This window comes from Gorilla gorilla, chromosome X, assembly GCF_029281585.2.
Source record: "Gorilla gorilla gorilla isolate KB3781 chromosome X, NHGRI_mGorGor1-v2.1_pri, whole genome shotgun sequence".
Lineage (NCBI taxonomy): Eukaryota > Metazoa > Chordata > Mammalia > Primates > Hominidae > Gorilla > Gorilla gorilla.
Window position 1 is genome coordinate 76,321,401 of NC_073247.2, and position 72,089 is coordinate 76,393,489.

At 39.9% G+C, this 72,089-nt stretch overlaps 1 pseudogene; it reads right to left on the reverse strand.

Moving 5' to 3' along the window:
- Positions 1–6,759: 6,759 nt before the first annotated feature.
- LOC101131366 (14-3-3 protein zeta/delta-like) lies at positions 6,760–17,545 on the reverse strand (annotated as a pseudogene).
- Positions 17,546–72,089: the final 54,544 nt, after the last annotated feature.

Below are 72,089 nucleotides of genomic sequence, written 5' to 3' on the forward strand. Positions count from 1 at the left end.
TATTGGCCCCCACTCTCTTCTGGCTTGCAGAGATTTTGCAGAGATATCTGCTGTTAGTCTGATGGGCTTCCCTTTGTGGGTAACACGACCTTTCTCTCTGGCTGCCCTTAACACTTTTTGCTTCATTTCAACCTTGGAGAATCTGACAATTATGTGTCTTGGGGTTGCTCTTCTCAAGGAGTATCTTTGTGATGTTCTCTGTATTTCCTAAATTTGAATGTTGGCCTACCTTGCTAGGTTGGGGAAGTTCTCCTGGATAATGTACCAAAGAGTGTTTTCCAACTTGGTTCCATTCTCCCTATCACTTTCAGGCATACCAATCAAATGTAGATTTAGTCTTTTCACATAGTCCCATATTTCTTGGAGACTTTGTTCATTTCTTTTTACTCTTTTATCTCTAACCTTGTTTTCTCACTTTATTTCATTAAGTTGATCTTCAGTCACTGGTACCCTTTATTCCACTTGATCGAATCAGCTATTGAAGCTTATGCATGCCTCACAAAGTTCTCATGCCATGGTTTTCAGCTCCATCAGGTCATTTAAGGTCTTCTCTACACTGTTTATACTAGTTAGCCATTTGTTTAATCTTTTTTCAAGGTTTTTAGCTCCCTTGCAATGGGTTTGAACGTGCTCCTTTAGGTTGGAGGAGTTTGTTATTACCGACCTTCTGAGGCCTACTTCTGTCAACTTTTCAAAGTCATTCTCCATCCAGCTTTGTTCCATTGCTGGAGAGGAGCTGCAATCCTTTCGAGGAAAACAGTCAGTCTGATTTTTAGAATTTTCAGCTTTTCTGCTCTGTTTTCTCCCCATCTTTGTGGTTTTATCTACCTTTGGTCTTTGATAATGGTGAATTACAGATGGGGTTTTGGTGTGGATGTCCTTTTTGTTGATGTTGATGCTATTCCTTTCTGTTTGTTAGTTTTCCTTCTAACAGTCAGGTCCCTCAGCTGCAGATCTGTTGGAGTTTTCTGGAGTTCCACCTTGACCCTGTTTTCCTGGGTATCACCAGCAGAGGCTACAGAACAGCAAATATTGTGGAACAGCAAATATTGCTGCCTGGTCTTTCCTCTGGAAGCTTTGTCCCAGAAGGGCAGTCACCTATATGAGGTGTCATTCAGCCCCTACTGGGAGGTGTCTCCCAGTTAGTCCACACAGGGTTCAGGGACCCACTTGAGGAGGCAGTCTGTCCATTCTCAGAGCTCAAACGCCGTGCTGGGAGAACCACTGCTTTCTTCAGAGCTGTCAGACAGGGACATTTAGGTTTGCAGAAGTTGTCTGCTGCCTTTTGTTCATCTATGCCCTGCCCACAGAGGTGGAGTCTAGAGGCCATAGGCCTTGTTGAGCTGCACTGTGCTCTGCTCAGTTCGAGTTTCCTGGAGGCTTTATTTACCTACTCAAGCCTCAGCAATAGTGCACACCCCTCCCCCAGCCAAGCTGCCATCTCACAGTTCAATCTCAGACTGCTGCGCTAGCAGTGATCAAGGCTCCATGGGTGTGGGAGCCACTGAGTCAGGCATAGGAGAGAATCACTTTGCCTGCTGGTTGCTGAGACCTTGGAAAAAGCACAGGATTTGTGTGCGAGTGTCCTGTATTTACAAGTAGTCTGTCATGGCTTCCTTTGGCTAGGAAAGGGAAATCCCCTGACCCCTTGTGCTTCCCAGGTGAGGCGATGCCCCACCCTGCTTCGCCTCACTCTCTGTGGGCTGCACCCACTGTCCAACCAGTCCTAATGAGAATAAACCAGGTACCTCAGTTGGAAATGCAGAAATCACCTGTCTTCTGCATTGATCACGCTGGGACCTGCAGACTGGAGCTGTTCCTCTTCAGACAACCACTGTTTCAAATCCCATCCCTGAAACGCAGGATTAGATGGGTTGACTGCAGAATCTTTTAAGAATATTTTAAGGACTATTTTAAGAATCATTTGATAAAATGTTTCAATGACATTTTAGAAGAAGGCACAATTCTCATAGACAGACACATCATAATTTCGCTTAAACCTGAAACAGATCCTCAAAAGAATGGGTCTTATAGTCAGTCCTTTATCATTTTTTTTCCAAGATAGTTTATGTCCATATTAGCTAAGAATGGATTAATATAATTTTAGAATGTACTCATAAAGACTAAAGCAGATTTATCATAAATAGGCACTTGGCAGGTAGTGGAAGGAGAATTTTTAAATGAGTGCACTACTATAAATAGTACAAATTGTCGATGTCAACAGTAACATCAGACAGGCACTGAAAAAGCTTTTGTCTGCCTTAAATGAATATTACTTTGAAAACTTTTTTTTAAAAAAGCAATTTGGATAAATTTTCCTCCAGCTAGTTAATGCTTTAAGTAAGGAATGAAACCACATAAAATTAAAGAATTTTTTTTAATTTTGCAGTTAAGAAAGAAATGAGTTGTCTACTCTCTGCACTCCATTTTGCTTGAAAAGGAAAACCACTGGCAATTTCTGTAAGAAAATAACTGAAAATCTCAAGTGCCTCATGCATTATTAGCCTATTTATGGATGATATAATTTACCTATTGCAAGAAATGAAGATTCACAATTTATCCAGTTACCAACAAGTTTTAGGCTTCAAAGTGGCATAAAATCAGAATTTATAGCTGGGTATACACCAAATGATCTACTCTGTTTAGTCCCTACTAAATTTAAACGAGTTTAGGTGATGTTTTATTTATAGACCACTGGGAATAAAAATGTCCTATGTAATCTGTAATTTGATCATAAACAGTCATGCAAAATTATTCTGTGGAATTTAAAAAGACCTATTATATTGGCCAACTCTCCAAATGTGATTGGCAAAAATTCAGATGGTTAAGACAGTTATTTTGCTTCCAAAATCAAAATCATATTTTTTGAAATCACCATTGCAACTGCTCAGATCTACCCACTGACTGGAAAAAATGAATAGGAAATGATATTTGGGACAGCAAAATGATTAGACTATTAATAGATTCAATATGATATTACTGAAATACGAAAGCCTGGGAACCTCAGACCTTAGCGCACAAATAGTCATTATGATGGAACCTGAGACTGAACAAAGGAGATAATGTATATAACTGAAGAACTCTAAGAATATATGACAAATCACAAAGGAAAGATGTACATGCTGGTACCTGAGCAACATGGGCAGTGGTAGTGGATACCCACTCACTGTGGTGAAGCAGAGTGGGATGATGCCAAGGTTGGGTGACAGTGGCTTGGTTACTAGGAATGGTTCTGAAAAGAAAGGCCATTCATCATAGACAGAGTATGTAAGAGTGTTCCATTGTCTCAAGCCTAGCTTTCAAAGCAGTTGTTTTCTCAGTATCCAATCAGAGATATGTGGCATGACTGTAGGGTGTCCAGGTAGTCATGATGAGAGACCAGTCTACATATAGCAGTATTCCTATTAGGGGTCAGAGAATGGAGGCAGGGTGTGGCCCTTGGAGAATGGAGGCTGCCAGTACCTGGTGGGGTATCAGGACTGAGGTGTAACTTAAGCACCAGTCTCAAGAAAGGGAGGGTTGATAGGTACTGCAACAGGTCAGCAATGAGCAACATGAGGACTGTTGTTAATACTACTAGTTCATTGCATTTAGGATTTTTGCTAAATGACTGCCAGTAACTGTTGGGGTATCAGGGATGAGGTGCAACTTAAGGACTAGTTTCAGGAAAGGGAGGATTACTAGGCAATGCAACTAGACAGCAATGTGCAACATGAGGACTATAGTTAATATTAATTAGTTCATTATATTCAAGATTTTCGCTAAATGAGTAGGCTATGAGTTTCTCTTGCCACAGGGAGAAAAATCGGTAACTGTGTGAGATAATGGATTTATTCATTTGCTCCATTATAGTAACCATTTTACTATATATGTATTTTATAACATCATGTTGTACATAGTAAATATACAAAATAAAATTCATTTTTAAAAGGCAAAGAAAATCCGGGCATGGTGGTGCACACCTGTAATCCCAGCACTTTGGGAGGCTGAGGTGGGTGGATCACCTGAGGTCAGGAGTTCGAGACCAGCCTGACCAACATGGAGAAACCTCATCTCTACCAAAAATACAAAATTAGCTGGGTGTGGTGGCGCATGCCTGTAATCCCAGCTACTCGGGAGGCTGAGGCAAGAGAATTGCTTGAAGCCGGGAGGCAGAGGTTGAGGTGAGCTGAGATCATGCCATTGCACTCCAGCTGGGCAACAAGAGTGAAATTCCATCTCAAAAAAAAAAAAACCCAGTAAAAGTCTAGATCTAGGTTCTTTGAAAGTTCTAGGCTAACAAAAATTGTTTTATGCCACATTGCTTTTGGTTAATGACATCTATACTACAATATTTACTTTTTACTCTAGTCCTCTTTTATTAAAAAGTCTTTATTTCTCATTAAAAATTTAAGAGTCAATACACATTTTTTATGGTTGCTTTTTTTATTTTATTATTACTATACTTTTAGTTTTAGGGTACATGTGCGCAATGTGCAGGTTTGTTACATATGTATACATGTGCCATGTTGGTGTGCTGCACCCATTAACTCGTCATTTAGCATTAGGTATATCTCCAAATGCTATCCCTCCCCCCTCCCCCCACCCCACAACAGTCCCCAGAGTGTGATGTTCCCCTTCCTGTGTCCATGTGTTCTCATTGTTCAATTCCCACCTATAAGTGAGAACATGCGGTGTTTGGTTTTTTGTCCTTGCGATAGTTTGCTGAGAATGATGGTTTCCAGTTTCATCCATGTCCCTACAAAGGACATGAACTCTTCATTTTTTATGGCTGCATAGTATTCCATGGTGTATATGTGCCACATTTTCTGAGATACCATCTCACACCAGTTAGAATGGCGATCATTAAAAAGTCAGAAAACAATAGGTGCTGGAGAGGATGTGGAGAAATAGGGACACTTTTACACTGTTGGTGGGACAGTAAACTAGTTCAACCACTGTGGAAGTCAGTGTGGCGATTCCTCAGGGATCTAGAACTAGAAATACCATTTGACCGAGCCATCCCATTACTGAGTATATACCCAAAGGATTATAAATCATGCTGCTATAAAGACACATGCACACATATGTTTATTGCAGCACTATTCACTATGGTTGCTTTTTTATGGAGAGTAGGGTGGGTAACCACATTTGAGGATAGCTATTACTTTGGTCTCTAAGATTTATATGTTGAGGAGCTTGCATTCTTTTTATTTTTGCTATTATTATCATCATTAGAGAATATTTAAAATATGAAAATACACATTCTGTCTTAATATAAACTATTAACAAAAATGTGGCTCCCCTAGGATGGTGCATTGGATGATCTTAACCCTTTAAGCAGTCCTCTTGCCAGTGACATCAGCACAATAATCTTTTTATTTTTTAAATTATTTCTTATTTGTATAGATTTAAAAAGTACAAGTGCAGATTTGTTACATGGATAGTTGTGTAGTGGTGAAATCTAGGCTTTTAGTGTGACCATCTCAGCACAACAATCTTTAGTAAGGACATTAACAAGTTTTCCATACAGCTGTCTTGCTTGTCAAAACTAAAATTCAGATGATTTGTTTGATAGAATTATGGCATTATCATGTATATGAAATTCAAAACAAGTTCTTCTACAGTAATGCTGTTTGACTGAACTGAGTCTGATGTTTGAAATGTCCAAGATGTTACTTCAGTGCCTCATATCTCAGAAATCAAAGGAACAGCTTGCAATATAAATGCAGCACTTAACTCATGGGCTGTTACAAAGAGGGTCAGCAAAATAGCAACATGCAGGAAAATGACGCTACAGAAAATTTTCAGAGAATTTCAAATCTGCCAAGCCCAGCTGAAGCTGTGGAAGGTTACACATCAAAATTTGGCCTACAGATTCCAGAATTTATGCAATAGATTCTATTATGGTCTCACTACCTTGAGAGTATGTTCTGTTCAAAAATCTATTAAAATGAAATCCAGGAACTGACACCACAGAGGTAACATATCCTGTGTTGTTAAACAATTTGGGATCTTATTATTCACACAACAGCAAAGGTCAGGAGGCATAAGGATAGTTAGAGTTCAAGGCAGGATGCCTTGAGATGTGGTCTATTAATAATAACTCAAATGTGGCCTATTAATAATCTCTATATCTTCATCTCGCAAGACTGTGGGGGACACCACATATTAAGATAATAATTATCACACAATTGAGACTGCTGGAATATAGTCTTTTCATAGAGATTTCACTGATCTCAAGAAGGAGAGATGCCAAACTGCTGCCTGGGAGGAAGTGATTTACTTTAATGGCAATAGTTTCCAAATCACTGATACCATTAGAATACCTCAACTATAAGAAGCCAGTAACAGATTTCCTAAAGTATCTTTTAGGATGTAAGGGCTCCAAACCTTAAAGTGCCCACAATTACTTGTGAGCAGACCCAAGGTACCAATGATCCCTTTTATTCCCCACTGAGACAAACCAATATGTAGGCAGTTTTCTTTGCTTAGACATTGAAGTGTTAAAACCGACCCTTGCGAAGCCACAATGTAGCAAAAGTACTATGCCAAACATTTATAGCTTGTATAAAAATTCCACATCCCCATATTGGCCACCTCAAGATGAAAACAGATAACTCCCTAAATGTTAACTGGCTTTAATCTCCTAACATTAAATATAAAAACCACATGAGAAATACAGAAATTCAAATAGAAGTAAAATAAACATGTCAAAAATCATAAACAAAAAGCTATTTGTGGTACAGCATGGATGACAAATGTTCTACTGTGTAAATTTTAGAATGAGGCAGACAAAAGTTGGAAGGTCAGCTTATTTTCCCCTACTTCTATTGCTTCAGCTTCAACTCCTTGGCATCCGATGTCCACAATGTCGAGTTGTCTATCAGTAATTGCATTATTAGCGTGCTATCTTTGTATGACTTAATGTATCAAGTTCAGCAATAGCTTCATTGGCAGCTGTCTTTGCAAGACAGCAGGCTTTCTCTGGGGGAGTTCAGAATCTCATAATAAAACACAGAGTAGTTAAGGGCCAGCCCCAATCTGATAGGATGTGCTGGTTGCATTTCCTTTTTGCTGATTCCAAAAGCTTCTTGGTATGCTTGTTGTCACTGATCCACAATCCCCTTCTTGTGATCACCAGCAGCAACCTCAGACAAGTAACCGTAGTAGTCTCCTTTCATTTTCAAATAGAAGACTTTGCTCTCTGCTTGTGAAGCACTGGGGATCAAGAACTTTTCCAAAAAAGGAGTAGATCATTGCAGATATCTCCTAGCTCCATCTCAATTTTCTCTTTGTATTCTCATACTATCTACTGTTTTTTTTCTCAGCACCTTCCGTCTTTTGTTCAATACTTGAGAAGATCCTGCAAGATGATCTACGGGCTTCTACAACATTTTTATAAGCAGCTGAGAGAAGGTTCCTCTCCTCATCGGACAATTCAGCTCCTTACTCAGTTACAAGACTTCATGCAGGCTGCCATGTCATCATATCTCTCAGCCTGCTTGGCCAGTTTGGCCTTCTGAAAGTGAGTGGTGGCCTATGAACCGGGGCTCAGCAGTCTCTTGGCGGTGTCGGCAGCGGCAGAGCTGAGACTCTGTCCCTGGGTCTCGCTGCTCACAGGCTAAAGCCACTCTGCAGACAGAGTTTCCCTGCTATTTTTCATCTTTTTGATACTAGCCATTTTGACAAGTGTGAGGTGATATTTCATTGTGGTTTTAGTTTGCATTTCCCTAATGATTAGTGATGTTGAGCATTGTTTTATATATCTGTTAGCCATTTGTATGTCTTGAGAAATGTCTATTCAGGTTCTCTGTCCATTTCTATTTTATTTATTTACTGATTTATTTATTTAGTTTTGAGACAGAGTGCCCCTGCGACACCCAGGCTGGAGTGCAATGGCACGATCTCAGCTCACTGCAACCTCTGCTTCCTGGGTTCAAGCAATTCTCCTGCCTCAGCCTCCCAAGTAGCTAGGACTACAGGAGCATGCCACCACACCTGGCTAATTTTTGTGTTTTAGGAGAGATGGGGTTTCACCGTATTGGCCAGGCTGGTCTCCAACTCCTGACCTCAAATGATTTGCCCTCCTCGGCCTCTCAAAGTGCTGGAATTACAGGCATGAGCCACCATGCCCGGTCTAAATTGGGTTATATGTCCTTCTGCTATTGAGTTGTTTGAGTCCCTTATATATTTTGGAAATTCATCCCGCATAAAATGTATTACTTCCAAATATTTTCTCCTAATCTGTAGGGTGTCTATTCATTTTGTTCATTGTTTCTTTTGTTATGCAGAAGCTATTTAGTTTGATGTAATTGCATTTGACTATTTGTGCTTCTGTTGCCTAATCTTTTGGAGCCAAATCCAACAAATCATTGCCCAGACCAATGTCATTTCATTTTTTCCTGCATTTTCTTTTAGTCTTAAGTTCATTCTGAGTTGATTTTTGTATGTGATATGAGATAAGGGTCCAATTTCCTTCATTGTCTGTGCATATCTAATTTTCCCAGCATTATTTATTGAAGAGAGTACCCTTTCCCCAGTGTATGTTCTTGGCACCTTTGTCAAAAATAAGTTAACTGTAAATGTGTGGATTTATTTCAGGGTTCTCTATTCCATTCCATTGGTCTGTGTGTCTGATTTTAGGCCACCACCACTATGCTGTTTTGGTTATTATAATGTTGTTGTATATTTTGAAGTCAGGTAGGGTGATGCCTACAGCTTTGTTATTTTTTCCCCAAGATTGCTTTGAGTATTTAGACATTCTTGTGGTTTCATATAAATTTTCAATTTTTTTCCTATATCTGTGAAAAATATCATGGGTATTTTGATTGGGATGACATTTAACCTGTAAATTGCTTTGGGTAGCATTGTCATTTTAACAATATTAATTCTCCCAATCTATAAGCATGGCATAGTTTTCCATTTTTTGTGTTCTCATCTACTTCTTTCATCAAAGTCTTATAGTTTTCCTTGTATAGATCTTTCAGCTCTTTGGTTACATTGATTCCTAGGTATTTTATATATTATAATTTTTTGTAAATGAGATTGCTTTCTTGATTTTCAGATCATTTGCTATTGGTGTATATAAGTGCTACTAATATTTTTGTGTTTATTTGCATCCTGCAATTTTACTGAATTCATTTATCAATTCTAACGTTGGTGGAGTCCTTAGGTTTTTCTACATATAAGATCTTGTCATCTGGCTGGGTGTGGTGGCTCATGCCTGTGGTCCGAGCACTTTGGGAGGCTGAGGCAGGTGGATCGTGAGGTCAGGAGATCGAGACCATCCTGGCTAACAAGATGGAACCCCATCTCTACTAAGAGTGCAGAAAATTAGCTGGGCATGGTGGCTGGCGCCTGTAGTCCCAGCTACTCGGGAGGCTGAGGCAGGAGAATGGCGTGAACCCAGGAGGCGGAGCTTGCAGTGAGCAAAGATGGCGCCACTGCACTCCAGCCTGGGCAACAGAGCAAGACTCTGTCTCAAAAAAAAAAAAAAAAAAAAGATCTTCTCATCTGTGAACAAGGCTAATTTGACTTCTTCCATTACAATTTGGATGTCCTTTATTTCTGTCTTTTGTTTAGTTGCCCTGGCTAAGACTTCCAGTACTATGTTGAATACTGTTGTTGAAAGTGGGCATCTTTGTTTTGTTACAGTCCCTAGAGGAAAGGCTTCCAATTTTTCCCAATTTAGTACAGTGTTAGCCATGGGCTTGTCTTATATAGCCTTCATTATTTTGAGGTATGTTCCTTTTATACCCGTGATTAGGGTTTTTTATCATAAAGGAATCCTGAATTTAATCAAGTTTTTTGGCACCTACTGAAATAATCATATAATTTTTGTTCATAATTTTATTAATGTAATACATCATGTTTATTGATTTGTTTATGAGGAACCATCCTTGTATCCCTGGGATGAATTTCACTTGACCATGGTGAATGATCTTTTTACTGTGTTGTTGAATTTGGTTTGCTAGTATTTGATTGAGGATTTTTGTATCTATTTTCATCAGTAAACAATGCCCTGTAGTTTTTGTTTCTTGTTTTATCTGTGTCTGGTTTTGGTGTCAGGTTAATGCTGATCTCATAGAATGAGCTTGGAAGTATTCCCTCCTCTTTAATTTTTCTGAAGAGTTTGAGTAGGATTTTTATTAATTCTTCTTCAAATGTTTGGTAGAATTCAGCAGTGAATCCACCAATTACTGGGCTTCTCTTTGATAAGAGACTTTTTATTATGACTTTGATCTCATTACTTGTTACTGGTTTACTGAGGTTTACTATTTCTTCATGGTTTGATTTTGGTAGGTTGTATGTATCCAGGAATTTATCCGTTTCTTTTTGGTTTTCCAATTTGTTAGTGTATAGTTAGTTGTTCATAGTAGTCTCTAACGATTTTTTGTACTTCAGAGGTCTAAGTTGTTAGGTCAACTTTTTCATTTCTGATTTTATTTATTTGGGTCTTCTCTTTTTTTTCTTAGTCTAGCTGAAGGTTTGCTGGTTTTGTTTTTCTTTTCAGAAAACCAACTTTTTGTTTTGTTAATCACATGTATTGTGTTTTTAGTCTCAATTTCATTTATTTCTGCTCAGATCTGTATTATTTCTTTCTCCCTGCTAATTTGAGATTTGGTTTGTTCTTACTTTTCTAGTTCCTGAGGTGCCATATGAATTTATTTGAAGAGTTTCTACTTTTTTTATATAGGCATTCATTGCTGTAAACTTTCCTCTTAATACTGCTTTTGTTGCATCTCATTGATTTCCATATGTTGTACTTCTGTTCTCATTTGTTTGAAGAAATTTTCAAGTTTCCTTCTTTTTTTTATTATTACTATACTTTAAGTTCTAGGGTACATGTGCACAATGTGCAGGTTAGTTACATATGTATACATGTGCCATGCTGGTGCGCTGCACCCACTAACTCGTCATCTAGCATTAGGTATATCTCCCAATGCTATCCCTCCCCCCTCCCCCCACCCCACAACAGTCCCCACAGTGTGATGTTCCCCTTCCTGTGTCTATGTGTTCTCATTGTTCAGTTCCCACCTATGAGTGAGAATATGCAGTGTTTGTTTTTTTGTTTTTGAGATAGTTTACTGAGAATGATGATTTCCAATTTCATCCATGTCCCTACAAAGGAGATGAACTCATCATTTTTTATGGCTGCATAGTATTCCATGGTATATATGTGCCACATTTTCTTAATCCAGTCTATCATTGTTGGACATTTGGGTTGGTTCCAAGTCTTTGCTATGGTGAATAATGCCACAATAAAAGTACGTGTGCATGTGTCTTTATAGCAGCACGATTTATAATCCTTTGGGTATATACCCAGTAATGGGATGGCTGGGTCAAATGGTATTTCTAGTTCTAGATCCCTGAGGAATCGCCACACTGACTTCCACAATGGTTGAACTAGTTTACAGTCCCACCAACAGTGTAAAAGTGTTCCTATTTCTCCACATCCTCTCCAGCACCTGTTGTTTCCTGACTTTTTAATGATTGCCATTCTAACTGGTGTGAGATGGTATCTCAATTTGGTTTTGATTTGCATTTCTCTGATGGCCAGTGATGGTGAGCATTTTTTCATGTGTTTTTTGGCTGCATAAATGTCTTCTTTTGAGAAGTGTCTGTTCATGTCCTTCGCCCACTTTTTGCTGGGGTTGTTTGTTTTTTTCTTGTAAATTTGTTGGAGTTCATTGTCGATTCTAGATATTAGCCTTTTGTCAGATGAGTAGGTTGTGAAAATTTTCTCCCATTTTGTAGGTTGCCTGTTCACTCTGATGCTAGTTTCTTTTGCTGTGCAGAAGCTCTTTAGTTTAATTAGATCCCATTTGTCAATTTTGGCTTTTGTTGCCATTGCTTTTGGTGTCTTAGACATCAAGTCCTTGCCCATGCCTATGTCCTGAATGGTATTGCCTAGGTTTTCTTCTAGGGTTTTTACGGTTTTAGGTCTAACATTTAAGTCTTTAATCCATCTTGAATTGATTTTTGTATAAGGTGTAAGGAAGGGATCCAGTTTCAGCTTTCTACATATGGCTAGCCAGTTTTCCTGGCACCATTTATTAAATAGGGAATCCTTTCCCCATTGCTTGTTTTTCTCAGGTTTGTCAAAGATCAGATAGTTGTAGATATGTGGCATTATTTCTGAGGGCTCTGTTCTGTTCCTCTGATCTGTTCTGATCAGATTCTCTGATCTATATATCTGTTTTGGTACCAGTGCCATGCTGTTTTGGTTACTGTAGCCTTGTAGTATAGTTTGAAGTCAAGTAGTGTGATGCCTCCAGCTTTGTTCTTTTGGCTTAGGATTGACTTGGCAATGTGGGCTCTTTTTTGGTTCCATATGAACTTTAAAGTAGTTTTTTCCAATTCTGTGAAGAAAGTCATTGGTAGCTTGATGGGGATGGTATTGAATCTGTAAATTACCTTGGGCAGTATGGCCATTTTCATGATATTGATTCTTCCTACCAATGAGCATGGAATGTTCTTCCATTTGTTTGTATCCTCTTTGATTTCCTTGAGCAGTGGTTTGTAGTTCTCCTTGAAGAGGTCTTTCACATCCCTTGTAAGTTGGATTCCTAGGTATTTTATTCTCTTTGAAGCAATTGTGAATGGGAGTTCACTCATGATTTGGCTCTCTGTTTGTCTGTTGTTGGTATATAAGAATGCTTGTGATTTTTGCACATTGGTTTCGTATCCTGAGACTTTGCTGAAGTTGCTTATCAGCTTAAGGAGATTTTGGGCTGAGACAATGGGGTTTTCTAGATATACAATCATGCTGTCTGCAAACACGGACAATTTGACTTCCTCTTTTCCTAACTGAATACCCTTTATTTCCTTCTCCTGCCTAATTGCCCTGGCCAGAACTTCCAACACTATGTTGAATAGGAGTGGTGAGAGAGGGCATCCCTGTCTTGTGCCAGTTTTCAAAGGGAATGCTTCCAGTTTTTGCCCATTCAGTATGATATTGGCTGTGGGTTTGTCATAGATAGCTCTTATTATTTTGAGATACGTCCCATCAATACCTAATTCATTGAGAGCTTTTAGCATAAAGGGTTGTTGAATTTTTTGAAGGCCTTTTCTTCATCTATTGAGATAATCATGTGTTTTTTTGTCTTTGTTTCTATTTATATGGCGGATTACATTTATTGATTTGCGTGTATTGAACCAGCCTTGCATCCCAGGGATGAAACACATTCAAAAGCTAGCAGAAGGCAAGAAATAACTAAAATCAGAGCAGAACTGAAGGAAATAGAGACACAAAAACCCTTCAAAAAATTAATGAATCCAGGAGCTGGTTTTTTGAAAGGATCAACAAAATTGATAGACCGCTAGCAAGACTAATAAAGAAAAAAAGAGAGAAGAATCAAATAGATGCAATAAAAAATGATAAAGGGGATATCAACACCGATCCCACAGAAATACAAACTACCATCAGAGAATACTACAAACACCTCTATGCAAATAAACTAGAAAATCTAGAAGAAATGGATAAATTCCTCCACACATACACTCTCCCAAGACTAAACCAGGAAGAATTTGAATTTCTGAATAGACCAATAACAGGATCTGAAATTGTGGCAATAATCAATAGCTTACCAACCAAAAAGAGTGCAGGACCAGATGGATTCACAGCCGAATTCTACCAGAGGTACAAGGAGGAACTGGTACCATTCCTTCTGAAAGTATTCCAATCAATAGAAAAAGAGGGAGTCCTCCCTAACTGATTTTATGAGGCCAGCATCATCCTGATATCAAAGCCAGGCAGAGACACAACCAACAAAGAGAATTTTAGACCAATATCCTTGATGAACATTGATGCAAAAATCGTCATAAAATACTGGCAAACCGAATTCAGCAACACATCAAAAACTTTATCCACCATGATCAAGTTTCCTTCTTAATTTCTTTATTGACCCTTCAGTTGTTCAGGAGCATATTGTTTAATCTCCATGTGTTTGTGTATTTTCTGAGGTTTCTCTTGCTATTGATTTCTAATTTTATTCCATTGTGGTCAGAAAAGATATTTGATAGGATTTTTATTTAAAACATTGTTCAGACTTGTTTGTGGTCTAATATATGGTCTATTCTGAAGAATGTTCCATGTACTGCTGAAAATAATGTGTATTCTGCAGCAGTTGAGTGAAATGTTTTGTAAATGTCAGTTAAGCCTATTATATCTAATGTGTAGTTTAACTCTGCTGTTTCTTTGTTGCTTTTCTGTCTGGATGAAGTCTGCTTTTATGTATTGATGATCTGTCAATTACTGAGAGTGAGGTATTAAAGGTCCCTACTATTATTGTATTGTAGTCTATCTCTGTTTAGGTCTATTAATCTTTGCTTATGTACTTGGGAACTCTGATATTGGATGCATAGATATTTATAATATTTATGTTCTTGCTGAATTGACCCCTTTATCATTATATAGTGACTTTTTTTATACAGTGTTTGATTTGTAATATATTTTATCTGATATGAGTATAGCTGCTACTGCTCTTTTATTGGTTTCTTTTTTCTTTTCTTTTTTCTTTTTTTCTTGGAGATGGAGTTTCGCTCTTTTCACCCAGGCTGAATCTCAGCTCACTGCAACGTCTGCCTCCCAGGTTCAAGCAATTCTCCTGCATCAGCCACCCAAATAGCTGGGGATTACAGGCGTGTGCTACTGTGCCTGGGCCTTTTTTTTTTTAAATTTCTAGTTGTATAAAATATCTTTTCTACTCCTTCACCTTCATTTTATGTGTTTATAGGTGAAGTGGGTTTCATGAAGGCAGGATATAGTTGGATCTTGTATCTTTGTACACTCATCCATTCTGTGTCTTTTAATTGCAAAATGGAGACCATCACATTCATTGTTACTATTGATAAGAAAGGACTTACTACTACCATTTTGTTGCTTGTATTCTGGTTGTTTTGAGACTCCTCTCTTACTTTCATCCTTTATTTATGTCTTACTTTGCAGTTAAGTGATTATTTCTGGTAGTATGTTTTAATGTGTTGCTTTTTATTTTTAGTGAATCTGTTATAGAGTTTTGTACTGTGAGTATCATGAAGCTTACAAGAAAAGCACCTTATAAATACAAGTTATTTAAAAGATATGACAACTAATCTTAGATCACACAGAAAAAATAGAAGCAAAGGCAAAGAACACACAAAAAATCTACACTTTAACTTCATCCCTTCCACATGTTGATTTTTAATTGTCCTAATCTACCTATCTTATATTACTTATCTCTGAAGTTGCTGTAGCAATTATTATTTTTGATAGATTTTTCTTTTGTGCTTCATTTGTCTTTTGGGCTAGACTTATATGTGGATTTGCATATCACAAATACAGTAATAGAGTATTCTGGGTTTGTCCATGTATTTAATTATACTAATGGGTTTCATACCTTGAAAAGTTTTCTTTTGAATGTTTTTTTTTTCTTTGTGAGACTGCCTCTAGCATTTCTTGCAAGATTTACCTGGTGATGTTGAATTCTCTGATTTTCTTTGTCTGGGAAAGACTTTATCTCTTTATACCTTCATATTTAACTGATAGTTTTCTGGACTACAATACTCTTTCATGGTAATTTTTTCTCTGAGTACTTTGAAAAAATTAATTCAATTCTTTGCAGGCCTGTATGGTTTCCACTGAGAAGTTTATTGCCAGATGAATTGGAGCTCCTTTAAATGTTATTTGCTTCTTTCCTCTTGCTGCTTTTAGGATCCTCTCTTTGTCCTTGATCTTTGCTATTTTGATTATTGGAGTAGTCCTATTGAGTTGACGATGTTTGGTGTTTTAAGAACTTCTTGTACCTGGATATTTATATATTTCTCAAGTTTTGGACAGTTTTCTGTTATTATCTCTTTGAATAAGCTTTCTACTCCTTGTTCTTGCTCAGTTATCTCTTGAACACCAATAATTTTTAGCTTTGATCTTTTCAGAGATTTTTATGTATCTTGTAGGTGCTCTTCATTCATTTTGCTTCACCTATTATTGTGCATTTTCAAACACCTGGTCTTCAAGCTCATTGATTCTTTCCTCTTCTTTGTACATTTCCACTGTTGAGAACCTGTAAATAGTTCTTCAGTTTAGCAAAAGTATTTATCAGTTTTGAAATTTCTGTTTGATTTTTTAAAAATTACTTTAGGCCAGGCATGATTACTCATGACTATAATCCCATCACTTTGGGAGGCTGAGGCAGGAGGATTGCTTAAGCCCAGGAGTTTGAGGATGCAGTGAACTGTGACTGCACCACTGCATTTCAGCCTGGGCAACAGCAGAAGGCCCAGTCTCTAAATTTAAAAAAAATTACTTTAATCTCTTTGTTAAATTTATCTGATAAATTTCTAAACTAACTCCTTAACTGTGTTATCTTGGAGATCATTGTGCTGGCTGACTACTTCAGTTTCACTTATTCCAGAGTAAAAATTGTCATTTAGAGGGAGATTTTCCACCTGCTTGGTGCCTGGCAGAGTGAGTGGGAGGGTTGTCACAAACGTAGAAGTCTGATTCTCCTTCCTTATGACTACTTTATGGATTCCACTCATCAGAAACCTGTGCCATTACCACTGCAAGCAAACCTGTGAATTAGACCTGGTGACAAGAGGAATCCCCTTGGCTATGTCTTTCCCTGTGGGAAAAAAAGAGAACAGAACGCTCCCAGAAGTTTTTGCTGTTGAAAAATCTCATAGCTCTCAATGTCACTGAGGACACCCACAGCCTTAATCTCTAGGAACCTCTTCAATATTTGTTGACATTGATCCTAGCTACATGGAGACAACATCCCTTGGCTCCTACTGAAGCTGAAACCACCACACTCCGCCCCAGCATCACCCTCACACTCACATGTAGGTGAATGTCTTTTGCTCCCAGAACAAGCCAGTAATATATGGAAAACGTGACTGCTCCATCAAATGCACAGACAGCAATGCAAGGCAACAAGAAACATGAAAAATCAGGGAAACATAGCACCATCAAAGAAACACAATAGTTTTCTAGTAATCTACCTCCCCAAAAATAGATATGTTTGATTTTCCTGACAAAGAACTTAAAATAATTGTTTAAGGAAGCTCAGTGAGCTATAAGTGAGCACAGATAGACAAACATCAGAAAAACAATAAACACACACAGAAAACAAAAGTTCAATAAAGAGATAGAAATGATTTAAGGAAGAAACAAACAGAAATTCTGGAGCTAAAGAATACAATGCATAAAAAATGCAATGGAGAGCATCAATAGCAGACTTGATCAAACAGAAGTATTTGTGAACTCAAAGATAGGTCATTTAAGCCCACCTAGAAGCAGCTTCTTGGTTCCTTCTCAAATCTCTGTTTGGTTTGACCCACCTGGCTCCACTCCTGACTCTACCATGTCCATCAGGGTGACCCAGAGTTCCTACAAAGCATCCAGCTCTGGCCCCTGTGCCTTCAACAGCCACTCCTACATAAGCAGGCCCAGTACCTGTAACAGCTCTTCACGCTTTTCCTGAGTCTGTAGCAACACCAGCTTCTGTAGTGGCCTGGTTACTGGCATGGTTCTAGGTGGAGGATATGCTGGGGTCAGTGGTATAGGAGGCATTACAGTTGTCATGGTGAACCAGGCCTGCTGAGCCCCTTTAAGTTGGATGTGGACCCCAACATCAAGGCTATGAAAACCCAGTAAAAGGAGCCCATCAAGACATTCAACAACAAGTTTGTCTCCTTCATCATCAAGGTATGGTTCCTGGAGTAGCAGAACAGGATGTTGAAGATGAAGTGAAGCCTCTTGCAGCAGCAGCAGAAGACAGCTTGGAGCAACATGAACATATTCAAGAGCTACATCAACAACCTTTGCAGGCAACTGGAAAGGTTGGAACAAGAGAAGCTGAAGCTGGAGGCAGAACTTGGCAATATGCATGGGCTGGTGGAGGACTTCAGTAATGTGTATGAGGATGAGATCAACAAGTGTGCAGAGATGGAGAATGAATTTGTCCTCTTTAAGAAGAACGTGAATGAAGTTTACATGAGCAAGATAGAGCTGGAGTCTCACCTGGAAGGGCTGACTGATGAGATCAGCTTTCTCAGGCAGCTATATAAAAAGGATCTCTGCAAGCTGCAGTCCCATATCTTTAACATATCTGTGGTTCTGTTCAGGAACAACAGCCACTCCTTGCACATGGACAGCACCATGGCCAACGGCTGTGCCCAGTATGAGAAGATTGTCAACCACAGCTGAGCCAAGGTTAAAAACATGTACCAGATTAAGTATGAGAAGCTGCAGACACTGGCTTGGAAGCAGAGGGATGATTTGTGTTGAAGAAAGATGGAGATCTCCAAAATGAACCAGAACATCAGCTGGCTCCAGGCACAGATTGAGGGTCTTAAAGGCCAGAGGGCTTCCTTGGAGGCTGCCATTGTGGATGCAAAGCAGTGTGAAGAGCTGGTCATTAAGAATGCCTACACCAAGCTGGTGAAACTGGAGGCTGTCTTGCAGTGGGCCAAGCAGGATATGGCATGGGAGCTGCATAATTATCAGGAACTGATGAGAGTCAATCAGGCCCCGGATATTGAGACTGCCACCTACAGGAAGCTTCTGGAAGGTGAAGAGAGCTGCCTGGAGTCTGGAATGCAGAACATTATTATCCATATGAAGACTACAAGTGGCTATTCGGGTGGTCTGAGCTCAGCTTATGAAGGCCTCACAAGCTCTGGCTTTAACAATGGCCTGGGCTCCAGCTGCGGCTTAGGCAGGGCCTCTGGCTTCTTCAGCTGTACCAGCTCCTATAGGGCCATGGTTGTGAGGGAGATCAAGACCTATGATGGGAAGCCAATGTTCGAGTCCTCTGATGCACTGCCCAAGTGAATGGCTGTAGCAGCCCCTCCCAACCTCCCCTTCCTGTGGCTGCCCCAGAGCCTGTGAGGGATGCTGCTGTACAGGAGAGCATAGGGAACAGGAGATCCATCTGAGGCTCATCCTTACCCCTCAGCCCACCCTTGTGGGCAGTTTATTGCATGGGGTACCCCCACTTGCCCATGCCCCCAAATAAAAACAAATTTATTTGTATTTTTCCCAAAATAAAGCCTCAGTTAGATCTGCCAAAGGAATAAAAAAAGGTCATCAAAAAGGATCCAGTGAGTGGAGAAAAAGAAATGAAGAACAGCCACAGGACTTATAGACACCATTGAGAAAGCTAGCATTTTCATTATAAGAATAAAATAGAGAAAGCTTATGTAAATAAATAATAGTTGTCAACTTTTCAAATCTCTGAAGAGATACGAACACGCAGATACATGAATCTCACAGTCTCCATTGAGATCACCCCATAGAATCCATCAAGACGTACTCAAACTGTTAAAAAGAAAAGACAAGGAGCAAATTTTGAAAGCAGCAAGAGAAAATATATTCCTCACATGTAAGGACATACTTATAAGGGTATCAGTAGATTTCCCAAGAGAAACATTGCATGCCAGGAGAAAGGGAAATGGTATATTCAAATTGCTGAATGAAACCTCTGCCAACCAAGAATATGTAGCAAAGCTATCCTTTGCAAATGAAAAAAGAGATTAAGACTTTCCCAGATTAAAAAAAAAAAAAGCTTAAAGGAGTTCATTACCACTAGACTGTCCTTAAAAGAAATGCCACAAGAAGTTCATCAACCAGAAAAAAGAGTGCTAATTAGTGACATAAAAATGTATGAAACTATAAAATGCACTGGTAAAAGTGAGTATATGGTCAAATTCAGAATACTCTAAGATTATAATGGTGATAAGTAAATCACTTATAACTCTAGAATAAAGGTTAAAAGACAAAAATGTTAAAAATAACTACAGGCAAAATAATGTGTTAATTGAAACATTATATAAACATGAATTGTTGTACCAAAAACAAAAAAAATGGGAGGAGTAGAAGTGCAGAGCTTTTGTATCCCAATAAAGTTAAGTTGTTCTCAGCTTATAATAAATCTGCATAACTAGAAGATGTTTTACATAAGCCTTATGATAGCCTGAAGCAAAAACTTTTAGTAGATACACACACAAAATAGAAATTAAAACATACATACCATTAGATAAAATAATCATCAAATCACAAACCAAAACAGCAAGAAACAAGGGAAGAAAGTATCTTTAAAAAGTCAGAAAACAATTAACAAAATGTCAATAATAACTTATTGCTTATCAGTAATTACTTTGACTACAAATGAATTAAATTCTCCAATGAAAACTCATAGAATGATTGAATAGCTAAAAAGAGACCTAACTATATGCTGCCTACAAGAGAATCAATTTTTTGTTTTTATTTTTAGATTTGGAGGCATATGTGCAGGTTTGTTACAAGGGATTGTTGCACAATGGTGAGATTTAGGCTTCCAGTGTACATATCAACCAAATAGTGAACATTGTATTCAATAGGTAATTTTTTAACCCTTACTCCACTCCCACTCTCCCACCTTGTAGAGTGTGATGGTTAATACTGAGTGTCAACTTCATTGGATTGATTGATACTAAGTAATAATCCTGGGTGTGTCTGTGTGGGTGTTGCCAAAAGAGATTAACATTTGAGTCAGTGATCTGGGAAAGGCAGATCAACCCCTAATCTTGTGGGCACAATCTAACCAGCTTCCAGTGAATATAAAGCAGGCAGAAAAATGTGAAAAGGACAGACGGGCCAAACCTCCCAGCCCACATGTTACTCCTGTGCTGGATGCTTCTTGCCCTTGAACATTGGACTCCATGTTCTTCAGTTTTGGGATTCAGACTGGCTCATCTTACTCCTCAGCTTGATGACAGCCTATTGTGGATCTTGTGATCATGTAAGTTAATGCTTAATAAATTCGTGTGTGTGTGTGTGTGTGTGTGTGTGTGTGTGTGTATTTCCAATTAGTTATGTCCCTCTAAGAGAGCACTGACTAATACAGACTTTGGTACCGGGAGTAGGAATAGAGGAGCAGAATATTAAGGATAGGGTTCTTTCATTAGTTTGGGGGTTTCTGGAGTTGGCTGCCTAATGTGATTAGATCCAAAGATGCTTCTAATAGTATGGAGAACACTGATAGTCCTTGGAATAAATTGTTTGGAGAGTTATGTAAAATAAATACATTTGACACTTCTGATTTACCACTTATGTGAGGCAAGGAGTTTAGTGACTCTGCATAATACCTTTGACCATATGTGGAGAACCAAGGAACATAATGAAGCTGATTGGTTGCTCCTAAGTTGAGTGGACAAAGTGATGAAAGAAAATGATGAACTCAGGGATTCTGTCTCCTGGCTTCAGAAGCAGATACTGAGCCTCAAATCTGCTAAGATTGCCCTGAGTGAGAGTCTTATTTCCTGTAGAAAAAGAACTGAAATTGTGAAAAAAAAAAAAAGACATAAGCTCTTATCATGCAAGTGGCTGACCTGCAATGAGAGGTACATGGACAGCTGTGCCAGGTGTATACTGTTAAAGTAAGGGCATTGATTGGAAAAGAATGGGACCTTGAAACTTGGAATGGGGACGTGTTGGAGGACCCTGATGAAGCTGGGGACACAGAGTTTGTAAACTCTTATGAAGCTGTTTTGCCAAAAGGAAGAGTTTCCCTGTCTCCAATAGTGGCAACATTCCCTCCCTGACCCATGCTGCCATCAGCCTTTCCACGTTTGTCTGAGGAGATGAATGCTGCGCTGCCTGAGGCAACAGTGATGCCCGCTCCTGAGGCAGCTGCCAGGCTAGATAATGTTGATTCTCCTCAAGGGCCACCCCCAAAACCTCTGTTTGCTTCTAGACATATAGACTAAAGTCTTGGTGGGCCCCTAGAGGTGAGGTTGACAGTGTGACCCATAAGGAGGTGTGCTACACTCAAAAAGAACTGTTTGAGTTCTGTAATTCATATAAACAGAAATCATGAGAACAGGTATGGGTACGGGATAATGGTGGAAGGAACGTAGAGTTGGATCAGGCTGAATTTATTTATTTGAGCCAACTAAGTAGGGACTCTGCATTTAATGGGCCCACTAAGTAGGGATTCCGCATTTAATGTTGCAGCTCAGGGAGTTAAAAAAGGTTCCAATAGTTTATTTGTTTGGTTAGCTGAAATATGAATTAAAAGATGACCCACTGTGAGCAAGCTGGAAATGGCTGCTCAGTTTTGGTTTAATGTAGAGGAAGGGATCCAAAGGCTTAGGGAGATTGGGCTGGTGGAGTGGATTAGTCACTTTAGTCCTACTCATCCCAGCTTGGAGGGTCCAGAAGATATACCCTTAACCAATGCCTTGCAAAATAGATTTGTGAGGGCAGCATCTGCATTTTTGAAGAGCCCTGTAATTGTTCTTCTCTGTATGTCAGATCTAACAATGGAAACCACAGTCACTCAACTACAAAATTTAAATGCAATGGGAATAATTGGATCTCGAGATGGCAGGGGCCAAGTGGCAGCACACAACCATCAAAGGCAAGGTGAGTGTAGCTGCCATAAAAGACAGCAGATGCAAAGCAGCAAACAGAATAGTCTGACTCATGCAGAGCTCTGGAATTGGCTAACTACCATGTTCCTAGAAGTGAAATTGATAGAAAGCCTACTGCATTCCTACATATATTATACAAACAGAAAACTTTTATGTTGAATGGATGAAAGACTAATTTAAATTATAAAAACAGACAATCATGGGCCCTAAATCAATTTCCTGACCTGAGCCAATTTACAGATCCAGAACCCCTTGAATAAAGGGGAGGCAGGGTCCCCTTGTGGAAGGATCCCACTACATTAATGACAATTTATGAAATGAATCTTTCTCCCATCCTTCCCCAAGGATACACCTGGCCTTCCACCAGGGTAACCATGCACTGGGAAAAGTGAAATGATCAGACATTTCAGGGACTACTAAACACTGACTCTGACTGATGTTGATTCCAGGGGACCCAAAACATCATTGTGGTCCTCCAGTTAAAATAGGGGCTTATGGAGGTCAGGTAATTAATGGAGTTTTATCTCAGGTCTGACTTACAGTGGGTCCAGTGGGTTCCTAGACTCATCCTGTGGTCACTTCCCCAGTTCCAGAATGCATAATTGGCATGACATATTTAGTGGCTGGCAGAATCCCCACATTGGCTCCCTGACTGGTAGGGTGAGAGCTATAATGGTGGGAAAGGCCAAATGGAAGCCATTAGAACTGCCTCTTCCTAGAAAAATAGTAAATCAAAAACAATATCACATCCCTGGAGGGATTGCAGAGATTATTGCCACCATCAAAGACTTGACAAATGCAGGGGTTGTGATTCCCACCCCATCCCCATTCAACTCTCCCATTTAGACTGTGCCAAAGACAGATGGATCTTGGAGAATAACAGTGAATTATTGTAAGCTTAACCAAGTGGTGACTTCAATTGCAGTTGCTGTATCAGATGTGGGTTCATTGCTTGAGCAAATTAGCACGTCTCCTGGTACCCGGTATTGCAGCCATTGACTTGACAAATGCCTTTTTCTCCATTCCTGTCCATAAAGCCTGCCAGAAGTAATTTGCCTTCAGCTGGCAAGGTTAACAATATACCTTTACAGTCCTGCCTCAGGGGTATATTAACTCTCTGGCTTTGTGTCATAATCTTATTTGGAGAGACCTTGATCACTTTTTGCTCCCACAAGATATCACATTGGTCTATTACATTGATGACATTATGCAGATTGGATCCAGTGAGCAAGAAGTAGCAAACACACTGGACTTATTGGTGAGACATTTGTGTACTAGAGGATGGGAAATAAATCTGACTAAAATTCAGGGACCTTCTACCTCAGTAAAATTTCTAGGGGTCCAGTGGTGTGGGACCTGTTGAGATATTCCTTGTAAGGTAAAGAATAAGTTGCTGTATTGGGCCCCTCCTACAACCAAGAAAGAAGCACAACGCCTAGTGGGCCTATTTGGATTTTGGAAGCAACACTTTCCTCATTTGGATGTGTTGCTTGGGCTGATTTATCAAGTGCCCTGAAAGTCTGCCAGTTTTGAGTGGGATCCAGAAGAGGAGAAGGCTCTGCAACATGTCCAGGCTGTTGTGCAAGCTGCTCTGCCACTTCAGCCATGTGACCCAGCATATCCAAAGCTGCTTGAGGTGTCAGTGGCAGATAGTGATGCTGTTTGGAGCCTTTGGCAGGTTCCCATAGGTGAATCAGAGATGAGGACTCTAGAATTTTGGAGCAAGCCCCTGCCATCTTCTGCAGATAACTACTCTCCTTCTGAAAGACAGCTCTCGACCTGTTACTGGGCTTTAGTGGAAACTGAATGTTTGACTATGGGTCATCAAGTCACCATGTGACCTGAACTGCCTATCATGAACTGGGTGCTTTCTGACCCATCTAGCCATAAAGTGGGTCATGCACAGAAGCATTCCATTATCAAATTGAACTGGTATATATGTGATCAAGCTCTAGCAGGTCCTGAAGGCACAAGTAAGTTACATGAGGAAGTGGCTCAAATGCCCATGGTCTCCACTCCTGCGATCCAGCCTGCACCGATGGCCTCACGGGGAGTTTTCTATGATCAGTTGACAGATGAAGAGAAGACTCAGGCCTGGTTCACAGACAGTTCTGCACGATATGCAAGCACCACCCAAAAGTGGACAGCTGCAGCACTACAGCCCATTTCCAGGACATCCCTGAAGGACAGTGGTGAAAGGAAATCTTCCTAATGGGCAGAACTTTGAGAAGAGCACCTGGTTGTGCATTTTGCATGGAAGGAGAAATGGCCAGGTGTGTGATTATATGCTGACTCATGCGCTGTAGCCAACAGTTTGGCTGGATGGTCAGGGACTTGGAAGAAGCATGATTGTAAAATTGGTGACAAAGAAATTTGGAGGAGAGGTATGTGGATGGTCCTCTCTGAATGGTCAAAAACTATGAAGATATTTATACCCCTTGTGAGTGTGCACCAACAGATGGCCTCAGCAGAGGAGGATTTTAATAATCAAGTGGATAGGATGACCCGTTCTTTGGATATCACTCAGCCTCTTTCCCCAGCCAACCATGTCATCGCCCAATGGGACCATGAGAAGAGTGGCCATGGGGGCAGGCGTGGAGGTTATACATGGGTTCAGAAACATGGACTTCCACTCACCAAGGCTGACCTGGCTACAGTCAATTTTCCGGGAGCAGAAACCAACTCCAAGCCCTCGATATGGCACCATTCCTCAGGGTGATCAGCCAGCTACGTGGTGGCAGGTTGATTATATTGGACCTCTTTCATCATGGAAAGGGCAGATGTTTGTCCTCACTAGAATAGACACTTACTCCAGATATTGGTTTGCCTATCCTGATTGCAATGCTTCTGCCAAGACTACCATCCATGGACTCACAGAATGCCTTATCCACCATTATGATATTCCATACAGCATTGCCTCTCACCAAGGCACTCACTTTATGGCTAAAGAACTACAGCAGTGGGCTCATGCTCATGGAATTCACTGGTCTTACCATATTCCCCATCACCCTGAAGCAGCTGGATTAGTAGAATGATGGAATGGCCTTTTGAAGTCACAATTACAATACCAACTAGGTGACAATACTTTGCAGGGCTGGGGCAAAATTCTCCAGAAGGCCTTGTATGCTCTGAATCAACATTCAATATATGTTACTGTTTCTCCCATTGCCAGGATTCAAGGGTCCTGAAATCAAGGGGTGGAAGTGAAAGTGGCACAACTCAACATCACCCTTAGTGATCCACTAGCAAAATTTTTGCTTCCTCTTCCTGCAACATTATGTTCTGCTGGCCTAGAGGTCTTGGTTCCAGAGGGAGGAATGCTGCCACCAGGAGACACAACAATGATTCCATTAAACTGGAAGTTAAGTTTGCCACCTGGACACTTTGGGCTTTTCCTACCTTTAAGTCAAAAGGCTAAGAAGGGACTTACAGTGTTGGCTGGAGTGATTACCTGGAAGATCAAGATGAAATCAGTCTGCTACTCCACAATTTAAGTAAGGAAGAGCACACATGGAATACAGGAGATCCATTAGGGTGTGTCTTCATCAATACCAGCTACAACCATGTGACCAGCTGCAGAAATGAGGACGATAACTGTCATGAGTATTTCCTCCTTGTTTTGTTAAAAACATGTTTGTGCATGTACCAGTTGTACTAAGGAAATATCTTCCTTTTATTTTATTTTCCTTTATCATGTTACATAAGATTTATTGACTTCATATAAACATTTAATTATTTATGTAATAGTATTGGGGTTGGGGATTGGTTCATTTTCGGTTGTATGAAGCATAGTTGTATTATGTTCAGCGTAATTATGACCTCATTATTTTCTTAACTTAAAAATTATGTATGATCTCAGGAGGTATATATGGGTTCAAGTTGACAAGGGGCGTACTTGTGATGGTTAATACTGAGTGTCAACTTCATTGGATTGAAGAATACAAAGTATTAATCCTGGGTTTTCCTGTCTGGGTGTTGCCAAAAGAGATTAATGTTTGAGTCAGTGGGTTGGGGAAGGCATATCCGCTCTTAATATGGTGGCACAACCTAATCAGCTTCCAGCCAATGTAAAGCAGGCAGAAAAATGTGAAATGCAGAGATGGGCCTAGCCCCCCATCCTATATGTTTCTCCCGTGCTGGATGCTTCCTGCTTTCGAACATTGGACTCCAAGTTATTCAGTTTTGGCACTCATATTGGCTCTCCTTGCTCCTCAGCTTGTAGACAGCCTATTATGGGACCTTGGGATAATGTAAGTTAATAGCTAATAAGCTCCTCTCTCTCTCTCTCTCTCTCTATATATATATATATATGTATATATATATATACACTCACACACACATATATATATACATATGACATATAGTCATGTATATGTATACTATATATGTATATATATGACTGTATATAGTTCTCTACATATATATAGATCTATATATATAGAAATAATAAGATATATATATCCTATACATAAATATAGAGCTAACAGGATATATATATATCCTAGTAGTTCTGTCCCTCTAAGAGAACCCTGACTAATACATAGCTTTTACTGTTGATTATTTCCATCCTTATGTCCATGTGTACCCAATGCTCAGCTCCCACATAAAAATGAGAACATGCAGTATTTGATTTCCTGTTTCTGAATTATTTCACTCATGATAATGGCCTCCAGCTCTATCCATGTTGCTGAAAAGAATATGATTTCCTACATTTCTATAATTTTTAATTATTTTTATAATTTTTTGAGTACTTAGTAGATGTTTATATTTATGGGGTACATGAGATTTTTTTTTTCTTATACTTTAAGTTTTAGGGTACATGTGCACAATGTGCAAGTTAGTTATATATGTATACATGTGCCATGCTGGTGTGCTGCACCCATTAACTTGTCATTTAACATTAGGTATATCTCCTAATGCTATCCCTCCCCACTCCCCCCACCCTAAAACAGTCCCCAGAGTGTGATGTTCCCCTTCCTTTGTCCGTGTGTTCTCATTGTTCAATTCCCACCTATGAGTGAGAATATGTGGTGTTTGGTTTTTTGTCCTTGCAATAGTTTACTGAGAATGATGATTTCCAATTTCATCCATGTCCCTACAAAGGACATGAACTCATCCTTTTTTATGGCTGCATAGTATTCCATGGTGTATATGTGCCACATTTTCTTAGTCCAGTTTATCGTTGTTGGACATTTGGCTTGGTTCCAAGCCTTTGCTATTGTGAATAGTGCCACAATAAACACACGTGTGCATGTATCTTTATAGCAGCATGATTTATAGTCCTTTGGGTATATACCCAGTAATGGGATGGCAGGGTCAAATGGTATTTCTAGTTGTAGATCCCTGAGGAATCGCCACACTGACTTCCACAAGGGTTGAACTAGTTTACAGTCCCACCAATGGTGTGAAAGTGTTCCTATGTCTCCACATCCTCTCCAGCACCTGTTGTTTCCTGACTTTTTAATGATTGCCATTCTAACTGGTGTGAGATGGTATCTCATTGTGGTTTTGATTTGCATTTCTCTGATGGACAGTGATGGTGAGCATTTTTTCATGTTTTTTGGCTGCATAAATGTCTACTTTTGAGAAGTGTCTGCTCATGTCTTTTGCCCACTTTTTGATGGGGTTGTTTTTTTTTTCTTGTAAATTTGTTTGAGTTCATTGTAGATTCTGGATATTAGCCCTTTGTCAGAGGAGTAGGTTGCAAAATTTTTCTCCCATTATGTAGGTTGCCTGTTCACTCTGATGGTAGTTTCTTTTGATGTGCAGAAACTCTTTAGTTTAATTAGATCCCATTTGTCAATTTTGGCTTTTGTTGCCATTGCTTTTGGTGTTTTAGACGTGAAGTTCTTACCCATGCCTATGTCCTGACTGGTATAGCCTAGGTTTTCTTCTAGGGATTTTATGGTTTTAGGTCTAACATTTAAGTCTTTAATCCATCTTGAATTGATTTTTGTATAAGGTGTAAGGAAGGGATCCAGTTTCAGCTTTCTACATATGGCTAGCCAGTTTTCCCAGCACCTTTATTAAAAAGGGAATCCTTTCCCCATTTCTTGTTTTTGTCAGGTTTGTCAAAGATCAGATAGTTTTAAATGTGTGGTATTATTTCTGAGGGCTCTGTTCTGTTCCATTGATCTATATCTCTGTTTTGGTGACAGTACCATGCTGTTTTGGTTACTGTAGCCTCGTAGGATAGTTTGAAGTCAGGTAGCATGATGCCTCCAGCTTTGTTCTTTTGGCTTAGGATTGACTTGGCAATGTGGGCTCTTCTTGGTTCTGTATGAACTTTGAAGTAGTTTTTTCCAATTCTGTGAGGAAACTCATTGGTAGCTTGATGGGGATGGCATTGAATCTATAAATTACTTTGGGCAGTATGGCCATTTTCATGATATCGATTCTTCCTACCCATGAGCATGGAATAATCTTCCATTTGTTTGTATCCTCATTTATTTCATTGAGCAGTGGTTTGTAGTTCTCCTTGAAGAGGTCTTCCATGTCCTTTGTAAGTTCAATTCCTAGGTATTTTATTCTCTTTGAAGCAATTGTGAATAGGAGTTCACTCATGATTTGGCTCTCTGTTTGTCTGTTATTGGTGTATAAGAATGCTTGTGATTTTTACACATTGATTTTGTATCCTGAGACTTTGCTGAAGTTGCCTATCAGCTTAAGGAGATTTTGGGCTGAGATGATGGGGTTTTCTATATTTACAATTATGTCTTCTGCAAACAGGGACAATTTGACTTCCTCTTTTCCTAGTTGAATACCCTTTATTTCTTTCTCCTCCCTGATTGCCCTGCCCAGAACTTCCAACACTATTTTGAATAGGAGTGGTGGGAGAGGGCATCCCTGTGTTGTGCCAGTTTTCAAAGGAAATGCTTCTAGTTTTTGCCTATTCAGTATGATATTGGCTGTGGGGTTTTCATAGGTAGCTCATATTATTTTGAGTTACATCCCATCAACACCTAATTTATTGAGAGTTTTTAGCATGAAGGGTTGTTGAATTTTGTCAAAGGCCTTTTCTGCATCTATTGAGATAATCATGTGGTTTTTGTCGTTGGTTCTGTTTATATGTCGGATTAGATTTATTGATTTGCGTATGTTGAAGCAGCCTTGCATCCCAGGCATGAAGCCCACTTGATCATGGTGGATAAGCTTTTTGATGTGCTGCTGGATTCAGTTCTGCAGTATTTTAGTGAGGATTTTTGCATCGATGTTCATCAGGGTTATTGGTCTAAAATTCTCTTTTTTTGTTGTGTCTCTGCCAGGCTTTGGTTGAATCTCTGAATACACCAATAACAGGCTCTGAAATTGAGGCAATAATTAACAGCTTACCAACCAATAAAAGTCCAGGACCAGATGCATTTACAGCTGAATTCTACCAGAGATACAAGGAGGAGCTGGTACCATTCCTTCTGAAACTATTCTAATCAATAGAAAGAGGGAATCCTCACTAACTCATTTTATGAGGCCAGCATCATCCTGATACCAAAGCCTGGCAGAGACACAATAAGGCCACTAACTCTTAGATTTGCCCTTTGGGGACTATTTTTTAGCTTTTGTGGGAGTGCTTTATTTTTAAAATATGTTTGTACTTTGTCTTCTCAGACTGTGTTTGTTTTCAAGTAACTTGTTTTCAAGTTATCTATTTTTTTTTGTTTGATAAATTATGCTTTTATGAGACTCCGATGTATTCTTCAGTATGTCAGTTGCATTCCTCAACTCCAGAATTTCTGTTTGGTTCTTTATAATTCTTTAAGTCTCCTCAGTCTACCTGACAGAATTCTGAATTCTTTCTCCGTGTTGTCTTTAATTTCCTCTAGTTTCCTCAAAACAGGTATTTTATGTTCTCTATCTGAAGTGTTACATATCTTCGTCTCTCCAAGATTAGTTATTGGTGATTTATTTAGTTTGTTTGGTGAAGTTACGTTTTCCCGGGTAGTCTAAATGCTTGTGAATGTGTGTTGGTTTCTGAGTATTGAAGGTTTAGGTATTCATTGTAGCCTTTGCAGTCTCAGATTGTTTTTTCCCAGCCTTCTTATGATGGCTTTTCAGATATTTGATGGAACTCAGGTGTTTTGATCTAAGTTTTCAGTAACTGTAGTCGTATCTGCATTTGTTAGTAACCCAAGCTCAGTAATCATGTGACACTTGCAGACTTGTAGAGACCTACTCGGTGGTCTTGGATAGAATCCAGATTTCTCTGGATTACCAGGCAGGGGCTCTTGTTCTCTTTCCTTATGTTATCCCAAAGAAACAGAACCTCTCTTTCTGTTCTTAGGTATCTGGAGCTATGAGAGGGGTTACGCAGGTACTCCTGTGGTCACCATTACTGGGATTGTGTTGAGTCAGGCCTGAAGCCAGCACATTATGCAGTTTTGCTCAAGGTCTGTGGTAATCACTACCTCGCTACTGCCTGTGATTGTTCAGGTCTGTGTAGTCAGCAGGTGGTGAATCTTGCCAGGACTGAGTCCTTTCATTCATTGCAACAGGTTCCATTCTGGTGAAGGGCATGTTTATAAATGTGATCCAGGAGCTAGAGTGTGAAATGGGTTCCTCAAGACTCTGCATGATATTCTATCCTACTATGGCTGAGCTGGTTTCCAAGTTGGAAGAAAATGTTCTTTTTACTCTTCCCTCTCTTCTCCTCAGGTGGCAGGGTGGCAGAAGGAGTTTCTCCTATAATGGTTAACTTTGTTGTCTGAGTTTGGAAGAAAAGTGGTGTAAGCACTCTCTTGTCCACTCCAGCTTGTGTTTCACTGAGTTGTGTGTCCCCCAAGTCCACTCACTCTGAGGCCAACAAAGCAACATGACTTGCCCCGAAATTTCAGTCCTTGTAGCCTAGACTGCCTTTCAAGTTTATTTAAAACCCCAGAGCGCTGTAGCCCAAAGTTGTAATGCTTTCTGGAATTCAGGTTACAACTAGTGGGATGGGTGACTCCCCTCTGGCTCTGGCTGGTTAAAACGCTCCCTTCATGGGCACCAGTTGATTTCTGCCCCATGTTGCTTTCTATTGTGACAGGAAAACACTGAGTTCCAGTGCATGGTTCCACTGTGATTCCTCTCCCTAAAGTACACAGATTCTCTCTGATTGCTACATGGCCACTGTCAAGGGATGAGGGATGGATAGCATTAGCAATTCAAGATGGCCTTTTCTATCCTCTTTAGTGCCTCTTTTAGTGATATAAAGTTAAAACTAGGTACTGTGATTGTTCATCTGAGTTTTGGTTTTAATAAATGTGCTGTTTTATTTGAATAGTTGCTGAATTTGTTTTTCTTGCAGGGAGGAAGATCGGTGAAAACTTCTATTAACTCATCTTGCTCCACATCCCACTGATTTAATCAGTTTTTTTTATGGCTGCATTGTATTTCATGTTGTGTGTATGCCACACTATTTTTATCCAATCATACATTGAAGAAGAGTTAGGTTGATTACGTGACTATCTTATTGTGAATAACATTGTGATAAACATGAGTTCAGGTGTATTTTTTATGTAATTTTTTTTTCTCTTTTGGATAGATGTCCAGTACTGACACTGCTAGGTGAAATGGTAGTTCTATGCTTAGTTCTTTGAGACATCTCCATACTTTTCCCATAGATGTTGCATTAATTTACATTCTCACCAACAGTGTGGGAAACAAAAGGTGATCTTTTCTCTGACACAAATATCTGTTCTTTTTTGATTTTTAAATAATACCCTTGCTCTCTGATATAAGATGATATATCATTTTTCTAACTATTAGTGATGTTGAGTATTTTTAGTAGGTTTCTTGCCCACTTGTATGTCTTATTTTTTAAAAAGTCTGTTCATGTTCTTTTCCCATTTTCAAATGGGATTTGTTTTCTTCTTGTTGAGTTTTTGAAGTTCATCATAGACTCTGGATATTAGTCCTTTGTCAGAGGCATAATTTGCAAATATTTTATCCCATTCTTTACATTGTCTATTTACCCTGTTGATTATTATTTTTTGCTGTGCAGAAGCTTCTTAGTTTGGTTAAGTTCCATTTGTCTATTTTTGCTTCTTTTGTATTTTCTTTTGGGGTCACGGACATAAATTCTTTGGCTAGACCAATGTCCTAAAAAGTATTTCCTAGGTTTTCTTCTAGGACTTTATAGTTTTAAGTCTTAGATTTAGGTCTTTAATTCACCTTGAGTTAACTTTTGTATATGGTGAGAAATAGTGATCTAGTTTTATTCTTCTTCATATGGCTAGAAAATTTTTCCAGCACCATTTAATAAAATATGAGTTTTTCCCGTTTAGTTTTGTCAACCTTGTCAAAGATCAGTTGGTTGTAGGTATGCAACTTTATTTCTGGGTTCTCTGTTCTGATCTATGTGTCTATTTTTGGACCAGCACCATACCATTTAAGTCACTGTTGCTTTCTAGTATTATTTGAAGTCAGGTAATGTAATTACTCCAACTATTTTCTTTTTGCTTATGGTTGCTTTGGCTATTCAGGCTCTTTTTTGGTTTCTTATGAATTTTGTGATTGTTTCTTCTAATTCTGTAAAAAACGACATTAGTCTTTTTGATAGATATTATGTTGAACCCGTAGATTGCTTTGGGCATTATGGACATTTTATATTGATTCTTTCAATCCATAAGCATGAAATGTTTTTCCATTTGTTTGTGTCATCTATGGTTTCGTTCATTAGTGTTTTGTAGTTCTCCTTGTAGGAGTTTTCACCTCTGTATTAGTCCATTTTTTACACTGCTGATAAAGACCTACCTGAGACTGGTTAATTTACAAAGGAAAAAAGGGTGAAATGGACTTTTCTGCATGGCTGGGGAGGCGTCATAATCATGGTGGAATGCAAGGAGGGGTAAGTCACATTTTACATGAATGGCAGCAGGTAAAAAGAGCTTGTGCAGGGAAACTCTTTCTTATAAAACCATCAGGTCTCCTGAGATGTTATTCACTATCATGAGAACAGCATGGGAAAGACCTGTCCCTATGATTCAATTACCTGTCACTGGATCCCTCCCACAACACGTGGGAATTCAAGATGAGATTTTGGTGGGGACACAGCCAAACCATATCAACCTCTTTGGTTAAATATATTCCTACCTATTTTATTCTTTTGTGTGGCTCTCATAAATAGGTTTGAGTTCTTCATTATTTCTCAGCCTGTATACTGTTGGTGTATGGAAATTCTATTTTTTTTACATTGATTGTGTGTCCTAAAACTTTATTGAGGTCACTCATCCAGTCTAGGAGTGTTTTGAAAAAGTCTGTAGAATTTTCTAGGTATAAGATCATGTCATAAGCAAACAGAGCTAATTTGACTTTCTTTTTTTTTTTTTCAATTTGGATGACTTTTATCTTTTTCTCTTGCTTGAATGCTCTAAGATTTTGAGTTCCATGTTAAAAAGGAGTGGTGAATGTCTTTTGAGGCATGTTCCTTCAATGTCTAGTTTATTAAGGGTTTTTTATCATGAGGGAATGTTGGAATTTATTAAATACTTTTAATGTATCTTTTTAGATGCTCATAATGTTTTTCTTTCTAATTCTTTTTATGTGGTGAATCACTTTCATTGACTTGCAAATATGCAACTCTATTTTTATTCCTGGAATAAATTACCCTTCATCATGATAAATTATCTTTTTGATGTGCTGATGGATGGTTTGCTAATATTTTGTTTAGGATTTTTTGTTCACATTCATCAAAGCTATTATCCTGTAGCTTCCTTTCTTTGTGATGTCCTTGCATGATTTTTGTATCAGGGTGATACAGTTTTGCAGAATGGATTAGTGGGGAATGTCTCCTCCTTGATTATTTGAAATAGTTTTAGTAAGATTGGTACTCGCTTTTCTTTATATCTGGTAAAATTTGCCTGTAAATTTATCTGGCCATGGGCTTATTTTATGTTGTAAGGTTTTTTAAAATTACCAATTCACATTCAATACTTATTGGTTTGTTCATGATTTCTATTTCTTCCTGATTCAGTCTTGGGTGGTTGTATGTTTCCAAAAATTTATCTATTTCCCCTGGGTTTTCTAGTTTGTGCACAGAGATGTTTATAGTAATCTCTGATGATCTTTTGTATTTATGTGATATCTGTTGTCATGTCACCTTTATTATATCTAATTGTGCTTTATAAAATTTTCTTACTCTTTTTTCTTGGTTAAACTAGCTAACAGTCTATTGATTTTGTTTATACTCTAAAAATCTAATTTTTTTGTTAATCCATTTTTTGGTCTTAATTTTATTTAGTTCTGTTCTGATATTTTTTATTTTTTCCTTTGTGTTAGCTTTTGTTTTGACTTGTTCTTGCTTTTATAGTTCCTTGAGGTGTAGTGTTAGGTTGTTAATGTGAGATCTTTCTATCTTTTTGATGTAAGCATTTAATACTATAAAATTTCCTCTTATTACTGCTTTCACTATATCCCAGACATCTTGGTATATTGTATTTGTAATTTATTTATTTCAAAAATTTTTTTTGATTCCTACCTTAATTTCATTGTTTTCTCAAAAGTCACTCAAGAGGAATTTGTCTAGTTTCTATGTACTTGTTTCATTCTGAGAGTTTCTTTTGGTATTGATTTCTATTTTTATTTTACTGTTTTCTGAGACAGTATTTGGCTTTATTTTTTAATTGTTAGAGACTTACTCTGTGGACAAACATATGGTCAATATTAGAGAATATTCTATGCAGAGTTGAGAAAAATGAACATTCAACAACTGTTGGGAAGAATGTTCTATACATGTCTATTAAGGACATTGATATAGAGTCCAGTTCAAGTCAAGAGTTTTTTGGTTGACTTTCTGCCTATCTTGTTTGTCTTTTTGAACCTGTTTAATTTGATATAAGCATGGCCACTGCCGCTTGCTTTTGTTTTTCATTTTGCTTTGAGTCTGTGGGCAACTTTATCCGTATGGTGGATCTTTTGTAGGTAAGAGATGGTTGAATTTTTTTAAATCCAAATTACTAGCCTATATCTTTTAAATGGAGCATTTAGGCCATTTATGTTCATGGTTAATATTGATTTGTGAGATCTTGTTCCTGTCACAGTTTTGTTAGGTAATTGCTTTGGAGTCTCAATTGTGTAATTGCTCACTAGAACCTGTGAGCTTTCTAGTTACATATATTTTTTATGACAGTAAATATTGTCCTTTTGTTTCCATGTTTGGAATTGTTTTGAGCAGTTCCTGTAGTATCAGTTTGGTGGTGACAAATTCCCTTAGTGTTTGGTGGTCTGGGAAAGACTTTATTTCTCCTTCATTTATGAAACATAGTTTGGCAGGATATAAAATTTTTGGCTAATGTTTCTATTTCTTTTTTTAAAAGACAATCGAGATGGGGTCTTTCTATGTTGCTCAGGCTGGTCTTAACTCCCAGGTTCAAGTGATCCTCCTACCATGGCCTCCCAATGTGCTAAGATAACAGGCATGAGCCACCATGCCTAGCCTCTTTTTTCTTCAAAGAGGCTACAAATAGGCTCCCAATCTCTTCTGGCTTATAACATTTCTACTGAGAAATCTGCTGTTAGTCTGATAGAATTCACTTTATAAGGAATTTGGCACTTCTCTCTAGCTCTTTTGAGCATTTGTTCTTGCATGACGACCTTGGAAAGTTTGATGACTCTATTTTTTGGTGATGCTCATCTTGTATAGTGTCTTCTGGATGTTCTCTGAATCTCTTGTATCTTGAGGTCTATGTCTCTAGAAAAAATGGAAAAATTTCCCTAATTTTTTTCTTTAAATATGCTTTCCAATATTCTTAGTTTTTATTCTCCCTCAGGGATGTCTAGATATCATAGGTTTGGTTAATTTAAATAATCTCATATTTCTCAAGGGCTTTATTCAGGTTTTAAAATTATTTTTTCTTTTCCTTTTTTGTCTAGCTGAGTTAATTCAAAAGATCAGTGTCCGAGCTTTAAATTTTTTTCTTCTCCTTGGTTTATTCTATTGCTAAAGCTTTCAACTGTGTTTTAAATTTTTTTCAGTAAATATTCTATTTCCAGAAATTCTGCTGAGTAAAAAAAACTCTCCTAAATTATTATTTCTTGCTTATTTGTATTGGTGTTAAATTTTCTTTTGTTATTAAGCCTTCTTACTCTTCATTTATTCATTTATTGAAGTCATTGAACTTCCTTATGCACCATTTTTTGAATTCTTTATCTGTCATTTCAAAATTTTTGTTTAGGATTCGTTGCTAGAGAACTAGTGTGATAATTTGGGGATGTCATAACTCTCTGTTTCTTCATGTTGCAGGATTTCTTGTACCGGTTTTTTCTTACCTATAGAAAGTTCAGTTCTTATTTTTGTATTTACTTTTCTGAGGGTGGAATTGTTTTATTTCCCCCTTGAGAATGTGACTGTTGTCCGTGTTAGGTACCATCTTTTAGGTTTTCTTATATGTGCTTTTATTAGGCCAAGGCTCTGTATGTATTCCTTGGTTATGGATAGACTTAATGTTGTACTGGTGGTCTCTCAAATGGTAGTTGTGTGTAGATTTTAGTAGTGGTGTGTTGTGTGTGGTTAGGCTCACTGCCTCCTACAGAGATGGGAAGATATAGGTCTTAGGAGGCCTATATTATTTCCCATTGCCTTGTGTTTCTGTCAGCAGGAATTATATTGGATTGTGCAGTTCATTTTGCAGGCCTGACATTTTTAAGTATGACCCAGCTGAGCTCTGCACAATGATGTCAGCAGTTGTGAAGGGCCATGCAGTTTGATTCTCTGGCCAGTAGGTGGCATTTGAATGCGAGAAGTAATTTCAGTAACGGCAGTGGGATTTTTACTTGGGCCTTGCTGATTGTGGGAAGTACTGAAATGTTCCTGGCTATGAGTGGTCAGTAGGCCTCTCAAGACTTTGTTCCATGCTCTTCTTCCATGGTGGCTGGAGAGGGCAGAGCTGGGTGAAGTTAGGTTAAGTGAGCCCACAACAAGGCTCTCTAAGGTGGGTGCAAGAACTGACCATGGTTGGGGTCTATAGGCAACTCACAGGCAGTTTGGACAACACATCAGGGAGGGTTGGAATTATGTTCCTTCCATCACAGAGCCTACTCAGGAAAAAGTGGCAGCTTTGGGCTTTTAGCCCATTGGTCTACAATAGGACCTCTTCAGCACCCACACTCCTGACTCAGCAGGTGTTCCTCCAGCATCTGACAACAGGCCTGACTCATTATGCTATTGCCAAGCCATCCATGCCAAGACTGATGAGTCTTTTTATACTTTCGAGACTGTGAGACTCCTTGTAGCAAAAACCTTGGCTATCTGGTCATAATCTTCCCAGTTCAGTCCTGCAAAGTGAAAGGCACCCAGCTCTTACACAGCCACACTCTTCTGAGCCACACTCTTCTCTGTTATCAGAAGGTGAGAGCTCCTCCTTCACTTGAAATCAGTCAACAAATCTTATTTCAATACCCCTGGGCAGTATGCTTGACCACTGGGGAACTGTGACCAGGCCATTGGATTTGTCCTCTTGCCCTTCAGAGTCAAGCATTAGCTGTAATGTGGGGGTAAACTGCTCCCAGCATACCAACAAACCACTCAGGCAGGTCAATGGAGGCTGTGCTGTGAGTACCCCTATGTGGAAACAGCCAGGCAAGCAGCCTTGCAAGTAACCAACAGTTATAGGGGTATGTGATTCAGATGCATTTCAGTCTTATGGCAATGACAGTGGGGAATATCTTGGACATGTGAGTGTGCATGGGCTCTTTCTCCCTACTTGTCACATACTAGGAGCTGTAGCTGCTTAGGGCAGGATACACAGTCTTGAGAGTTAGGCCTCCAGAGTTTCATTTTGCTGGTTTTGCTCAGCACATTGAAGTCTTTTGGGTTCCATATGTGTTCAGGCAATGCCTTTCTGTGTTCCTCACACAGCTTCCCTGCTAGTTCAAAGTTTTGTGGGGATGATGGAAACTCCTACAGGTAGGATACCAGAAGTTCATGGTAAAAATGTGGTGTCCCAGGTTTCTTTGCTCATCCTAGTTTTGGGTCTGGTCCAGGTCTTGGGGCCATTTTTCCTGGCAACACCAAGCTGGCAGCCCCACTTCCTTTATCTTCAATTACAGCATCTTCCAAAATTCCACCAAAAAGTCAGAACTAGTAAATAAATTCAGTAAAGTTGCAGGATGCAAATCAACATACAAAAATTAGTAGCATTTCTACATAGAAATGACAACTTAGCTGAAAAAATAATCAGAAAAATCCCACATATAATAGCATCAAAATTTTAAAATACAAAGGGATAAATTTTATTGAGGAGGTGAGATTTAAACAATGAAAACATAAAATGTTGAAAAATGAAAGAAGAAACAAATAAGTGGAAAAATATGAAAAATATATGCTCATGGATTGAAAGAATTAATATTGTTAATGTGTCCATACTACCCAAAGCTATATAGAAATTCAATGCAATTCTCACCAAAATTCTGACAAAATTCTTCACAGAAACAGAAAAAAAAATCCTAACGTTCACATGGAATCACAAAAGACCCCAAATAGTGAAAGTAATATGGAGAAAAAAAATGTTGGAGGGAGTATGCTTCCTGGATTAAAATTATATTTCAAAGCTGTAGTAATTGAAACAGTATAGTACTGGCATAAAAACAAAAACATGTAGAAATGAAACAGAATATGAAGCTAAGAAATAAATCTAAACTTAATACAGCCAATAATTTTTGGGAACAGCACTAAGAATATAATGAGAAAAAAATGACCTCTTCAATAAATTGTGCTGAGAAAACGATACTTCCACATGGAAAAATAAAACAAAATAAAAGTTGATAAAAGGCATAAAGGCAAGACCTGAAATCACAAAGTTTCTAGAAAGAAACATAGGAGAAATGCTCCCTAACATTGGTCATAACAATGAGTTTTTTGATATTACACTGGCTGCAAAAAAGAAAAAATAAATAAATGGTACTACATCAAACTAAAATGCTACTGCACTGCAAAGGATACAATCAATAAAATGAAAAGACAACCTATACATTGGGAAACATTTGCAAACCACTTGTCTGATAAGGGATTAATAGTCAAAATTTATAAAGAACTCTTCCAATATAATAGCAGAAAAACAAATAACCCAAATAAAGCAAGGACAAATGACCTAAACTGACATTATTTTTTCAGAGAAAATATAAAAATGTTCAGCAGCTATATAAGAAGTTGCTCAACATCCCTAATCACTAGTTACATGCAAGTTAAAAATACTGCAATATCACTTCACACCTGACAGAATGGCTATTATTGAAAAGTCAAGAGATAACAAATGTTGGCAATGGTGTGGAGAAAAGGAAACCCCACTATACTGTTTGTGGAAATTTAAATTGGTGCAGTCATTATGGAAAACAGTATGGAGGCTCCTGAAAAATGTTAAAATAGAAATATCATATAATCCAGCAATATTTATGGTTGTATTTCTACAGGAGTTGAAGTAATTAACTTTTGTGAGAAGTATCTGCACTCCCATGTTTACTGTGGCATTATTCACAATAGCCAAAATATGGAAACACCTAATCATCTGTTGTTGGTGGGTGAATTGATAAACCCAATGAGGTATATATACAAAATAAAATACTATTCACTCTTAAATATGAAGAAAATCCTGTCACTTGCAAGACATGGATAAGTCTGTAGGATATTATGTTAAGTAAAATAAACCAGAAAGAGAAGAAAAAATATTTCATTATGTCACACACAGATAAAATTTAAAAGAAAAACATCAAACAGACAGAGATAGAGAATAAAACAGTGGTTATCAAGGGGCTGGTAAAGAAGGAAATGGGGAGATGTAAGGGAAAAAATTCTAAAGTGCAGACATGTAGGATCAACAAGTCCAGAGATCTAATGTACATTATGAGGAATATAGTTAGTAAACTTTTATTGTGTTCTGTAAAAAAAAGTAATGAGTTGTCTAAAAAAGTCAAGAAAATCATCTTATATGGTTTGGTTCTGTGTCCCCACCGAAATGTTACATTGAATTGTAGTTTCCAATGTTTGGGGACCTGGTAGCAGGTGATTGGATCATATGGGATAGATTTTTCCCTTGCTGTTCTGGTGACAGTGAGTTCTCACAAGATATGATGACTTAAAAGTCTGTGGCAATTCCCGCTTTTTTCTCTCTCTCTCTTCCTCTCTTTTCTGTTGCCATGTTACATGCTTGATTTCCCTTCACCTTCTGCCATTATTGTAAGTTTCCTGAGGCCTCCCAAACCATGCCTCCTGTACAGCCTGCAGAACTATGAGTCAATTAAACATCTTTTCTTTATAAACTACCCAGTATCAGTTGGTCCTTTATAGCAATGTAAGAATAGAAAAATACAAAAAAAAATTGTGTCAGAGAAGTGAGGCATTTCTATAAAGATACCTGAAAATGTGGAAGCAGCTTTGGAACTAGGTAATAAGCAGAAGTTGGAACAGTTTTGAGGGCTCAGAAGAAGACAGGAAGATTAGGAAAAGTTTTAAACTTCCTAGATACTTGTTGAATTATTGACCAAAATGTTGATAGTAATATGGGCAATGGATTCCAGGAAGAAGTGGTGTCAGATGGAGATTAGAAACTTATTGGGAACTAGAGTAAGGGTCACTCTTGTTATGCTTTACCAAAGAGACTGGCAGCATTGTGCCCCTTTTCTAGAGATCTGTGGAACTTTGAACTTGCAAGAAATGAATTAGTGTATCTGGCAGAAAAAAAATTCTAAGCAACAAATCATACAAGTTATAACCTGGTTGCTTCTAACAGCCTATGTCACATGCATGGACAAATAAATGATGTAAAACTGGAACTTAAAGAGTAAGTATAGTGTAAAAGTTTGGAAAATTTTCAGCATGACTATGTGTGGGGAAGAAACATTTTCCAAGGAGAAATTCAAGCTGGCTGCAGAAATTTGCATAAGTAAAGGGGAGACAAATGCTAATAGCCAAGACAATGGTGAAAATGCCTCCAATGTATTTTAGAGATCTTAGCAGCTGACTTTCTTATCACAGGCCTGGGTTTATGGGGAAGAATGGTTTCATGTGCCAGGCCCAGGACCCTGCTGTTCTGTGCAGCCTTGGGACATAACACCCTGTGTCCCAGCCACTCCAGACTTAGCCATGGCTAAAAGGGACCAACTTACAGCTTGGGCCATTGTTTCAGGGGGTATAAGCCCCAATGCTTGGCAACACCCATGTGATGTTGGGCCTGTAGGTGCACAGAAGGCATGATTTGAGGTTTGGGAGCCTCCACCTAGATTTCAAATGATGTATAGAAATGCTTGGATATCCAGGCAGAAGTCTTCTGCAGAGACAGAGCCTTAATGGAGAGCCTCTACTAGTAAAGTGCAGAGGGGAAATGTGGGGTTGGAGACCCCACTCAGAGTACCTATGGGGGCACTGCCTATTGGAGCAGTGAGGAGAGGGCCATCGTTCTCCAGCCTCCAGAATGGTAGATTCATCAACAGCTTGCACCATGCACCTGGAAAAGCTGCAGGCACTCAACGCCAGCCTGAGAAAGCAGCCATGGGGGCTTTACCACGCAGAGACACAGGGCCAAAGCTGCCAAAGGCCTTGGGAGCTCAAGAGCTCAACCCTCGTATCATTGTGGCCTGGATGTGAGACATGGAGTCAAAGGAAATTATTCTGGAGCTTTAAGATTTAGTGACTGCCCTGCTTGGTTTTAGACTTGCATAGGGCCTGTAGCCTCTTTGTTTTGGCCAATTTATGCCATTTGGAATGAGAATATTTACCCAATGCCTGAACCCTTATTGTATGTTGGAAGTAACTAACTTGTTTTTGATTTTACAGGCTCATAGGCAGAAGGAACTTGCCTTGTCTCAGATGAGACTTTGGACATGAATTTTTGAGTTAATGCTGGAATGAGTTAAGACTTTGGGGAGTGTCAGGAAGGCATGATTGTGTTTTGAAATGTGAGAAGGACATGAGATTTGAGAGGGGCCAAGCGTGGGATAATATGGTTTTGCTCTGTGTCCCCGCCGAAATCTCATGTCAAATTGTAATTTCCAATGGTGGGTGTGGGACCTGGTGAGAGGTGATTAAATCATGGGGGTGGATTTTTCTATTGCTGTTCTGGTGATAGTGAGTGAGTTCTCATGATATCTGATAGTTTAAATATCTGTGGTACTTCCCCATCCACCACTCTCTTGTCACAATGTGGCAATGTGCTTGCTTCCCCTTCACCTTCTGCCGTGATTGTAAATTTCCTTAGGCCTCCTCAGCCATGTCTCCTGTATAGCCTGCAGAACTGTGAGGCAATTAAGCCTCTTTTCTTTATAAACTACTCAGTCTCAGGTAGTTTGTTATACTAATGTGAGAACAGACTAATACACCATTCCATTTATTATAGCAACAAAAAATAAAATAAATTTAACAAAGAAAGTAAACAATTTGTGTACTGAAAACTATATAATATTGATAAAATAAATTGAAGAAGACACAAATAAATGGAAAAATATCTTGTGTTCATGAATTGGAAAAATCAGTATTGTTCAAATGTACATACTCTCCAAAGTGATATACAGATCCAATTTAGTCTTGCCCAAAATTCCAATGGCATGTTTCACAAAAATAGAAAAGTAAATTCTACAATCCTTATGGAACCATAATAAACCCTGCATAGCCAAAGCAATACAGAAAGAAAAACGAAGTTGGAAATATCATGCTACCTGACTTAGAAGTATACTACAAAACTATAGTAATCAAAATGGTATGTTACTGTCATGAAAACAGACACATTGACAAATGGAACAGAATAGAACCCCTAGAAATAAATCCAAGCATATATGGTAGACTAAGTTTTGATAGTGACATCAAGAATACACAATGGAGAAAAAATAGTCTTTCTAGTACATTGTTTTGAAAAAACTGCTTACACAAAAGTAATAGAATAAAATTCGCCCTAACTTCACCTCATACAAAAATCAACTCAAAATATATTAGAGGCCTAAACATAAAATCTAAAATAGTAAGACTCCTAAAAAATAGGAAAAAGCTCTGACAAAATTTTTTGGCAAGAATTTTTTAATACACAAATAAAAGCACAGACAACAAAAGGAAAAATAAACAATGGAGACTACTTCAAACTAAGACACTTCCAACCAACAAAGAAAGCAATCAATATAATGAAAAGGAAGTCTACAAATTGGGAGAAAACATCTGTGAACTGTATGTCTGGTAAGAGGTTAATATCCAAAATGTAAAAGAAATTGAAACAACTTAGTAGAAAAAAGAAAAAACTCAAAGAGCCTGAATCAAAATGGGCAAAAGACCCGAGTAGGCATTTCTCCAAAGAGGACATAAAAATAGACAAAAGGTATATGCTCAACATCACTAATCATCAGGAATGTAAATAAAAATTACCTCATTCCTGTTAGGATGACTATCATCAAAAAGGAAAGAGATAACAAGTGTTGGTGAGACCTTTGTTTAATGGTGAGAATGTAAGTTCATGCAGCTATTGGGTAAAATACTGTAGATATTCCTAAATAAATTGAAAATATAACTACTATATAACCCTGCAATTTCTCTTTTTGGTACATACGTACATTTGTTTGTTACATGCTGTTGTAATAAAATATCACAAGCTGCATAATTTATAATTTACAGAAATGTACTGGTTCATAGTTTTGGATGTGGGAAATTCCAATATTAGGGAGCTGGTATAGCAGGAGGACCTTACTACACCATTATTTCATGTCAGAAAACAACACATGGAGAAAGGGCAAAAGGTGGACAAGGGAGAGAAAAAGAGGGACAAACTTGTTCTTTTACAAAGAACCTACACCTGTGATAATGAAAACAGTCCTGTTGTAATGACACTCCTTCATTCATGAGGGTCATGCCCCCATGAGCCAAACACATCCCATTAGACCTCATTTCCTAACATTGCCACATTAGGTATTAAGTTTCCAACCCATGAACCTTGGGGGACATATTCAAACCATAGGTATACTGAAAAAAAAAAGACATCTCCACCCCATAATGATATATGCACTCTTAAATTCATTACAGCATTATTCACAATAGCTAAAGTTGGAAACAACTGAAATATCTGTTGTTAAATACATAAATAGATAAATTGTTATTTAAATATTATTTAGCTTTTTTGTATTATTATACTTAAAGTTATGGGGTACATGTGATGAACGTGCAGTTTTGTTACATAGGTATACATGTGACATAGTGGTTTGCTGCACCCATCAACCCATCAACCCATCACCTATATTAGGTATTTCTCCTAATGCTATTCCTCCCCTAGCCCCTCACCCACCAACAGGCCCCAGTGTGTGATGTTCCCCTCTCTGCGTCCATGTGTTCTCTTTGTTCAACTCCCACTTATGAGTGAGAACATGTGGTGCTTGGTTTTCTGTTTCTGTGTTAGTTTGCTGAGAATGATGGTTTCCAGCTTCATCCATGTCCCTGCAAAGGACATGAACTCATCATTTTTTATGGCTGCATAGTATTCCATGGTGTATATGTGCCACATTTTCTTTATCCAGTCTATCACTGATGGGCATTTGGGTTGATTCCAAGTCTTTGCTATTGTGAACAGTGCTGCAATAAACATACCTGTGCATGTGTCTTTATAGTAGAATGATTCATAATCCTTTGGGTATATACCCAGTAATGGGAATGCTGGGTCAAAGGTATTTCTGGCTCTAGATCCTTGAGGAATTGCCATACTGTCTTCCACAATGGTTGAACTAATTTACATGCCCAACAACAGTGTAAAACTGTTCCTATTTCTTCACATCCTCTTTAGCAGCTGTTGTTTCTTCACGTTTTAATAATTGCCATTCTAACTTGAGTGAAGATGATGTCTCATTGTGGTTTTGATTTGCATTTCTCTAATGAACAGTGATGATGAGCATATTTTCATATGTTTGTTGGCTGCATAAATGTCTTCTTTTGAGAAGGGTCTGTTCATATCCTTTGCCCTCTTTTTGATGGGGTTGTTTTTTCTCGAAAATTTGTTGAAGTTCTTTGTAGATTCTGGATATTAGATCTTTTCCAGATAAATAGATTGCAAAAGTTTTCTCCCATTCTGTAGCTTCCCTGTTCATCCTGATGATAGTTTCTTTTGCTGTGTGGAAGTGCTTTAGTTTAATTAGATCCTATTAGTCTATTTTGGCTTTTGTTGCCATTGCTTTTGGTGTTTTAGACATGAAGACTTTGCCCATGCTTATGCTTATGTCCTGAATGGTATTACTTATTTTTTTTCTAGGATTTTTATGGTTTTAGGTCTTAGGTTTAAGACTTTATGTCTTACATTTAAGTCTTTAATCCATCTTGAATTAATTTTTATATAAGGTGTAAGGAAGGGGCCCAGTTTCAGTTTTCTGCATATGGCTAGCTAGTTTTTCCAACACCACTTATTAAATAGAAAATCCATTTCCCATTGCTTGTCTGTGTCAGGTTTGTCAAAGATCAGATGGTTGTCGATGTGTGGTGTTATTTCTGAGGCCTCTTTTCTGTTCCATTGGTCTACATATCTGTTTTGGAACTAGTACTATGCTGTTTTGGTTGTTGTAGCCTTGTAGTGTAGTTTGAAGTCAGATAGCATGATGCCTCTAGCTTTGTTCTTCTTGCTTAGGATTGTCTTGGCTATGCAGGCTTTTTTTTTGTTCCATATGAAGTTTAAAGTAGTTTTCTTCCAATTCTGTGAAGAAAATCAATGGTAGTTTGATGGAGATAGCGTTGAATCTATAAAATACTTTGGGCAGTATGGCCATTTTCACGATATTGATTCTTCCTACAAATGAGCATGGAACGTTTTTCCATTTGTTTGTGTCCACTCTTATTTTCTTGAGCAGTTGTTGGTAATTCTCCTTGAAGAGGTCCTTCACATTCTTTGTAAGTTGTATTCCTAGGTATTTCATTCTCTTAGTAGCAATTGTGAATGGGAGTTCACTCATGATTTGGCTCTTTGTCTGTTATTGGTGTATAGAAATGCTTGTGATTTTTGCACATTGATTTTGAATCCTGAGACTTTGCTGAAGTTGCTTATCAGATTAAGGTGATTTGAGGCTGAGAAGATGGGGTTTTCTAAACATATGATCATCTCATCTGCAAACAGAGACAATTGTACTTCCTCTTTTCCTATTTGAATACATTTTATTTCTTTATCTTGCCTGATTGCCCTGCCCAGAACTTCCAACACTATGTTGAATAGAAGTGGTGAGAGAGGGCATCCTTGTCTTGTGCTGGTTTTGAAAGGGAATGCTTCCAACTTTAGCCTATTCAATATGATATTGGCTGTGGGTTTTTCATAAATAGCTCTTATTATTTTCAAATATGTTCCATTAATACCTAGTTTATTTTGAGTTTTTAGCATGAAGGGGTGTTGAATTTTGTTGATTTGTGTCAGGTCTCTAAGCCCAAGCCAAGCCATCGCATCCCCTGTGACTTGCACGGGTATGCCCAGATGGCCTGAAGTAACTGAAGAATCACAAAAGAAGTGAAAATGCCCTCCCCTGCCTTAACTGATGACATTCCACCACAAAAGAAGTGTAAATGGCCAGTCCTTGCCTTAACTGATGACATTCCACCACAAAAGAAGTGAAAATGGCCGGTCCTTCCCTTAAGTGATGACATTACCTTGTAAAAGTCCTTTTCCTGGCTCATCCTGGCTCAAGAAGCTCTCCCACTGAGCACCTTCTGACCCCCACTCCTGCCCGCCAGAGAACAAACCCCCTTTGACTGTAATTTTCCTTTGCCTACCCAAATCTTATAGGCCCCACCCCTATCTCCCTTCACTGACTCTCTTTTCAGACTCAACCCACCTGCACCCAGGTGATTAAAAGCTTTATTGCTCACACAAAGCCTGTTTGGTGGTCTCTTCGCATAGACACGCTTGAAATTTGGTGTCATGACTCGGATCAGCGGACCTCCCTTGGGAAATCAATCCTCTGTCCTCCTGCTCTTTGGTCAATGAGAAAGGTCCACCTATGACCTCAGGTCCTCAGACCGACCAGCCCAAGAAACATCTCACCAATTTCAAACCTGGTAAGCGGCCTCTTTTTACTCTCTTCTCCAACCTCCCTGACTATCCCTCAACCTCTTTCTCCTTTCAATCTTGGTGCCACACTTCAATCTCTCCCTTCTCTTAATTTCAATTCCTTTCATTTTCTGGTAGAGACAAAGGAGACACGTTTTATCCATGGACTCAAAACTCCGGCACCAGTCATGGACTAGGGAAGGCAGCCTTCCCTTGGTGTTTAATCATTGCAGGGACACCTCTCTGATTATTCACCCAGGTTTCAGAGGTGTCACACCACGCAGGGATGCCTGCCTTGGTCCTTCAACCTTAGCAGCAAGTCCCACTTTTCTGGGGGAGGGGCAAGTACCCTAACCCCTTGTCTCCGTGTCTCTACCCCTTCTCTGCTTTTCTGGGGGAGGAGCAAGAACCCCTCAACCCCTTCTCCTTCACCTTTAGTGGCAAGTCCCACTTTTCTAGGGGGCAAGAACCCCCAATCCCTTATTTCCAAGCCCCAACCTCTTATCTCTGTGCCCCAATCCCTTATTTCCATGCCCCTACCTCTTTGACTTCTTATCTCTGCTCGCTGATCCCTTATTTCCACATGCTGACCTCTTATCTTTGCACCCCAACCCCTTATTTCTGCTCCCTGACCCCTTTCCCACTTTTCTGGAGGGTAAAAACCCCTGAACCCCTTCCCTCCCTGTCTCTACTCTCTCTTTTCTCTGGGCTTGCTTCCTTCACTATGGGCAACCTTCCACCCTCCATTCCTCCTTCTTCTCTCTTAGCCTGTGTTCTCAAAAACTTGAAACCTCTTCAACTCACACCTGACTTAAAACCTAAATGCCTTATTTTCTTCTGCAACACTGCTTGGCCCCAATACAAACTTGGCAATGGCTCTAAATGGCCAGAAAATAGCACTTTCGATTTATCCATCCTACAAGACCTAAATAATTTTTGTCAAAAAATGGGCAAATGGTCTGAGGTGCCTTATACCAGGTATTTTTCACACTTCGTTCCCTCCCTAGTCTCTGTTCCCAATGCAATTCCTCCCAAATGCTCCTTCTTTCCCTCCCGCCTGTCCCCTCTGTCCCAACCCCAAGTGTCACTGAGTCTTTCCAGTCTTCCTTTTCTACAGACGCATCTGACCTTTCACCTCATCCCCAGGCTGCTCATTTCAAGGCCGAGCTAAGTCCCAATTCTTCCTCAACCTCCGATCCTCTACCCTATAATCCTTCTACCACCTCCCCTCCTCACACCTGGTCTGGCTTACAGTTTAGTTCTACTACTAGTTCTTCCCCACCTGCCCAACAATTTCTCTTAGAGAGGTGGCTGGAGCTCAAGGTGTAGTCAGGGTACATGTACCTTTTTCTCTATCAGACCTCTTTCAGATCAGTCAGCATTTAGGCTCTTTCTCATCAGACCCCACTAAATATATACAGGAATTCCAATATCTAACTCTGTCCTACAATTTAACCAGGAGTGACTTAAATGTCATCCTGACTTCTACCCTCTCCCCAGATGAACGGGAAAGAGTTTTTTCTCTAGCCCAATCTCACACTGATAACCACCAGCTTCATGAGCCAGACCTCCAGGAAGGCATTAGAGCAGTTCCCCGAGAGGTTCCCCAATGGAACTATCAGGCAAATTCCCCAGGTATAGCTAGGCAAGATTATATGTTTTCCTACCTAGTTGAAGGGCTTAAAAAGGCAGCTTAAAAAGCTGTTAATTATGACAAGCTTAAAGAAACTACCCAAGGTAAAGACAAAAACCCAGCCCAGTTCATGGCCTGCTTAGCAGCAACCCTTAGATGCTATACTGCCCTAGACCCAGAAGGGCCAGAAGGCCACCTTATTCTTAATATGCATGTTATCACCCAGTCTACTCCTGACATTAGGAAAAAACTTCAAAAATTAGAATCTGGCCCTCAAACCCCACAAGAGGAATTAATCAACCTCGCCTTCAAGGTGTACAATTATAGAGAGGAAGCAGCCAGATGGCAATGCATTTCTGAGTTACAATTACTTGCTTCTGCTGTGAGACAAAACCCAGCCACACCTCCAGCATACAACAACCCAAATGTCCAACAATGATAGACTGGATTAAGAAAATGTGGCACATATACACCATGGAATACTATGCAGCCATAAAAAATGATGAGTTCATGTCCTTTGTAGGGACATGGATGAAGCTGGAAACCATCATTCTCAGCAAACTATCACAAGGACAAAAAACCAAACACTGCATGTTCTCACTCATAGGTGGGAATTGAACAATGAGAACACTTGGACACAGGAAGGGGAGCATCACACACCGGGGTCTGTTGTGGGTTAGGGGTAGGGGGGAGGGATAGCATTAGGAGATATACCTAATGCTAAATGAAGAGTTAATGGGTGCAGCACACCAACATGGCACATGTATATATATGTAACAAACCTGCACATTGTGCACATGTACCCTAAAACTTAAAGTATAATAATAATAATAATAAAGAACTTCAAAATGCCTAAGCCACACACGCCTAAGCTGCAGCAGTCAAGCATTCCTACAAGACTTCCTCCATCAGGATCTTGCTTCAAGTGCCAGAAATCTGGCCACTGGGCCAAGGAATGCCCGCAGCCCGGGATTCCTCCCTAGCCATGTCCCATCTGTGCAAGGACCCACTGGAAGGCAGACTGCCCAGCTCACCTGGCAGCCACTCCTAGAGCCCCTAGAGCTCTAGCCCAGGGCTCTCTGACTGACTCCTTCCCAGATCTGCTTGGCTTAGCGACTGAAGATTGACGCTGCCTGATCGCCTTGGAAGCCCCCTGGACCATCACAGATGCCGAGCTTCAGGTAACTCTCACATTGGAGGGTAAGTCCATCCCCTGTCTAATCGATACGGGGGCTACCCACTCCACGTTGCCTTCTTTTCAAGGGCCTGTTTCCCTCGCCCCGATAACTGTTGTGGGTATTGAAGGCCAAGCTTCAAAACCCCTGAAAACTCCCCCACTCTGGTGCCAACTTGGACAACACTCTTTGATGCACTCTTTTTTAGTTATCCCCACCTGCCCAGTTCCCTTATTAGGCTGAGATATTTTAACCAAATTATCTGCTTCCCTGACTATTCCTGGACTACAGCCACATCTCATTGCCACCCTTCTCCCCAACCCAAAGCCTCTTTTGCATCTTCCTCTCTTATCCCCTCACCTTAACCCACAAGTATGGGACATCTCTACTCCTTCCCTGGCAACTGATCACATACCCATTACCATCCCATTAAAACCTAACCACCCTTACCCAGCTCAATGCCAATATCCCATCCCACAGCACGCTTTAAAAGGATTAAAACCTGTTATCACTCGCCTGCTACAGCATGGGCTTCTAAAACCTATAAACTCTCCTTACAATTCCCCCATTTTACCTGTCCAAAAACCAGACAAGTCTTACGATTAGTTCAGGATCTGCACCTTATCAACCAAATTGTTTTGCCTATCCACCCTGTGGTGCCCAACCCGTACACTCTTTTGTCCTCAATACCTTCCTCCACTACTCACTATTCCATTCTTGATCTTAAAGATGCTTTTTTCACTATTCCCCTGCACCCCTCGTCCCAGCCTCTCTTTGCTTTCACCTGGACTGACCCTGATACCCATCAGTCCCAGCAACTCACCTGGGCAAGGTTTCAGGGACAGCCCTCATTACTTCAGCCAAGCTCTTTCTCATGATTTACTTTCTTTACACCCCTCCACTTCTCACCTTATTCAATATATTGATGACCTTCTTCTTCGTAGCCCCTCCTTTGAATCTTCTCAACAAGACCCACATCTGCTCCTTCAGCATTTATTCTCCAAAGGATATCGAGTATCCCCCTCCAAGCTCAAATTTCTTCTCCATCCTTTACCTACCTCAGCATAATTCTTCATAAAAACACACGTGCTCTCCCTGCCGATCGTGTCTGACTGATCTCTCAAACCCCAACCCCTTCTACAAACAACAACTCCTTTCCTTCCTGGGCATGGTTGGATACTTTCACCTTTGGATACCTGGTTTTGCCATCCTAAAAAAACCATTATATAAACTCACAAAAGGAAACCTAGTGGACCCCATAGAGCCTAAATCCTTTCCCAACTCCTCTTTCCATTCCTTGAAGACAGCTTTAGAGACTGCCCCCACTCTAGCTCTCCCTAACTCATCCCAACCCTTTTCATTACACACAGCCAAAGTGCAGGGCTGTGCAGTCGGAATTCTTACACAAGGACCAGGATCGCGTCCTCTAGCCTTTTCGTCCAAACTACTTGACCTTACTGTTTTAGGCTGGCCATCATGTCTCTGTGCAGCAGCTGCTGCCTCCCTAATAGTTTTAGAGGCCCTCAAAATCAAAAACTATGCTCAACTCACTCTCTACAGCTCTCATGATTTCCAAAATCTATTTTCTTCCTCACACCTGACACATATACTTTCTGCTCCCCGGCTCCTTCAGCTATACTCACTCTTTGTTGAGTCGCCCACAATTACCATTGTTCCTGGCCCAGACTTAAATCCAGCCTCCCACATTATTCCGGATACCACACCTGACCCTCATGACTGCATCTCTCTGATCCACCTGATGTTCACCCACATTTCCTTCTTCCCTGTTTCTCACCCTGATCACACTTGGTTTATTGATGGCAGTTCCACCAGGCCTAATCGCCACTCACCAGCAAAGGCAGGCTATGGTATAGTATCTTCCATATCTATCATTGAGGCTACTGCTCTGCCCCCTTCCACTACCTCTCAGCAAGCCAAACTAGTTGCCTTAACTCAAACCCTCACTCTTGCAAAAGGACTACACGTCAATATCTATACTGATTCTAAATATGCCTTTCATATTCTGCACCACCATGTGGTCTTATGGGCTGAAAGAGGTTTCCTCACTACACAAGGGTCCTCCATCATTAATGCCTCTTTAATAAAAACTCTGCTCAAGACCGCTTTACTTCCAAAGGAAGCTGGGGTCATTCACTGCAAGGGACATCAAAAGGCGTCAGATGCCATTGCTCTAGTCAACGCTTATGCTGATAAAGTGGCTAGACAAGCAGCTAACTTTCCAACTTCTGTCTCTCACAGCAACGCTTATGCTGATAAGGTGGCTAGACAAGCAGCTAGCTCTACAACTTCTGTCCCTCACGGCCAGTTTTTCTCCTCCACATCGGTCACTCTCACCTACTCCCCCGCTGAAACTTCCACCTATCAATCTCTTCCCACACAAGGCAAATGGTTCTTAGACCAAGGAAAATATCTCCTTCCAGCCTCACAGGCCCATTCTATTCTGTCATCATTTCATAACCTCTTCCATGTGGGTTACAAGCCACTAACCCGTCTCTTAGGACCTCTCATTTCCTTTCCATCATGGAAATCTATCCTCAAGGAGATCACTTCTCAGTGTTCCATCTGCTATTCTACTACCCCTCAGGGATTGTTCAGGCCTCCTCCCTTTCCTACACATCAAGCTCGGGGATTTGCCCCTGCCCAGGACTGGCAAATTGACTTTACTCACATGCCTCGAGTCAGAAAACTAAAATATCTCTTAGTCTGGGTAGACACTTTCACCGGATGGGTAGAGGCCTTTCCCACAGGGTCTGAGAAGGCCACGGTGGTCATTTCTTCCCTTCTGTCAGACATAATTCCTCAGTTTGGCCTTCCCACCTCTATACAGTCTGATAACAGACCAGCCTTTACTAGTCAAATCACCCAAGCAGTTTCTTGGGCTCTTGGTATTCAGTGGAACCTTCATATCCCTTACCATCCTCAATCTTCAGGAAAGGTAGAATGGACGAATGGTCTTTTAAAGACACACCTCACCAAGCTCAGCCTTCAACTTAAAAAGGATTGGACAGTAGTTTTACCTCTTGCCCTTCTCAGAATTAGAGCCTGCCCTCGAGATGCTACAGGGTACAGTCCATTTGAACTTTTATATGGATGCACTTTCTTGCTTGGCCCCAACCTCATCCCAGACACCAGCCCTCTAGGTGACTATCTTCCAGTCCTCCAACAGGCTAGACAGGAAATCCGCCAGGCTGCTAATCTTCTCTTGCCTACTCCAGATCCCCAGCCATATGAAGACACCCTAGCTGGACGATCAGTTCTTGTTAAGAATCTGACACCTCAAACTCTACAACCTCGATGGACTGGACCCTACTTAGTCATCTATAGTACCCCGACTGCCATCCACCTGCAGGATCCTCCCCACTGGGTTCACCGTTCCAGAATAAAGCTATGTCCATTGGACAGCCAGCCTAATCCCTCCTCTTCCTCCTGGAAGTCGCAAGTACTCTCCCCTACTTCCCTTAAACTCACTCGTATTTCTGAAGAACAGTAATAACCCTTACGAGCCTAATACATCCCTTCATTCTATTAGGTCTGTTCGTCCTTACCCTACTTTTTGCAATAGGGCTTTACGAAGTCACCCCCACCACTTAGGCCGAGCCCCAAAAAACTTGTCATCCCTACTATTTTCTGTCTAGTCATACTCCTATTCTCCATTCTCAACTACTTATAAATGCCCTACTCTTGTTTACACTGCTGGTTTACACTGTTTCTTCAAGCCATCACAGCTGATATCTCTTGGTGCTATCCCCAAACCACCACTCTCAATTCCCTCTTAGAGTGGATAGATGATCTTTGCTGGCAGGGCACCCTCCAATACTTCCACCTTGATGAAGTTCTATTCTTTACTTTTATACTCACTCATTCACATTCCCATTCTTATGCCACCCTCTACCTCTCCCCAGCTATCTCCACAACACTATCAACCTTACCCATTCTCTCCTAGCTGCTTCTAATCCCTCCTTAGTGAACAACTCCTGGCTTTGCATTTCCCTTTCTTCCAGTGCCTACACAGCTGTCCCCGCCTTACAGACAGACTGGGCAATGTCTCCTGTCTCCTTACACCTCCAAACTTCCTTTAACAGCCCTCACCTTTACCCCCCTGAAGAACTCATTTACTTTCTAGACAGGTCCAGCAAGACTTCCCCAGACAATTCACATCAGCAAGCTGCCGCCCTCCTCCGCACTTATTTAAAAAACCTTTCTCCTTATATTAACTCTACTCCCCCCATATTTGGACCTCTCACAACACAAACTACTATTCCTGTGGCTGCTCCTTTATGTATCTCTTGGCAAAGACCCACTGGAATTCCCCTAGATAATTTTTCACCTTCTTGATGTTCCTTTACTCTTCATCTCCAAAGTCCAACTACACACATCACTGAAACAATTGGAGTCTTCCAGCTCCATATTACAGACAAGCCCTCTATCAATACTGACAAACTTAAAAATGTTAGCAGTAATTATTGCTTAGGAAGACATTTACCCTGTATTTCACTCCATCCTTGGCTACCTTCCCCTTGCTCATCAGACTCTCCTCGTAGGCCCTCTTCTTGTTTACTTATATCCAGCCCCGAAAATAACAGTGAAAGGTTGTTCATAGATACTCAACGTTTTCTCATACACCATGAAAATCGAACCTCCCCCTCCACACAGTTACCCCATCAGTCCCCATTACAACCTCTGATGGCTGCCGCCCTAGCTGGATCCCTAGGAGTCTGGGTACAAGACACCTCTTTCAGCACTCCTTCTCACCTTTTTACTTTGCATCTCCAGTTTTGCCTTGCACAAGGTCTCTTCTTCCTCTGTGGATCCTCTACCTACATGTGTCTACCTGCTAATTGGACAGGCACATGCACACTAGTTTTCCTTACCCCCAAAATTCAATTTGCAAATGGGACCGAAGAGCTCCCTGTTCCCCTCATGACACTGACACAACAAAAAAGAGTTATTCCACTAATTCCCTTGCTGGTCGGTTTAGGACTTTCTGCCTCCACTATTGCTCTTGGTACTGGAATAGCAGGCATTTCAACCTCTGTCATGACCTTCCGTAGCCTGTCTAATGACTTCTCTGCTAGCATCGCAGACATATCACAAGCTTTATCAGTCCTCCAGGCCCAAGTTGACTCTTTAGCTGCAGTTGTCCTCCAAAACCGCCGAGGCCTTGACTTACTCACTGCTGAAAAACAAGGACTCTGTATATTCTTAAATGAAGAGTGTTGTTTTTACCTAAATCAATCTGGCCTGGTGTATGACAACATAAAAAAACTCAACGATAGAGCCCACAAACTTGCCAACCAAGCAAGTAATTATGCTGAGTCCCCTTGAGCACTCTCTAATTGGATATCCTGGGTCCTCCCAATTCTTAGTCTTTAATACCCATTTTTCTCCTTCTTTTGTTCGGACCTTGTATCTTCCGTTTAATTTCTCAATTCATCCAAAACGGTATCCAGGCCATCACCAATCATTCTATATGACAAATGTTTCTTCTAACAACCCCACAATACCACCCCTTACCACAAGATCTCCCTTCAGCTTAATTTCTCCCACTCTAGGTTCCCACGCTGCCCCTAATCCCGCTTGAAGCAGCCCTGAGAAACATCGCCCATTCTCCCTCTCCATACCACCACCCAAAAATTTTCAACAACCCAACACTTGAACACTATTTTGTTTTATTTTTCTTATTAATATAAGAAGGCAGGAAAGTCAGGCCTCTGAGCCCAAGCCAAGCCATCGCATCCCCTGTGACTTGCACGGATATGCCCAGATGGCCTGAAGTAACTGAAGAATCACAAAAGAAGTGAAAATGCCCTGCCCCTCCTTAACTGATGACATTCCACCACAAAAGAAGTGTAAATGGCCGGTCCTTGCCTTAACTGATGACATTCCACCACAAAAGAAGTGAAAATGGCCGGTTCTTGCCTTAAGTGATGACATTACCTTGTGAAAGTCCTTTTCCTGGCTCATCCTGGCTCATAAAACTCCCCCACTGAGCACCTTGCGACCCCACTCCTGTCTGCCAGAGAACAAACCCCCTTTGACTGTAATTTTCCTTTACCTACCCAAATCTTACAAAACCACCCCACCTCTATCTCCCTTCACTGACTCTCTTTTCGGACTCAGCCTGCCCCCACCCAGGTGATTAAAAGCTTTATTGCTCACACAAAGCCTGTTTGGCGGTCTCTTCGCACAGATGCGCATGAAAATTTGCATATGTTGAACAAGTCTTTTGTTTTGTTTTGTTTTATTTTTTATTTTTATTTTTATTTTTTTCGATGCGAATAATCAACATTTTATTAATGCCTTAAAGCAAGAAAAGATCATTTTTTTAAATTATACTTTAAGTTTTAGGGTACATGTGCACATTGTGCAGGTTAGTTACATCACACTACCTGACTTCAAACTATACTATAAGGCTACAGTAACCAAAACAGCATGGTACTGGTACCAAAACAGAGATATAGATCAATGGAACAGAACAGAGCCCTCAGAAATAATGCTGCATATCTACAACTATCTGATCTTTGACAAACCTGAGAAAAACAAGAAATGGGGAAAGGATTTCCTATTTAATAAATGGTGCTGGGAAAACTGGCTAGCCATATGTAGAAAGCAGAAACTGGATCCCTTCCTTACACCTTATACAAAAATCAATTCAAGATGGATTAAAGACTTAAATGTTAGACCTAAAACCATAAAAACCCTAGAAGAAAACCTAGGCATTACCATTCAGGACATAGGCATGGGCAAGGACTTGATGTCTAAAACACCAAAAGCAGTGGCAACAAAAGCCAAAATTGACAAATGGGATCTAATTAAACTAAAGAGCTTCTGCACAGCAAAAGAAACTACCATCAGAGTGAACAGGCAACCTACAAAATGGGAGAAAATTTTTGCAACCTACTCATCTGACAAAGGGCTAATATCCAGAATCTACAAAGAACGCAAACAAATTTACTAGAAAAAAACAAACAACCCCATCAAAAAGTGGGCAAAGGACATGAACAGACACTTCTCAAAAGAAGACATTTATGCAGCCAAAAAACACATGAACAAGTCTTTTATCGCAGGGATGAAGCCAACTTGATCATGGTGGATAAGCTTTTTGATGTGCTGCTGGATTTCGTTTGCCAATATTTTATTGAGGATTTTGGCATCAATGTTCATCAGGGATATTGGCCTGAAATTTTCTTTTTTTATTGTGTCTCTGCCAGGTTTTGGTGTCAGGATGATGTTCGCCTCATAAAATGAGTTAGGGAGGATTCTCTCTCTATTGTTTGGAATAGTTTCAGAAGGAATAGTATCACCTCCTCTTTGTGCCTCTGGTAGAATTTGGCTGTGATTCCATCTGATCCTGGACTTTTTTTTGTTGGTAGGCTATTAATTACTGCCTCAATTTCAGAACCTTTATGGGCCTATTTAGGGATTTGACTTCTTTCTGGTTAAGGCTTGGAAGGGTGTGTGTGTCCAGTAATATATCCATTTCATCTAGATTTTCTAGTTTATTTGTGTAGAGCTGTTTATAGTATTCTCTGATGGTAGTTTGTATTTCTGTGGAATCAGTGGTTATATTCTCTATATCATTTTTTATTGTTTCTATTTGATTCTTCTCTCTTTTCTTTTGTATTAGTCTGGATAGCAGTGTATCTATTTTGTTGATCTTTTCTTTTTTTCTTTTAACATATTTATTAGAGAAAGCTAAGTTTCAGTTTTTTCTTTTTTTTCTTTTTTTTAAATTTTATTATTGTTATACTTTAAGTTTTAGGGTACATGTGCACAATGTGCAAGTTAGTTACATATGTATACATGTGCCATGCTGGTGTGCTGCAACCATTAACTCCTCATTTAGCATTAGGTATATCTCCTAATGCTATCCCTCTCCACTCCCCCCAGCCCACAACAGTCCCCACAGTGTGATGTTCCCTTTCATGTGTCCATGTGTTCTCATTGTTCAATTCCCACCTATGAGTGAGAACATGTGGTGTTTGGTTTTTTGTCCTTGTGATAGTTTACTGAGAATGATGATTTCCAATTTCATCCATGTCCCTACAAAGGACATGAACTCATCACTTTTTTATGGCTGCATAGTATTCCATGGTGTATATGTGCCACATTTTCTTAATCCAGTCTATCATTGTTGGACATTTGGGTTGGTTCCAAGTCTTTGCTATTGTGAATAGTGCCACAATAAACATACGTGTGCATGTGTCTTTATAGCAGCATGATTTATAATCCTTTGGGTATATACCCAGTAATGGGATGGCTGGGTGAAACGGTATTTCTAGTCCTAGATCCCTGAGGAATCGCCACACTGACTTCCACAATGGTTGAACTAGTTTACAGTCCCACCAACAGTGTAAAAGTGTTCCTATTTCTCCAGATCCTCTCCAGCACCTGTTGTTTCCTGACTTTTTAATGATTGCCATTCTAACTGGTGTGAGATGGTATCTCCTTGTGGTTTTGATTTGTATTTCTCTGATGGCCAGTGATGGTGAGCATTTTTTTCATGTGTATTTTGTTGATCTTTTCTAAAAACCACCTCCTGGATTCACTGATTTTTTGGAGTTTTTGTATCTCCATTTACTTCAGTTCTGCTCTGATGTTAGTTATTTCTTGTCTTCTGCTACCTTTTCAATTTGTTTTCTCTTGCTTCTCTAGTTCTTTTAATTGTGAGGTTAGGATGTTGATTTTAGATCTTTCCTGCTTTCTCTTGTGGGCATCTAGTGCTATAAATTTCCCTCTACGTACTGCTTTACATGTGTCCCAGAGATTCTGGTACATTGTGTCTTTGTTCTCATTTGTTTCAAAGAAATTCTTTATTTCTGCCTTCATTTCATTATTTACCCAGTAGTCATTCAGGAGCAGGTTGTGCAGTTTCCATGTAGTTGTGTGGTTTTGAGTTAGTTTCTTAATCCTGAGTTCTAATATGATTGCACTGTGATCTGAGAGACAGTTTATTATGATTCCTATTCTTCTGCATTTGCTAAGGTGTGTTTTACTTCCAATTATGAGGTCATTTTTAGAATAAGTGCAGTGAGGTACTGAGAAGAATGTATATTCTGTTGATTTGGGGTGGAGAGTTCCATAGATGTCTATTACATCTGCTTGGTCCAGAGCCGAGTTTAATCCTAAATATTCTTGTTAATTATCTGTCTCATTGATCTGTCTAATATTTACAGTGGGGTGTTAAAGTCTCCCATTATTATTGTGTGGGAGTCTAAGTCTCTTTGTAAATCTCTAAGAAGTTGCTTTATGAATCTGGGTGCTCCTGTATTGGGTGCATATATATTTAAGATAGTTAGCTCTTCTTGCTGCATTGATCCCTTTACCATTATGTAATGCCCTTTTTTGTCTCTTTTGATCTTTGTTGGTTTAAAATCTGTTTTATCAGAGATTGGGATTGCAACTCCTGCCTTTTTTTGTTTTCCATTTGCTTGGTAAATATTCCTCCATCCCTTTATTTTGAGCCTATGTATGTCTTTACATGTGAGATGGGCCTCCTGAATACAGCACACTGGTGGGTCTTGACTTTTTATCCAATTTGTCAGTCTGTGTCTTTTAATTGGGGGCATTTAGCCCATTTACATTTAAGGTTAATATTGTTATGTGTGAATTTGATCCTGTCATTATGATGTTAGCTAGTTATTTTGCCCATCAGTTGATGCAGTTTCTTCATAGCATTGATGGTCTTTACAATTTGGCATGTTTTTGGAGTGGCTGGTACCGGTTGTTCCTTTCCATGTTTAGTGCTTCCTTCTGGGGCTCTGGTAAGGTAGGTATGGTCGTGACAAAATCTCTCTGCATTTGCTTCTCTGTAAGGGATTTTATTTCTCCTTCACTTATTAAGCTTACTTTGGCTGGATATGAAATTCTGGGTTAAATTTTTTTTCTTTAAGAATGTTGAATATTGTCCCCCACTGTCTTCTGGCTTGTAGTGTTTCTGCCAAGAGATCTGCTGTTAGTCTGATGGGCTTCCCTTTGTAGGTAACCCAACCTTTCTCTCTGGCTGCCCTTGGCATTTTTTCCTTCATTTCAACCTTGGTGAATCTGACGATTATGTATCTTGGGGTTTCTCTTCTTGAGGAGTATCTTTGTGTTGTCCTCTACGTTTCCTGAATTTGAATGTTGTCCTGTCTTGCTAGGTTGGAGAAGTTCCCCTGGATAATATCCTGAAAAGTGTTTTCCAACTTGGTTCCATTCTCCCCATCACTTTCATGTACACAAATCAAACGTAGATTTGGTCTTTTCACATAGTCCCATATTTCTTGGAGGCTTTGTTTGTTCCTTGTCATTCCTTTTTCTCTAATCTTGTCTGCTCGCTTTATTTCATTAAGTTGATCTTCAATCTCTGATATCCTTTCTTCCACTCAATTGATTCAACTATTGATACTTGTGTATGCTTCACGAAGTTCTTGTGCTATGTTTTTCAGTTCCATCAGGTCATTTATGTTGTTCTCTAAACTGGTTATTCTAATTAGCAATTCATCTAATCTTTTTTCAAGGTTCTTAGCTTCCTTGCATTGGATTAGAACATGTTCCTTTAGCTCAGAGGAGTTTGTTATTACCCACCTTCTGAAGCCTACTTCTGTGAATTCGTCAAACTCATTCTCTATCCTATTTTGTTCCCTTGCTAGTAAGAAGTTATAATCCCTTGGAGGAGAATATGTGTTCTGGTTTTTGGAATTTTCAGACTTTTTGTGCTGGTTTCTCCCCATCTTTGTGGATTTACCTACCTTTTGTCTTTGATGTTGGTGACCTTTGTATGGGGTCTCTGAGTGGATGTGTTCTTTCTTTGTGTTTGTTAATTTTTCTTCTAACAGTCATGCCCCTCTGCTGCCAGTCTGCTGGAGTTTGCTGGAGGTCCACTCAAGACCCTGTTTTCCTGGAGTTTTGCAGCCACCAGTGGAGGCTGCAGAATAGCAAAGATTGCTGCCTGTTCTTTCCTCTGAAACTTCATCCCAGTGGGGCACCTGACTTATGCCAACCAAGAACTCTCCTGTATGAGGTGTCTGCCAGCCCCTACTGGGAGATGTCTCCCAGTCAGGATGCCTGGGGGCCAGGGGCCAACTTGAGGAGGCAGTCTGACCCTTAGAAGAGCTCGAGTACAGTGCTAGGAGGTCTGCTGCTCTCTTCAGAGCCATCAGGCAGGGACATTTTAGTCTGTTGAAGCTGCACCCATAGCCACCCCTTCCCCAGGTGCTCTGTCCCAGGGAGATGGGGGTTTTATCTATAAGTCCCTGACTGGGGCTGCTGCATTTTTTTCAGAGATGCCCTGCCCAGAGAGGAGAAATCGGGCAGTCTGGCCACAGCAGCCTTGTTGAGCTGCTGAGGGCTCTGACCAGTTCAAACTTCCCAGCTGATTTGTTTACACTGTGAAGGGAAATCAACCTACTAAAGCTTCAGCAATGGCAGATGCCCCTCCCTCCACCAGGCTCAATCCAAGCCAGACTATTTTTCATCCTGGCTTCAGCCCTCTTTCCAGAGGAGTGAACAGTTCTGTCTCATTGGCATTACAGGCGCCACTGGGATATGGGGGAAAAAAAAACTCCCGCAGCCCAAACTCTGAAGTCCCTAGTTTGGTGTCTGCCCAAATGGCTGCCCAGTTTTGTTCTTGAAACACAGGGCCCTGGTGGGGTAGGCACCAGAGGTAATCTCCTGGTCAGCAGGTTGTGAAGACCACAGGAAAAGCACAGTATCTGGGCTGGAGTGAAGAGTTGCCCAGGCTCAGTCCCTCATGGCTTCCACTGGGTAGGGTATAAAATTCCCTGACTCCTTGCACTTCCAAGGTGAGGTTACTCCCCACCCTGCTTTGCACTTCCCAGGTGAGGTGACTCCCCACCCTGCTTTGGCTTTCCCTCCATGGGCTGCAACCACTGTCCAACCAGTCCCAATGAGATGAACCCAGTACCTCAGCTAGAAATGCAGAAATCACCCCCCCCTTACACATCAATCTCACTGGGAGCTGCATACTGGAGTTGTTCCTATTTGGCCATCTTGCCAGCAATCCCCCTAAGTATTATTTAGCTTTTAAAACAGGGATCCTGCCATTTGTGACAACATGGATAAACCCAGAAGACAAGATTAGGCTAAAAAAAATAACCCAGACAGAGAAGAAAAATATCACATATTCTAATTTATATGTGTGATCCTTAAAAAAGACATAGGGCAGGGCCAAGATGGCAGACTAGAAGCAGCTCATGTGCACTGCTCTCATGGAGAGGAAACAATGGCTAGCGAACACTGACCCTGCAGGCTGATCTTCTGGGAAGACCCATCGGCATCCATCAAGGCAGGAAAAGAGCACAAAAAGCAGAGAGGAGAAAAGCTGGGCACCAGCTTGTCTCAGCTCAGAGCAGAGCCAGAAAAATCTCTCTAACAGGGAAAAAGGTGGATGAGAGTTCCTAAGGGATTCACACTCTCCACAAGAACCTTTGCAAGACTAGGAATAGGAGAATCCCCACCTCCCATGCACCCCTCCCCCAACTGTGCTTCTAGACTTAGAGAGCCACCCTGTGGAAGCAACTCTGAAGTCCAAGTGATATCTATAAGCCTTGGGCCATGGAAGTGACAAGCCCTGGTCCCATAAACCCAATAGAGGCTGCAGTTATGGTATCTGGGAGCAGAAAGATTGTTCTACCCACCATTGCCAGTTGAGATCCAGCATCAGCTTCTGATCCAGCAGTCCTGCTTTGGCCCAAATTTGGCTGACTACTCCACCTACCCCCACCACTCATAGCCAGGTAGACAATGCTTGCTAGAACTTCCAGCCCAGTGGTCCCACTTTTGGGTGAATTCAGCTGGAGGGCACAGCCTCCTGATGTCCCAGGAAACACCCAGAGGGCAGAGTACATAACCTTACCCACCTCTGCCACTGATAGCCAAAAGGACAATGTTTACTAGAGCTTCTGCCCCAGCTGTCCCACTTCTTTGTAAACTCAGCTGGAGGGCACAGCTTTCTGTTCTCTGGGAAATACCCTGATGACAGAACACGTGACCTCATATGCCCCACTACTGGTAGCCAGGTGAGCAACATCTGCTAAAACTTGCAGCCCAGCAGCCCCACTTCTGTGTGAGCTCAGCTAGAGGACACAGCTTTCTGTTGTCCCAAGAAACACCCAGATGGTAAAGCACATGAATCCATCCACACCCACCACTGGTGGCCAAGTGAGAAATACTTACTAGAGCTTCTGGACCAGTGGCCCCACTTCTGTGTGAACTCAGCCAGAAGGCTCAGCTTCCTGTTGTCCAGGAAACACCCAGACAGCTGAATGCAAGACCCCACCCACCTCCACCACTGGCAGCCAGGTAACTCTTGGTAGAGCTTCCAGCTCAGCAGCTTTGCTTCTGTGTAAACTCAACCAGCATGTGCAGCCTCCTGTTGTCTCAAAAAGCACCCAGATGGCAGGGACAGTGACCCCACTAAACCCTACCACTGATTGCCAGGCAGGAAATGCTGGTTAGAGCTTCAACGCAGTGGTCCAGCTTCTGTGGAAACTTGGCTGAAGGGTACCGCCTCCTGATGTCCCAGGAAACACTGAAATGGCAGGGCATGTGATATGGTTTGGCTGCATCTCCACCCAAATCTCATCTTGAATTCCCACTTGTTGTGAGAGGGACAGGATGGGAGGTAACTGAATCATGTGGGCAAGTCTTTTCTGTGCTGTTCTCATGATAGTAAATAAGTCTCACAAAATCTGGCCACTGATGGCCAGGCAGGCAACACCTGCTAGGGCTTCCGGCCCAGTGGTCCTGCATCTATGGGAACTTAGCTGATGAACACAACCTCCTTATGTTCCAGGAAGCACCTAGACAGCAGGGTGGGCATCATCACCCACCCTTGCCGCTGGTAGCCAGGTGAGCCATGCCTGCTAGAGCTTCCAGCCCATTGGTCCTATTTCTGCCTGAATTTGCCAAGGGGCACAGCGTTCTGTTGCCCTAGAAACACCTAGATAACAGGGTGGGCAACTACACTCAACCCTGCCTCCCATAGCCAGATGGGACACACCCACTGGGGCTTCCACCTAGTGGTCTCACTTCTCCCTAAACTCTGCAGGCAGGGGCAACCCCATGTTTCCCCAGAAAGCACATGAACCGCAGATTAGGTCTGCTGGGAAAGATACTTTTGGCGGCTAGGTACAATCTCTGCCTGAGGGAGACTTGTGGACCAGAACACCCAACAAAAGAAATGCAGGTAAAGACATAGTAATTGGAGGGGGCTCCTCCAAGAGCCAGGAGCAGACTAGAATTGAAGCCAGTGAACCAAACCCACCTTATACTACAATCAAACCCTATGGGTGCCAAAGAAGGAAAAAGCAGAACAAAATCTGTCCAAAAAAAAGTAAAGATTGAAGGAACATCAGCCCACCCAAATGATGAAGAACTAGCACAAGAACTCTGGCAGCTCAAAAAGTCAGAGTGCCTTCTTTCATCCAAATTACCACACTAGTTCCCAAGCTAGGGTTCTTTATGAGGCTAAAAAGGCTGAAATACAGAAATAGAATTCAGAATATAGTTAGAAATGAAGATCACTGAAATTCAGGAGAACATTGAAACCCAATTGAAGGAAGCTACAAATCACAGTAAAAAGAACAGGAGTTGATAGACAAAATGGCTATAATAAAAAACAACCAAATTGATCTCATAGGGCTGAAAACACACTATAAGAATTGCATAGGCCAGGCGCGGTGGTTCATGCCTGCAATCCCAGCACTTTGACAGGCCAAGGCAAGCAGATCATGAGGTCAGGAGATCAAGACCATCCTAGCTAACATGGTGAAACCCCATCTATACTAAAAATACAAAAAATTAGCCAGGCGTGGTGGCGGGCACCTGTAGTCCCAGCTACCTGGGAGGTGGAGCTTGCAGTGAGCCAAGATCGCACCACTGCACTCCAGCCTGTGTGACAGTGTGAGACTCTGTCTCAAAAAAAAAAAAAAAGAATTGCATAATGCAATCACCAGTATTAACAGCAGAATTGACCAAGCTGAGGGAAAAAAAACTCAGAGCTCGAAGACTGGCTCTCTGAAATAATTCAGTCAGACAAAAATAAAGAAAAAAGAATGAACAAAACATCTGAGAAATATGAAATTATGTAAAGAGACAAAATATATGACCCATTGGTATCCCTGGATAAGATGAGGAGAAAGTAAGCAACTTGGAAAGTGTATTAGGGATATTGTCCATGAGAATTTTCCCAACATTGCTAGAGAGGTCAGTATTCAAGTCCAGGAAATGAGGAGTACCTCTGTGAGATAATACACAAGAAGTCCATTCCCAAAACACATAATCATCAGAATCTTCAAAGTAAAAATGAAAGAAAAAATATTAAATGCAGCTAGAGGGAAGGGGAAGGTCACCTATAAAGGGGAGCCCATCAAACTAACAGCATATCTTTTACTAAAAACCCAACATGTCAAAAGAGATTGAGGACCTATATTCAGCATTCTTTTTTTTAAATTTTATTATTATTATATTTTAAGTTTTAGGGTACATGTGCACAATGTGCAGGTTTGTTACATATGTATACATGTGCCATGTTGGTGTGCTGCACCCATTAACTCTTCATTTAACATTAGGTATATCTCCTAATGCTTTCCCTCCCCCCTCCCAAGAAGAAAATTTGCAAGCAAGAGTTTTATGTCTAGCCAAACTAAGCTTCACAAGTGAAGGAACAATAAAATCCTCGTCAGACAAGCAAATGCTAAGGAAATTTTTTACCACCAGATCTGCCTTACACGAAGTCCTAAAAGGACCACTACATAAGAAAAGAAAAGACTATTACCAAACACTACAAAAACACACTGAACTACACAGATCAGTGACACTATAAAGCAACCACACAAACAAGTCTGCAAAATAACGAGCTAACAACAAGATGACAGGATCAAATCTGCAAATATCAATACTGACCTTGAATGAAAATGAGATAAATGTCCCAATTAAAAGACACAGAGGGGCCAGCTGGAAAAGAAGCAAGACCCAATGGTATACTGTCTTCAGGAGACCCATCTCACATGCAATGACATCCATAGTCTGAAAATAAATGGATGGGGAAATATCAACCAAGCAAATGGAAAACAGAAACAAGCAGGAGTTGCAATCTTAATTTCAGACAAAGTGGACTTTAAACCAACAAAGGTAAAAAAAAAAAAAAAAGATAAAGAAAAACATTATATAATGGTAAAGGGCTCAATTTAAAAAGAAGACCTAACTATCCAAAACATATATGCACCCAACACAGGAGCACTCTGATTCATAAAGCAAGTTCTGAGAGACATATAAAGAGGCTTAGATTCCCACACAATAATAGTGGGAGAACTCAACACTCTACAGACAATATTGGATCACTGAGGCAGAAAATCAACAAAAATATTCAGGACCTGAACTCAACACTTGACTGAATAGACCTAATATGAATCTATAGAACTGCCCACTCAAAAACAAGAGAATATACATTCTTCTCAATAACGCATGGCATGTACTCCAAAGTTGACCACATTATTGGACATAAAATAGTACTAAGCAAATTAAAAAAAATCATACCAACCACACACTAGGGCTGCAGCACAATAAAGATAGAAATCAATACTAAGGCCTTTTCTGCATCTATTGAGATAATCATGTGGTTTTTGTCTTTGGTTCTGTTTATATGCTGGATTATATTTATTGATTTGCATATATTGAACCAGCCTTACATCCCAGGGATGAACCCCCTTGATCATGGTGGATAAGCTTTTTGATGTGCTGCTGGATTCGGTTTGCCAGTATTTTATTGAAGATTTTTGCATCAATGTTCATCAAGGATATTGGTCTAAAATTATCTTTTTTGATTGTGTCTCTGCCCGGCTTTGGTATCAGGATGATCCTGGCCTCATAAAATCAGTTAGGGAGGATTCCCTCTTTCTCTATTGATTGGAGTAGTTTCAGGAGGAATGGTACCAGTTCCTCCTTGTACCTCTGGTAGAATTCGGCTGTGAATTCATCTGGTCCTGGACTCTTTTTGGTTGGTAAGCTATTGATTATTGCCACAATTTCAGATCCTGTTATTGGTCTATTCAGAGATTCAACTTCTTCCTGGTTTAGTCTTGGGAGGGTGTATGTGTCGAGGAATTTTTCCATTTCTTCTAGATTTTCTAGTTTATTTGCGTAGAGGTGTTTGTAGTATTCTCTCATGGTAGTTTGTATTTCTGTGGGATCGGTGGTGATATCCCCTTTATCATTTTTTATTGCTTCTATTTGATTCTTCTCTCTTTTTTTCTTTATTAGTCTTGCTAGCAGTCTATCAATTTTGTTGATCCTTTCAAAAAACCAGCTCCTGGATTCATTAATTTTTTGAAGGGTTTTGTGTGTCTCTATTTCCTTCAGTTCTGCTCTGATTTTAGTTATTTCTTGCCTTCTGCTAGTTTTTGAATGTGTTTGCTCTTGCTTTCCTAGCGCTTTTAATTGTGATGTTAGGGTGTCAATTTCGGATCTTTCCTGCTTTCTCTTGTGGGCCTTTAGTGCTATAAATTTCCCTCTACACACTGCTTTGAATGTGTCCCAGAGATTCTGGTATGTTTTGTCTTTGTTCTCATTGGTTTCAAACAACATCTTTAAACTCTCAATAAATTAGGTATTGATGGGATGTATCTCAAAATAATAAGAGCTATCTATGACAAACCCACAGCCAATATCATACTGAATGGGCAAAAACTGGAAGCATTCCCTTTGAAAACTGGCACAAGACAGGGATGCCATCTCTCACCACTCCTATCCAACATAGTGATGGAAGTTCTGGCCAGGGCAATTACGCAGGAGAAGGAAATAAAGGGTATCCAATTAAGAAAAGAGGAAGTCAAATTGTCCCTGTTTCCAGAAGACATGATTGTATATCTAGAAAACCCCATTGTCTCAGCCCAAAATCTCCTTAGGCTGATAAGCAAGTTCAACAAATCTCAGGATACAAAATCAATGTGCAAAAATCACAAGCATTCTTATACACCAATAACAGACAAACAGAGAGCCAAATCATGAGTGAATTCCCATTCACAATTGCTTCAAAGAGAATAAAATACCTAGAAATCCAACTTACAAGGGACATGAAGGACCTCTTCAAGAAGAACTACAAACCACTGCTCAATGAAATAAAAGAGGATATAAAGAAATGGAAGAACATTCCATGCTCATGGGTAGGAGGAATCAATATCGTGAAAATGGCCATACTGCCCAAGGTAATTTATAGATTCAATGCCATCACCATCAAGCTACCAATGACTTTCTTCACAGAATTGGAAAAAACTACTTTAAAGTTCATATGGAACCAAAAAGGAGCTCACATTGCCAAGTCAATCCTAAGCCAAAAGAACAAAGCTGGAGGCATCACGCTACTTGACTTCAAACTATACTACAAGGCTACAGTAACCAAAACAGCATGGTGCTGGTACCAAAACAGAGATATAGATCAATGGAACAGAGCAGAGCCCTCAGAAATAACGCTGCATATCTACAACTATCTGATCTTTGACAAACCTGTGAAACACAAGCAATGGGGAAAGGATTCCCTATTTAATAAATGGTACTGGGAAAACTGGCTAGCCATATGTAGAAAGCTGAAACTGGATCCCTTCCTTACACCTTATACAAAAATTAATTCAAGATGGATTAAAGACTTAAATGTTAGACCTAAAACCATAAAAACCCTAGAAGAAAACCTAGGCATTACCATTCAGGACATAGGCATGGGCAAGGAGTTCATGTCTAAAACACCAAAAGCAATGGCAACAAAAGCCAAAATTGACAAATGGGATCTAATTAAACTAAAGAGCTTCTACACAGCAAGAGAAACTACCATCAGAGTGAACAGGCAACCTATAAAATGGGAGAAAATTTTCGCAGCCTACTCATCTGACAAAGGGCTAATATCCAGAATCTACAATGAACTCAAACAAATTTACAAGAAAAAAACAAACAACCCCATCAAAAAGTTTGTGAAGGACATGAACAGACACTTCTCAAAAGAAGACATTTATGCAGCCAAAAAACACATGAAAAAATGCTCACCATCACTGGCCATCAGAGAAATGCAAATCAAAACCACAATGAGATACCATCTCACACCAGTTAGAGTGGCAATCATTAAAAAGTCAGGAAACAACAGGTGCTGGAGAGGATGTGGAGAAATGGGAACACTTTTACACTGTTGGTGGGACTGTAAACTAGTTCAACCATTGTGGAAGTCAGTGTGGCGATTCCTCAGGGATCTAGAACTAGAAATACCATTTGACCCAGCCATCCCATTACTGGGTATATACCGAAAGGACTATAAATCATGCTGCTGTAAAGACACATGCACACGTATGTTTATTGTGGCACTATTCACAATAGCAAAGACTTGGAACCAATCCAAATGTCCAACAATGATAAACTGGATTAAGCAAATGTGGCACATATACACCATGGAATACTATGCAGCCATAAAAAATGATGAGTTCATGTCCTTTGTAGGGACATGGATGAAATTGGAAATCATCATTCTCAGTAAACTATCGCAAGGACAAAAAACCAAACACTGCATGTTCTCACTCATAGGTGGGAATTGAACAATGAGAACACATGGAGACAGGAAGGGGAACATCACACTGTGGGGACTGTTGTGGGCTGGGGGGAGTGGGGAGGGATAACATTGGGAGATATACCTAATGCTAAATGAGGAGTTAATGGTTGCAGCTCACCAGCATGGCACATGTATACACATGTAACTAACCTGCACATTGTGCACATGTACCCTAAAACTTAAAGTATAATAATAAAAAAAAAGAAATCAATACTAAGAACATCACTCAAAACCATACAATTAAATGGAAATTAAACAACCTCCTCCTGAGTAACTTTTAGGGAATTAATTAAATTTAGGCAGAAATCAGGAAATTCTTAGAAACTGAGCACAAAGAAACAACGTACCAGTATCTCTAGGACACAGCTAAGGCAGTGTTAAGAGGGAAGTTTATAGCACTAAACACTCATATAAAGAGTTGCAAATATCTCAAATCAACAACCTAACATCACAACTAGAAGAACTAGAAAAGCAAGAGCAAACCAGCCCCAAAGCTAGCAGAAGAAAAGAAGTAACCAAGATCTGAGCTGAGTTGAAGGAAGTGGAGACACAAAAAAATCATACAAACTGTCAATTAATTTAGTATTTTATTATTTGAAAACATTAATAAGACAGACCACTACCTAAATTAATAAAAAATAGACAAAGATCCTAATAAACATAATTAAAAATGAAAAAGGGGACATAATGACTGGCTCCACAGAAATATAAAAAACATCCAGACTACTATGAACCTCTCTATGCAGACAAACTGAAAATCTAGAAGAAATAAATACATTTGTAGACACATACAACCTCTCAAGACTGAACCAGGAAGAAATAGAGTCCCTGAAACACCAATAATGGTTCTGAACTTAAATCAGTAATAAAAAGTCTACCAAGCAGAATAAGTCCAGGACCAGAGAGATTCACAGGTGAATTTTATCAGATATACAAAGAAGAGCTGGTACTATACTCACGGCAACTAATCCAAAAAATCTAGAAGGAGGATGTCCTCCTCACCCCATTCTATGAGGCAACAAGCATCACTCTGGTAGCAAAACCTTGCAGAGACACACTAACAAAAGAAAACTTCAGGCTGATATCCTTGATGAACATAGATGCAAAAATCGTCAACAAAATACTAGCAAACTGAGTCCAGCAACACATTGCAAAGCTAATCCACTATGATCCAGTTGGTTTTATCCCTGGAATGCAAGGTTTGCTCAACATACACAAATTGATAAATGTAATTTATTAAATAAATAGAGCTAAAAAATCAAATGACATGATCATCTCTATAAATGCAGACAAGCTTTCAACAAAATTCAACATCCCGTCATGTTGAAAAGATTCAATAAACTAGGCATTGAAAAAACATACCTCAAAACAATAAGATCCATCTGTGACAAATGTACAGCTAACATCAAACTGAATGTGCAAAAGCTGGAAGCATTCCTCTTGAAAACTGGCACAAGAAAATGATACCTTCTCTCACCACTGATATTCAAAATATTATTGGAAACCCTGGCCAAAGCAATCAGGAAAGAGAAAGAAATAAAAGGCATCCAAATAAAGAGAGGAAGTCAAACTATTGCTGTTTGTGGATGACATAATTCTATATCTAGAAAGCTCCGTAGTCTCTGCCCAAAAACTCTAGATCTGACAAACAAATCCAACAAAGCTTCAGGATACACGATGAATGTACAAAAGTTATTAGCGTTTCTATACAACAACATCCAACATGAGTGTCAAATCAGGAACACAATCTCATTCACCATTCCCACAAAAAGAATAAAATACCTAGGAATACAACTAATGAAAGAGGTGAAAGATCTCTACAAGGGGAATTACAAAACAGTGCTCAATATAATCAGAGATGGCACAAACAAATGAAAAAACATTTTATGCTCATGGATAGAAAGAATCAATATCATTAAAATAGCTATACTCCCCAAAGCATGTATAGATTCCATGCTATCCCTATTAAAATACCAATTACATTCTTCACAGAACTAGAAAAACAATTTAAAAATTCATATGGAATCAAAAAGGAGCCTGAATATCCAAGGCAATCCTAAGAAAAAATAACAAAATGGGAGGCATCACCTTATCTGACTTCAAACTATAGGTCCACAGTAGCCAAAACAGCACGGTACTGGTAACTAAAAAACAGACACATAGACTAATGAAGCAGAATAGAAAGTTCAGAAATAAGGCTGAACACCTACAAGTATCTGATCTTTGACAAAACAGACAATAACAAGCAGTGGGGAAAGGACTCTTTTTCAATAAATGGTGCTAGGATAACTGGTTAGCCATATGAGGAAGATTGGAAATGGACCCTTACCTTACACCACTATTCAAAA